This window comes from Rhododendron vialii, chromosome 3a (assembly GCF_030253575.1).
Source record: "Rhododendron vialii isolate Sample 1 chromosome 3a, ASM3025357v1".
In the NCBI taxonomy this organism is placed as follows: domain Eukaryota; kingdom Viridiplantae; phylum Streptophyta; class Magnoliopsida; order Ericales; family Ericaceae; genus Rhododendron; species Rhododendron vialii.
This window is the reverse complement of record NC_080559.1, coordinates 10,202,344-10,273,291: the sequence shown is the minus strand read 5'-3', so window position 1 is coordinate 10,273,291 and position 70,948 is coordinate 10,202,344. Positions and strand designations below refer to the sequence as shown.

General features: G+C 39.0%; 5 protein-coding genes across 16 annotated transcripts; 3 read left to right on the top strand and 2 right to left on the bottom strand.

The window, feature by feature from the left end:
* Nucleotides 1–10,287: 10,287 nt before the first annotated feature.
* On the bottom strand, nt 10,288–22,127 carry LOC131318393 (pentatricopeptide repeat-containing protein At5g12100, mitochondrial). 5 transcript variants are annotated; one of them, XM_058348102.1, is made up of 6 exons: nt 19,563–22,127; nt 19,167–19,326; nt 18,645–18,730; nt 13,095–13,227; nt 11,910–11,965; nt 10,288–11,661 (listed from the first exon to the last, which is right to left on the bottom strand). In XM_058348102.1, the coding sequence occupies exon 1, from the start codon at nt 22,074–22,076 to the stop codon at nt 19,623–19,625; it is 2,454 nt and encodes an 817-aa protein (XP_058204085.1). In that variant the 5' UTR covers nt 22,077–22,127; the 3' UTR covers nt 10,288–11,661; nt 11,910–11,965; nt 13,095–13,227; nt 18,645–18,730; nt 19,167–19,326; nt 19,563–19,622. The 5 variants fall into 5 exon arrangements, with proteins under 5 accessions (XP_058204085.1, XP_058204083.1, XP_058204084.1 ...); XM_058348100.1 differs by having other exon boundaries at nt 19,171–19,326; XM_058348101.1 differs by lacking the exon at nt 11,910–11,965 and having other exon boundaries at nt 19,171–19,326.
* A 14,268-nt stretch (nt 22,128–36,395) lies between these two features.
* LOC131318397 (peroxiredoxin-2E-2, chloroplastic) lies at nt 36,396–37,452 on the top strand. Its single transcript, XM_058348115.1, has one exon. The coding sequence runs from the start codon at nt 36,619–36,621 to the stop codon at nt 37,300–37,302; it is 684 nt and encodes a 227-aa protein (XP_058204098.1). The 5' UTR covers nt 36,396–36,618; the 3' UTR covers nt 37,303–37,452.
* Nucleotides 37,453–44,871: 7,419 nt separating this feature from the next.
* Nucleotides 44,872–51,710, top strand: LOC131318394 (enolase). Of its 2 annotated transcripts, XM_058348107.1 has the most exons (17): nt 44,872–45,102; nt 46,053–46,116; nt 46,928–46,992; nt 47,101–47,148; nt 47,404–47,490; nt 47,572–47,652; nt 48,005–48,106; nt 48,194–48,274; nt 48,894–48,968; nt 49,074–49,136; nt 49,227–49,307; nt 50,219–50,413; nt 50,529–50,579; nt 50,680–50,768; nt 50,860–50,911; nt 51,012–51,068; nt 51,350–51,710. In XM_058348107.1, the coding sequence occupies exons 1-17, from the start codon at nt 45,037–45,039 to the stop codon at nt 51,428–51,430; spliced, it is 1,338 nt and encodes a 445-aa protein (XP_058204090.1). In that variant the 5' UTR covers nt 44,872–45,036; the 3' UTR covers nt 51,431–51,710. The 2 variants fall into 2 exon arrangements, with proteins under 2 accessions (XP_058204090.1, XP_058204089.1); XM_058348106.1 differs by having other exon boundaries at nt 44,939–45,102; nt 51,012–51,710.
* A 2,366-nt stretch (nt 51,711–54,076) lies between these two features.
* Nucleotides 54,077–61,966, top strand: LOC131318395 (splicing factor U2af small subunit B-like). 7 transcript variants are annotated; one of them, XM_058348108.1, is made up of 6 exons: nt 54,077–54,499; nt 58,077–58,163; nt 58,248–58,329; nt 59,167–59,293; nt 59,597–60,017; nt 61,634–61,966. In XM_058348108.1, exons 1-5 carry the CDS (start codon nt 54,263–54,265, stop codon nt 59,997–59,999), a joined length of 936 nt encoding a protein of 311 aa, XP_058204091.1. In that variant the 5' UTR covers nt 54,077–54,262; the 3' UTR covers nt 60,000–60,017; nt 61,634–61,966. The 7 variants fall into 7 exon arrangements, with proteins under 7 accessions (XP_058204091.1, XP_058204092.1, XP_058204096.1 ...); XM_058348109.1 differs by having other exon boundaries at nt 54,083–54,499; nt 59,597–60,012; XM_058348113.1 differs by having other exon boundaries at nt 54,083–54,499; nt 59,597–60,012; nt 61,564–61,966.
* Nucleotides 61,967–62,631: 665 nt separating this feature from the next.
* LOC131321100 (histone deacetylase HDT1-like) lies at nt 62,632–67,662 on the bottom strand. Its single transcript, XM_058352112.1, has 10 exons — nt 67,635–67,662; nt 65,094–65,239; nt 64,780–64,997; nt 64,619–64,635; nt 64,492–64,536; nt 64,153–64,400; nt 63,871–63,942; nt 63,657–63,747; nt 63,049–63,178; nt 62,632–62,952 (listed from the first exon to the last, which is right to left on the bottom strand). Exons 1-10 carry the CDS (start codon nt 67,645–67,647, stop codon nt 62,889–62,891), a joined length of 1,044 nt encoding a protein of 347 aa, XP_058208095.1. The 5' UTR covers nt 67,648–67,662; the 3' UTR covers nt 62,632–62,888.
* Nucleotides 67,663–70,948: the final 3,286 nt, after the last annotated feature.

The window sequence follows — 70,948 nt, the reverse complement described above, 5'->3', positions numbered from 1 at the left end:
TATTGGAGTTGAAAAATAGAGTGTTGGGTTGGAGTTGAGATAAATAGTACAATCTTCTAAATCTACTTTTCAAATAAAATAGATTAATTTGATCATCTCAAATAGAGATTTGGAGGGTGTTGGATTGGAAATGCTAAGAGCATCTCCAGGAGCCTCAAGGAAATTCTAGCCAAAATGCTTAGGAAAAATCCCATTAGCTGGCCATTTAACATGTGGGTACCCAATAGCTTAGGCTTTTGAAGTTATCCAAACTCCACCTGTACCAGATTTCAACCCATCTCTCTCTCCACGAAATTTTCTGCTAACCCAAGACCCAGAAACCAAATGCACAAATACAAAATCCATCTTTATCTCTCCGAAATCTGCAAACCCACCCGATCTCCACCACCTCGCCCTCCTCCTCCACTCCATTCATGCCGGATCTTCGCCAGCGTCATCCTCAAGTATTCGATTCCATAATGGTAGCTCTACCACCGCTTAATCGACGACGACGGCAATCGGCTTCCATGAAGATGACGACGTATTTAGCTTTGGTATGCCTTTTTTCCCATTTGGATATGAGAATGAATGGTGTGCAAGAGCCGGGAGATGGGAAAGCAAGAAAGAGAGAGAGAGAGACGAAGTCAGAGGAAGTCAGAGCAAGCGAGCTCTGAAACCTCGCTGGACCGAGCGAGCTACTGTAGCTCCCCTTCAGAGTGGCGAGGTTGGAGCGAGCCTCCTGGTCTGGGATTTCAAGGTTTTCTCGCCATTTTTGTCCAATTTTTCTCTGGAGCGAGGCTCCTGGAGATGCTATTATACCATCTCCACCATCAATTGATCAACCCATAGCCATTCCATGGCCAGTATCTTTGAATGAGGGTAAGAGAGTAATTTCACATACCAACTCACCCGGCAATTGCTGACTAGGGTAAGGTATAATGAACCCTTTAAACACACACACACACACATTACCCAAACTTTCGATGTGAGAGCCGTTTGAACTAGTATCTGAGTACTTACAATTTCCTTCTCTGTCAGAGCCGTTTGTACTAGTATCTGAGTACTTACAATTTCCTTCTCTGTCGGAACCACTTTTGTCATAAGTTTTGGATTTTGATACAACTTCTTTGGTACTCGTTGGAATAATTTCACTGCCAATATTTATGTTTTCAGTTTTCAGTTTTTAAAAAACTAGAAATAGAAACAGGTCTATATTTTCATAAAAATAAAAATAAGAAACATGTTTGATAATAATCTTTTTGAAAACAACAAAAACCGAAAACACAACATGTTTGGTAGTATCATTTTTGTTTTTGTTTTTATTCTTCCAATTGAATGAAATTACAAGAAATGAAAGAAAAAAGTTCCACATACAAACAATTAACACCAATATGATTGGACTTTTAGCTGATTAACTTTCTACAATCATCAATTATTTTTTTATTTTTTTTGAGCAATTGCATGGACACCTATATATCAACAAAAAGTATATGGACATTTACTTAAACCAAAACTCAAATCCATCAATCACATATAAATGATGTTCACTTTGAGTTTAAACCTCAAATAAGGTAACATAGTTTTAAATAATGATAATTACATTTGCAATGGTATCATCAACTATGATTCATGCTAGCCCAAATTTGTCCGGCAATCAGATCACGAACATTGGACATACGACAGAGTTGTCCACGAGTGATATCAATCTCAACTGGATTTTGGGAACTACTCCCGCTAGCTCAGGACTTGGTTTTCTATTGCCCAAACCAAATCTTTCCACAGTCTCATCATCTTCTTCCTTGTTGTTCACTGGAGTATCTTGAGCAGTACTGGAGTAGCAAAAATGGAAGAAATGGACATGAGTAGTCGCAAAGATCTTCCAGATGATTGCTGGGAAATCATATTCAACAAATTATACCACCACCACCCCCTCTCTTCTCGAATCCCCATCCCTCTTTGGAAGCGATTCCTCTCCATCACCAACGCTATCCGTACCCACCTCAACATCGTCGATCCATCTCGCCTCATCCCCCACTCCGCACACTTCAAACGCTTTCTATTAGGAAAGCACATTTCAGTCATATCCGCATTTCAGTCATATCCTTGACTGAAGATATTTCAGCCCATGATTTTAGCACCTCATGGTCAATATGTCCACGTGCATTCTGTAATCATGCTAGCTGTAATCTTGCATAATCCCATGACTTAGGGGATTTGATTCTTGCATAATCCCATGACTTAGGGGATTTGATACTCTTGTACTCTGTATATATAGTGATCAAAGATGAATAAAATGTTTAAGAACTTCCAGAATTTTACATGGTATCAAAGCTACACTAAATTCATATAGTTCTTTACATCATTCTTTACATCTCACAATGTCTTCAACTGATTCTACCCCTCCTGTCCAGCATGAATCCATAGATAATCCCTACTTCTTGCACCATTCTGACAATCCAGGCCAAGTTTTAGTTTCAACTCTTCTAAATGGTGATAATTATCCCTCATGGCAGCGTGCTATGATAGTTGCTTTGTCTGCCAAAAATAAGTTTGGCTTTGTTGATGGTTCTTTACCAAAGCCAAATGATTCCTCTCCCAATCGTTCATCATGGGTTCGTTGTAACCACATGGTGCTCTCATGGTTGCTTAATTCGCTTGATTATAACCTTCGGGAGAGTGTTATTTTTGGGGAAACTGCTTCAGAAATTTGGGCTGACCTACGTGAACGATTTTCTCAAGGGAATGGTCCACGTCTTTTTCAACTTCAACGTGAGATTGTTAACCTCCATCAAGACCAACAATCTGTCGCAGCTTATCATACTCGAATGAAAAGTTGCTGGGATGCTTTATCTCATCTTACCAATCTTCCCTCCTGCACTTGTGGAGCAGCCAAAGCAATATCTGATCTACAACAACAATTTCGGTTACTTCAATTCCTTATGGGATTGAATGATTCCTTTACCGGCGTACGCAGCCAAATGTTACTAATGGAACCTTTGCCATCTGTGAACAAGGCTTATAGCCTACTCCTTCAAGAGGAGAAACACCGTGAGGCTCTCATTCCAACAATGGAATCCACGAATTCTATTGCTGCTATTGTTAAGCATCAAAGCTCTAATTCTGGGCCACAGATTTCCCTCACAAATCCAACTGCTGCTGCTGCAAATTATAGGGGCCATTCAAATGCTCCTCATCCTAATGGGGGACAAAAGTTTCACAAAAAGATTCGCCCACGGTGCTCATACTGTGACCAAATTGGACATTCTAGAGAGAAATGTTATAAGTTACATGGGTACCCCGCACGTCCAACAATTCCATCCCAAGCTCACAACGTTGAGGTTCCTGATCCTCTTCCTATGCAGCCTATTATGTCGCCTAGCCACCCACAATTCACACCAGAACAATATCAACAGATCATTTCCATCATAGGTAATTCGCAACCAAGTGCTCATCTTGCAGGTAAACCATCTACCTCTCTTTGGATAATTGATACCGGTGCTACCGACCACATGGCTTGTTCTCTTTCATTGTTTAATGATTGCCACCTCTCTTCTGCATTAAACCCAGTTCGATTACCCAATGGCTCCACTACTCCGGTAACCAATGTTGGTACCGTGCATCTTACTTCTAATCTGATCCTTCATAATGTCCTCTGTGTTCCTACTTTTTCACACAATCTCATCTCTGTTAGTAAACTCACTGCTTCTCTTAACTGTGATGTCATATTCTTCTCTTCCCATTGTGTTTTTCAGGACCGACGCACGGGGACGATGATTGGATGGGGTAAAGCACATGGCGGATTATACATCTTTGAACAAGATGATGAGCATTTTCCTTTCACCAGTTTAGTCCAAAAGCCTTCTTTTGATCTTTGGCATTGGCGTCTTGGTCATCCTTCTGCTGCTCGCTTGCGCATTTTAGCAAAGTTGCAATCTGCAATTTCTTACCAGGATTGCTTATGTTCCATTTGTCCCCTTTCCAAGCAAACTCGATTGCCATTTCCTAGTAGTTATATTAAATCTGTTGCTCTATTTGATCTCATTCATTGTGATTTATGGGGTGGTTACCATACACCTTCTTTGATTGGTGCTCACTACTTCTTAAGCGTGGTTGACGATTTTAGTAGATGTACTTGGGTATTTCTAATGCGTGCTAAATCTGAGGCAAAACGATTTTTATGTGATTTCATTGTCATGGTCAGAACCCAATTCAACAAAACAGTGAAATTCATTCGTTCAGACAATGGTTCGGAATTCATTTTCAATGAAGTCCAAAAATTCCTTCAGGAAAATGGCATCCTTCATCAACGTAGTTGTGTTGGAACACCTCAACAAAATGGAGTGGTTGAACGCAAAAATAGACATTTACTTGAAGTCGCTCGGTCCTTACGATTTCAAGCAAATCTTCCACTTAAGTTTTGGGGTGATTGTGTTCTAACAGCTACTTACTTGATCAATAGAATTCCTACACCGGTCTTGTCTGGAAAATCTCCTTATGAAGTTCTGTTTGGCACTATGCCCAAATACTCTCATCTTCGTGTATTTGGTTGCTTATGCTTTGCTCACAATATTCATTATAGTCACAAGTTCGATGCCCGTGCTCGAAAGTGTATATTTATTGGATATCCATTTGGACAAAAGGGTTACCGCTTATACGATCTTGAAAATGGGAAAACCTTTACAAGTCGGGATGTCACATTTCATGAAACTGTTTTTCCATTTTATATTCACTCAGCACCATCTGAATCCCATCCAGTCATTCCCGTACCTATTCTTGAAACCGTTGATTCTCCAGTGTCATCTATAGCATCTCCGAATTCCACTGTTTCACCCATGTTGACCAATCAGTCCACAGAGACCAATATATCTCCGCAAAATGATACGGCACCTCCCATTCGTCAATCCACTCGAGTTCGTCAAGTTCCAGCCTATTTACGTGATTACGAATGCTCTATTGCCATGTTGCCAACCCCTCCAAGGAAGTCCAGTGCACAGGTATCACCCGGTTCTCCCATTCCTTTGTCCAATTATCTCAATTACTCTAAATTCTCTACTGCACATATGTCCTTCATAGCAGCCCTTTCTTTAGAAGAGGAACCTACTTCTTTTACCATGGCTATGAAACATGCTCATTGGAGGGATGCTATGGCAATTGAAATTAAAGCCTTGGAGGACAATGATACTTGGGTTTTGACTAATCTTCCTCCAGGAAAAACACCAATTGGGTGTAAATGGGTATTCAAAATCAAACGTCACTCCGATGGAACCATAGAGCGTTATAAGGCACGTCTTGTTGCCAAAGGTTACACCCAACAAGAAGGCCTTGATTATCATGATACTTTCGCTCCTGTGGCTAAGTTAACAACCCTCCGTTGCTTACTCGCTATAGCTGCTATCAAGCATTGGTCTTTGCACCAACTTGATGTGCACAATGCATTTTTACATGGCGACCTCAACGAAGAAATTTTTATGAGCTTACCACCAGGCTTTCATCGTAAGGGGGAGACTCGAGTTTGTCACCTTAATAAATCTCTGTATGGTTTAAAGCAAGCTTCCCGTCAATGGTTTGCAAAAATTTCGTCTGCCCTCCTTGAGGCCGGATATTCTCAGTCAAAGGCAGATTACTCTCTTTTTATGAACAAAAAAGGTGATCACTGCACCTTTGTCTTGGTTTATGTAGATGATATTCTCATAGCAGGAAATGATGATCAGGCCATATCATGTCTCAAAGCTTTCCTACACCAGCGTTTTCGTATCAAAGATCTTGGCCAATTGAAGTATTTTCTTGGCATTGAAATCGCTCGTTCAAAATCTGGAATTTTTCTCAATCAACGCAAATATTTGCTTGATATTCTTGCTGATGCGGGTTACTTGGGATCACGGGGTTGTGAATTTCCTATGGAACAACAACTCAAACTCGATCACAGTGGAGTTTTACTTGATAATCCTAGTCGTTATCGTCGTCTTGTTGGTCGGCTTCTTTACCTGACCATTACTCGGCCGGATATTGTTTACGCCGTCAATAATCTCAGTCAATTTATGCATGAGCCTCGACAACCCCACATGGATGCTGCATTGCGTCTATTGCGCTACCTTAAGACCACACCGGGGGAAGGAATACTGCTATCTTCCAGCAGCTTGCTACAATTGACTGGTTATAGTGATTCCGATTGGGCCAGTTGTCCGATGACCCGCAGGTCTACAACTGGTTTCATTACCTTTCTTGGCCATAGTCCCATCTCTTGGAAGACAAAAAAACAAGTCACTGTTTCTCGCTCTTCCGCCGAAGCTGAATATCGGTCCATGGCCACTGCAACTTGTGAAATTACTTGGCTCAAATACCTCCTAACAGATTTGGGAGTTCCTCACCATCAACCAGTTGCTCTTCATTGTGATAATCAGGCTGCAGTGCACATCGCTGCCAATCCGGTCTTCCATGAGCGCACTAAACACATTGAACTTGATTGCCATCTTGTGAGGGAGAAAATTCTACAAGGTTTAATATCCACAGTGCATGTTCCTAGCAAAGAACAATGTGCTGATATCTTTACCAAAGCTCTTGGACGCGATCAGTTTAGTTTCTTAAAATCCAAGTTGGGCATGATCAATCCTCATGCTCCAACTTGAGGGGGAGTATTAGGAAAGCACATTTCAGTCATATCCGCATTTCAGTCATATCCTTGACTGAAGATATTTCAGCCCATGATTTTAGCACCTCATGGTCAATATGTCCATGTGCATTCTGTAATCATGCTAGCTGTAATCTTGCATAATCCCATGACTTAGGGGATTTGATTCTTGCATAATCCCATGACTTAGGGGATTTGATACTCTTGTACTCTGTATATATAGTGATCAAAGATGAATAAAATGTTTAAGAACTTCCAGAATTTTACACTTTCCCAACCTCAACTCCTTCGCCCTCCGCTTCTTCCAAACGGAGATCTCCACCGACTTATCACCGACATCACAACCTCCAATTTAAACCTATATGTTTTGATTAGAGAGAGAGAGAGAGAGAGTTATGGAGAGAGAGGCGTACCAAAAGTCCAGAACGTAGCGAGAGAGAAAGGAAACGCTCGGGATCGACGGAAAAAATAGACGGACGAAGTTCTGTTTTCAAAACAGTGTAAACTCCTTTTTTCTTTTAGTTTGGAAAAATTTCAAAATGGCATCTGAATTTTGTACCAAATATCACAGAGACGCTACCCGAGTTCCTACAGTGAGCAAAAAAAGACTGAAATCCGCAGACCCCAAAACGACGTCGTTTTGAGGCAACTTACATTCCACACGCGGACAAGGCAACAGATGAGGAAAACGTGATGGCGTGGAAAATTATTCAGTGCTTCGGCTGTCCAAATTGAATCTTGACCCTTAAATCAAATTCTCCCTTTCTCTCCTCTGCACTTCACCAGCAAAAATCATCCATATCCCCTTCTCTGCTTTGCCGCCAGTGACTATAATCCATCCTCGGTGCCACAGTCCCCACCCAACCTGCGTTGCGAAAGTCTCGTCGTCGTTCAATTTGGTATTTTTTATTCGGTTTCGACTTGATTTCTGAATCCCAGGGAGTGGGTTTCTTGATCTGTTGATTCTGTTTTTTCTATTTCATTTTCGATTTGATTTAGGAATCCCAAGGCGAACAAACCCAACATTCTATTTTATCACCACAAGCTTGTAGTGTACGGCATACATTTCTACGTGGTCAAGGTAATTTTTTTTCTGAAATGGACTATTTGTAACAGAGAGAAAGAAAGGAGGGGATGGGAATTTGGGAACACATAAAGCTGTGGTAGAGTAGTGATGTTGGCGTGGGAAAGACATGTTGGAAAATTTCCAGTATTAATGAATGATAATTTTTCCAGCAGTTTTTTTCTTGGCAAAATAATGCCCATGAATAGAGGTTAATGCAGGCATTTGCACCTGTCATTCATTCCGGCAGTTTCGTGTATTGATTCTCCCTATTCAAGGCTGGGAATTCAATTCCCGTATTCAATTTCTGGCTGTTTTCAAAGGCACCTGAGCAGTATAAAAGGGGCAGTCCTCTCTTCATTCTGCACCAGAAAATTCACAACTTCAACAGCTCTGAAATTCGTTCTTGTGTGAGAGAGAGACAAGCAGTAGTAGTGAGTTCGCCAAGGCGGTCGACGGTGGTGTTCCGACGCTTGCGGTATAGCCGAGCCAACCCTGGGAGGAAGACGCCGAACAAGATCCTACAACACCGACGATAGGCGGCGAATCTTTCTTAAGGAGACTGTGGTATCACACAGGACTCGGTTTGATTTTCATTCAATCTGTTTGTATCTCGTTTCATAATCTGTCTATTGTTATGTATTCTGTAACTTCGAATTATCAATGGAATTGTTTTCTGGAATTTTCTGTTATTGTCGTATTTTTCCCATCAAGAGAGAGAGTCCGGTTGGATGAGGATGGTGGCGCCGGTGATGGATTACAGTCACCGGCGGCAAGCGGAGAAGGGCAAATTTTCGATGGTGAAGTGCATTTTATGGGCTTGTAAGGATTTGGAACAACTTTTTTAGGGAGGCCAAAGCACTGAATAATTTTCCACGCCATTAGTTTTCCTCATCCGCTGCCTTGTCCGCGTGTGGAGTGCAAGTTGCCCCCAAAACGACATTGTTTTGGGGGGCTGCAGATTACAGTCCTTTTTGCTCACTACAGGGACTCGGGTTTGCAGGGACTCGGGTTCCCACAGAGACAGCTGAATTTAAGTTTATTTCAATTAAACATTTGTATTAACAAAATCTTTAAGGTGGTGTTCCAACTAACCTTCTTTTTTAAAAAGTTCTTTTTCTTCAATTTTCAAACTCAAATATAATGAAAATGAAAAATAATTTTTTGATTTTTCTTGCACCGTATAAAAGATTTCAATGAAATCTATCAAACAAGATCCATATTGGTAGGAAAATTATTTGCATAAACATATGATTTTTGGGCTTGAAATTACCTTCTTTTTTCCAAAACCTTCTTTTTTTGAAGTTGGAACACCCCCTAAATTTAGACACCTGAACTTAAGTTTATTTCAATTAAACACATGTACTAACAAAATTCCCAAATTTAGACCCCCGCCGTTGTACTCCATCCCAAAAATTGCTGATATGACATCCCCAACCCGTTTAAATTGCCCCATTGCACATACTTCCAACAGGGGACGATGCACCCAAGTGAAACCCATCATTAGAAGTATGCCGAGCAAAAAGAAGAACTGGGTTTGGGCAAAAAAACATGATTTGGAGGGAAAATGACCTTAACCTAATTGATTTCCCTCCATTTCTCTCTCCAGAAGCCTGCCTATTGTTCCACAATCTCCCTCACTTCAACCCTAGACCTGAAGTCTGCCTATGGGTTTCGCTTGGGTGCATCGTCCCTTGTTAGAAACATGTGCAATGAGGCAACTTAACCGGGTTGTAGATGCTATATCAGCAATTTTTGGGACGTAGTATAACGGCGGGGGTCTAAATTTGGGGTTTTGTCAGTACAGATGTTTAATTGAAATAAACTTTTAAGTTCAGGTGTCTAAATTTGAAAATTTTGTTAGTACAAATATTTAATTGAAATAAACTTAAGTTCAGGTGTCTCTGTGACATTTGGTGCAAAGTTCAGGTGTCATTTTGAAATTTTCCCTTTTAGTTTTCATAATTTCCAAAAATTCTAAAAAGGTTTTTTAAAAACAAAAAAGTAAAAATATGTTACCAAACAAGTTTTCTTTTTTAATTTTCAAAAAAGTGAAAATAAAAACCAAAAACTGAAAATAAAAAGGTTACCAAACACCCCCTAAGCTTCCCGTTTGTGAGCATTCATGTACATCTTATCTACATTTTCTGCCTCCTTAATTTTTCGTTTAAATTGTTTCTCGAGTACTTTTAATTCAAATAATTGTAGGTATCAGTACTCTTACATTATATGCATGTTTTGCATGAGGCCTCCTCCATGTTTGCGTCATAATGATTACTTAGATATGTTGAGTGTCATGCACGATTTTGAAAGTCAACGTCAAATGGAGAGCTTCCCAGCAGAAAATTTTATTTTGTTTAGCGAAAAATAGAGATATGTCAAGCCTTGTGAAAGCTTGGAGAAATTATAAGTGAACAATACCTAATTGAAAAAGTATTAGAACTTCTTTCACCAAGCTGGAATCATGTGAAACAAACAATATTTCAAAGACATGCTAGAGGAGATTGAGACTGATTTCATATGTTAGCAAACTTTGGACAAAGTGGAGCAACAATTAAGAGAACAAGAGGAGAAGCAAGGGGGAAAAAAAAAAAAAAAAAAAGACGACAAAAGGTAATAATATTGAAGAAAAATATAATTATATAAAAAAGAAATACAAAATTTTTAGTGCATTTTTTGAATTTTGAGGGTTCGCTTGAACCCCTGAAAACCATGTAGAGCTGCCGCCCCTGGTATTTCAACAACAATTTCCCTCGGACTTCCAAAAAAACAAAAAAACAGAGAGATAGGCAGTCACAAGCTTGAAATGAGGGCTAGGTGCTACCAGTATTATCAATTTTCAGTTGCAAAACATTGTCACACAACTACTTATCCTTCCCATGGTAGTCACAATTTCCAGCAAGGCCATCAGTGTGGGCACGAGGGAAGATTGTCAATAAAACCGCAACTCTACACCGCAATAGAACTAAAGCACACTTACTAGTTCGGTGGATCCCATAATCGTTCACGGCGTAGACCCACCACACCAGTGAATGAGCAGCATGAAGGACTGCAAGGCACTGGACTTGCACCCACCACACGTGGGTGAGTGGTACACCATTGCGGCATCCCTAGCACTATTATTGCCTTGGTAGATGAACTCAGATACTTGTGAAATTGCTCCATGAGTTCATCCATGACAGTCCTCTCAAATTCTCAATGATATTGCATATAACACTGCATACCTAAACAGTAAAGTACCTGAAATGTGCCCAAGATACAGAGGCCAGAGTGAATAACCACAAGAATCAAAATACAAGACACTAGAAGAGGAAGAAGAAACAAAAGACCAACCAGCCTTTGCGAGCTTGAGCGCTGGGGGAAGAGTCATTCCCAATCTTATTTCTCCAGATCCAAATTAACAAAGCATTACCCATAATATTGGTCCACTCAAACATTCCCAAACTCCAGGTCTATCAATCTTCTCAAAGGAAATCAAAAGAAATTTGAATCATGTTCACGGTTAACCAATATGCCTCCTAAACTTTTGGTGGCTCTTAAGTAACTTGAGATTACGAGCGGGCCAGGGTAAACACCTCCTCCATCACTGGAGGCCCTCAACTGAGCACTTTAAGTAATTTCTCTCACCTCCATCACGGTTAACCAATATTCCTTCCTTACACTAGCTGGGAGCAGTCAGTTAAGCAATTAAAGTAATTTCTCCAGATCACACTTACATTGTAGTTCCATAGACTCCTTAGGTTGATAAGGAAGAACAGCATCAAGTTGGGCCAAATCCCATCCATGGTTCGTCATCCTGCAATCACAAACCAGCTTTTCATGAACCACATGTACAAGTTGGAACACCACCTCCAGCAAACTCCAAGAGAGGGCAGTCAGTTGGCCACTTGTCTAGCCAAAATAGAATTGTTCCCCCACTCCCAGGTTTCCATTTCATTGGCCCTTGCAACACAATTCCCCGCCTTTAGAACTCTCCCAACTGCAGCACAATCTGGAGAAAATCAAAAGTTGGCATATTACATTAACATAGTCGACATTCCTGGCCCTTTATCAATTGGCTCCTTCGGGCTCCAATCCCTTTCGGGTTCAGAAAATACAAGAAGTACTGGATAAATCAGGCATCGATGGGCACAAATTTTGGAAAACTTCCATAGTCCTTGTCTTTGGGATGGAAATAGTAGCGAAAGGGGTTAAACAGGAAAACTACTGAGCGGATCCTACAACGAAAGGATGACCTACCTTGCCAAATAGTTTGAGAAATAGTAGATCCCGTAGTTTTCAATGAATCAGTTACACTGCACAAAAATAATCCATTCTCTGGTAATCAGAGATGCATGAATGCAAGAAATGATCTAAGGAAGAGTCAAAGCCAACATGGCAGTTCTATGAATTTCAATGCTGATTTCTTAAAGTTACTTGCGTTGTCTTTTGCATTGATAGCTTAAAAAAAGAAACTCCTGCCTTTTCCGCTTCAGTGTACTTTTTACACTTTTGAACTCTAGAATATAGCAAAACCTCTAAGCCCTAAGAACACAAGTTTGTAGAAAAGTATGGAATGTATATAGGCAGGCGTTACGACTTCTCCATGCAAGTGCTCTATAATTACTAGACCGATGCATTGGTGGCCAGATTAAGTGCAAAAATATACATTATAAATTTCATCACCGCTATCAAGAATAACATTCCATACTAATCAGTAGCACATATATCAGTAAAATTGAATATCTTTTTTTTTCCTGGTAAGTTTATCATAGCAATTTAAAGTTTAAGACCATTTGTTCGGTAATTGACTAGAAAATGACCCGTGCCTAAAAGCACTCCAAACAAAATCCAACCATACAGTATTCGGGTGATTTCAATATAGCTGAATCCAATTAATACCAAACACCAACAACTCAACCGAGCCAAGCCAATGACACTAGAAATTAAGCTTTACATAGGCCGCATCCCATTTCAGCAACAGAAAGGGGTTAAGGGGGGAGAAAACAAATGTAGAAACTCCTGAATACAACTTGCTGGCGTGTTCTATTTTAGAACCACCCAAAACAGCACAATATTATTCCTCCCAAGTCAACCAATTAAAATAAGCTTCACATAATACCAAACAATCTAATCCACATCGAGTGACTTCAATTGTATAAAAATAAAGTACTTGACAACGTCCGATTCACACAGAGTTAATACCATTAAACTCCGCAGAGGGGGGAGAGAAGCAAAATAATGAGCAATACTTGCATAGCCAATTTCTAAACCAAATCAATAAGCAATCGTTAGTCAATACCAAGGGGCACTGACCAATCTGTTTAGCAGATTAGGTATTAGGTTGTTGAAACAAACTTGCTCTGTTTTTCCGGGTAAATTTACAATAGCAATTTAAACCGGCTCTGTAATTATGATGAAGGAAAAGCCGGACCAAGTTAGTACCTCCATTCTCACTAAAGCAGAAAGAGGCTTCCAAAATATAGGTATGCAGCTAGACAAGTGATTCCTCTTCAAGTCTTCCATTAGAACTTGCTCACATGAAAGAACGATCACATTTGTCCTCAAAAACCACAACCTGCATGAGAATCAAAGAAAATAATGTGCGTTGAGACTTGAGTGAGACATCCTCCCAATTACTCGGTATTACAGAAGCACAAAGGCGGAGGCATCTACCCGAGATTAAGAGAGACCTCATGGACGAGCACAATTCAAATCAGAAAATCAAAGATAGTGCACATTTAACAGTTTCTTTGAATGTACCACGGAATAACCCATTCTAGGAATTAACCGTTCCAGGAATATTTTCTTTGACCATTGGCAAGTTAGAGCAGCATTCTTTTTTACTTTGTGAATGAACTTGTCATTATAGGACATCATTGATGGCATGCATAAAAGCAAAACAACAGGTGATCCATTAGTAAATAGATAGTAACACCCTTTGCGCTGGATCAAGCCAAAACCTAAAAAGAGAAAGGAAAAATAGCTAGCAAGCAAATACTAATAATGCTAAGGGGAAAAAACCGAAATGGTCCCTGTAGTTAAGTGTTTGTGTCAACTTGGTCCTTGCAGTTTTAATTGGCTCGATTTACACTCTGTACTTTCCCTTTTGTTTCAACTTGGTCCAATTACTAACTACCGTTAGCCTTTTTAACACCAAACGCGAATTGACCCCTTTTTTGGGGTTAAAACAGTAATTATCTCATTTCCCTTTGTGGAACTACTCAAACTTCAATATTCCAAGTTAGGAATCAGTGCATGGGCCAAGTGTAGGAAAATGAATGGAATGACAGGGCACTATTTTTTGTAACCACTTGTGTTGTTTAAGTTAGGTTTAATGTAACCTAGCTGAGTGGTTTGTTATGTCTATGTATTAGGTTATGACTTGCTAAATTTGGAACTGAGTTTATGTAATATTTTGACTTTTCGATATGGTTTCTTTATCATGTAGTGACTTTTGGACCTGTATCATGTTGTGACTTTTGGACATGGTTTTATATGCATTTGAGGTTGCGTTCTTTTGAACTAAACTTAAATCTTGAATTTTTGTCCTTATTTGAATTGTTTTCGTATTTGTTAGTTTTGCGCCAAACTATTATGGGTTATTAGTTCGTCTCGACGAGAGGAATCGGAAAAATAAATTTTTTTTTTACTTTTTACCCAAGTATTTTGAGAAATAACCACTTTTTAGCGTCGAAATTTTATTTTTTTTTGCTAAAAAATGGTTATTTCTCAAAATACTTGGGTAAAAGTAAAAAAAAATTATTTTTCCGATTCCTCTCGTCGAGGCGAATCAATAACCCACAAAAGTTTGGCACAACACTAACAAATGCGAGAAAAATCAAATAAGGACAATTTTCAGATTTAAGTTAAGTTCAAAAGAATGGTGTAGACACCCTATTTTGGACTGTCCAAACCAGCTTATTTACGATCTTTTGATTCCCCGATGATGATTACGGTCAAGAACACCCTGAGGCTAATGATGTGTTTGAGCTTTGAGCGTCCTGAACCTCACTCAAAACCTTTGTCAAGCCCTGCCCAGACCCTTCAAAGCCAGAACCAAAAGGCCTCAGCAAAACCATACTTGCTTACACCAGTACTTCCCTGGCGTGCGCCGGTCAACTGCCACGTGTCAGTCATCGACCGTTGACTCAGTTCTCACCGGCGCACGCAGGTACAGTTTCGGCGTACGCCAGTCAAACCCGGTCAAATCATCACTATTCAACCACGTGCTCAAGACTTTTGTGGCCACCCTGACGTAGGCTAGGGTCCCCTGATGATTATAAACGCGCAGCCGGCTCCCCATCTCTCCTACACCACCTTTCAAGCCAAGTCCCATGCATTTAATGCATGGAGACTCCTTTCCTTAACCTAACCAACCCTTAACCCCAGCTGATCAACCTTTCTGCAGTCCATTCCTGGGCTATAAATACCCCCCTTGCATTTATATGCAAGGGGTTCACAAGGTTAAGACTCTTAAAGAGTATTCAAGCCTTCTCTCTCCTTCTTCTTGCATTCTCTCTTCTCCCATTAGTTGAAAGAGAGAACCAACCCTCTTTCATACACTCATCACACCCCCGTACTCATCATCCATCCTTCAAACTTCAAGTTCAAAGCTCCAACCTTCCATCAAAGACCAATAAAAAAAGGTATACCATCTTTTGTCCTGTAACCTGTCCTGACCCCTGAGGGGTGCCAGCAGGGTCAAGGCTGGTATTCAATGATCGTGTTTGAAGATAAGTGGCGCGTGCCAGTAATCATAAGCCGTGCGCCAGTTATGGCTGTACGTGCACCACTGGCGCGGGGATCATTGATCATCCATATTTCTGCTTTCATTTTACTTTATCACCTTTTCAGCAAGATAAGAACCAGTTTATTGCTTTCTGTGTCTTAGAACTGTGTAGCTTCTTATCTGCTATTTATATTTCAAGGCCTCTGGGATCCTTCTGGTCATGTTCCAGAGCCCAGATCATGTAAAACCAAGCACTGACCAAGTAATGTAACTGGCGTACGAGGTCTATGGACTGGCGTACGACAGTTTCAATGGACCCAGTGGCTGGCCCTTGCATGACAACTAAGCCTTGGTCATTGTTTATATTCCCCACACTGTTTATGGGGTGTCCTATTCATTTCATTGCTCCAAAAATCATCTCTGTTGTTTGCAACTGTATTTATTCCGCCATATTAACTGCGTGGTTTGTCCTGGGTGTGCACTGGTCCTTCCAGAGCCTAGAAGGTTGAGAAATAGGAGCTGTGAGTTTAGATTCACCGGCACACGCCAGTATACCGGTGGCGCACGCAAGTAGTCTCTGCATGCAGCGGCCTGGCCAGTGCATGCAGTTTCCTCTTGAGTGCCCCATTCTAGGACGTTGTGTTCCAGTTTATGTAAAACGCTCACAGGTGCTTGTTCTCAATCTATTACATTTGTTTAGATCAATCATCCATCACATTATCTCATAAATGCAACTTGTTACAGTTTTAAATCCCCTTTAAACTGCTCCCCCGCCCTAATTGGCTAAAAAATGATTAATGAGAGAAAAATGCAAATGTTTTATAAAATGCCCGAGTAGAGACCGATCTCGGGATTGGGCGAGAGGGGTGCCATAAAACCCTTCCCCTCTCGTAACCTGGCTTCCGAACCTCAAATATCGAAGGTGACGACGGACCGGTCTATAAGCCTTTTTCAAATCAAATAACGCAGCAAAACGTTTCAAGCTCGGTTCCTTGGGTATTTCACCGCTAAAATCCGAGTGGTGACTCTGAATCGAAGCGTTTCGTCGCGCTTTTCCAAAAGGGGCGCAACCGATTTTCAAAATACAAACGAAAATTTCCGGGGCGTGTGCCCACAAATGGGTCTGCAGAGAAATAAGGAATCTTAGTATTTATACTAGTGATTATGTTGCCTCATAGCTGATCATGAAAATGCTGAATTTGAAGGCAATTTTTTTTTGTAGAAAACTATAACCAAATTTTGCTCATTACCAAAATCCGAAATCCAAACTTAATACTATTGATTAAGTTAGGAATGGAAGAATGAGCTATATTTTTTGTTCAGATGTATATTAGGATATTAGAGCAAGAGGGAAATGAAAAAATTACTGTTTTAATCCCAGAAAAGGGAACCATTTGCGTTTGACGTTAAAAAGGCTAACGGTAGTTAGTAATTGGACCAAGTTGGAACAAAATGGAAAGTACAGAGTGTAAATCGAGCCAATTAAAACTACAGGAACCAAGTTGACACAAACACTTAACTACAGGAACCATTTCGGGTTTTTTCCCTAATGCTAACTACGGCAAAGTAAATCGAAATCCATCTACTTAATAAATGGATGCTTTCAATACAATCACCTTGCTATCTGTTGTGAACAACATTGAGTTCCAGCTAAAACAACCATTACCCCTGCCCTCCTGTGAGTGGTCAACTAGTTGAACCGTTGACATTTGTTGGAAACAAATAAAAACAACACTGGCTTCAACAAAGTAGTTTCTTATATTCGGGTCACTTATTCAGCAACTAAAACGAGTATTTTCTGGCTACACCATGGCTTCAAAACACTTGCCTATAAGGCTTTTTTCTTTAGAATTTTCATTTGCAGGCCCTATAAAATCTGCTTAGTTCTTTTTGAAATGACGAAACCATTAAACAGAAGTAAAAAGTTGTTCCACATAATTGGGTTTTAACAGCATATCCACACATAATAACTAATGGTGCATATTCTATATAAAATACTAAGCTCTCAACTCCAAATTCCAAATCCTCAATCCTCACTCAACGTTTAGTTCTCTTTCCTACGTGGCATCACTCTCTCTCTCACACAATCTGCTCTCCTATTTGTTCTGCCTTTTTTTTTATCCCACTAACACAAAAAAGACAGAGATATCTAAGAAAGTTAAAAACGCCACTATTTTCCCTTAAAAACCTACTCCCTCCGTCCCTTTTTAAGTGTCCTGCTTCGTAACTCCAACTTATTAAAAAGACATTATCATTACACCTTTCACATCAACTTTTTCCTCCACTTTTCCTACTTACCCATCATCATTACACTTTTACTCACTAACTTTTCAAAATAAAATCTATTTTTAGGAACAAAATAGACAATACACCAACTTTTACCCCCCTAACTTTACAAAATGGACACTTATTAAAGGACAGCCCAAAATGGAATACTGGACACAAAAAAAGGGACGGAGGGAGTACTATTTTCCCTTCAACTCTTACACATCACTCCCAATCCTCCTCTCATGGATCTTGCAAACGAAAGAACCCACTTTTACTCCCACTATTGATTATATTCTCTGTCAATAGCTAACAAATATTTCTATCACTCTATGTCTTCCCGTGCATAGAACTCTCACACATCACTACCAATCCTCCTCCTTCGGATCTTGGAAAACTCAAAGGAACCCACTTCTGGCGTAAACAGAAGGTTAATTTGGTTTAGTTCTATTCACCTCATAAATTTACAATGTTGTTAATTGATAACATATGGTTCTATTCCCATGAATAGAACGGGAATAATGCAAGTAATCTATGATGAGCAAGCATTTGTAGAGCAAACTAATTTGCCCCGTGGTAGGGCACATTTTCAGGAGGACAACTTCCATACAAAACAAATCTATGCATTATTCTAACACAATGCCTACTTATCAAAAAAAAAATATTCCAACAAAATGGTATCCCTCGACCTCAAATACCGGTTCTCATACTAGGCACCCCGAGCTTCTACCATTGCATCACGCAACACCCCTATTATATGAGATGATTAAAGGGTGAAGGGATCTCGAAAACCATCCTACCCCCCTTTCAAAACATCATGGAAAAATCTTTCAATCAATCAACCAAAATGCAAATCGTTGACTTTAACTGCACATCTGTGAGTAACAACAGTAATACTTTGTTGAAGCAACCCTTTTGGCAAATTGCGGCATTTTAAACCAACTTATTTCAAAATCAACATAACAAAAAGCAGGACATAAAAGCGATGAAAATATTACCTCCATCCTCCGTACTGTCAACGGCCATATAAGTAATTCTGCTTCAAACCTTCCTTTACAGCTCCACCCGTTGCAAGTTAGTGCATCTACCCACAACAAACACATAACACAATTTAAGCAACATAATAGTGACTAAACCAAGGGTTAACTGAGATTCTCTAGATTAACTCAGTATTATAGAAGCACAAGAACTGAGGAGTGCATAGATTCTGAAAAAGTGACTGCGCAAGGAGAGAACGGAGGAGTGAAGGACTACCAATGAACGGGAGATTTTAAATTAGCAAAAAAGCCTAGATTTTTTTCTGAAAAAGAGAGCGCAAAGGGAGAGAACGGAGGAGTGAAGGACCATCAATGAACCGGTGGGTTTTAAATTTTAAACAAAGACTAATTTTATTTTATTTTTTGAAAAAAGAGAGTGCTAAGGAAAGAATGGAGGAGTGAAGGACTACCAATGAAGGGGGATTTTAAATCAGCAACTTCTGAGAAAGAGGATGCAAAGGGAGATAAGGAGGGAAGGACAACCAACCAGCGCATCCGTTCATGGCGGACCAATGAAGGCCGAGCACTGATGAATTGTGTTCATGTCGATTCAAGTTGCTTTTTGTACTTGCGGTGCCAAACTTGTGATGTCTACCGCCAGTAGGGGCCATGCTTCCTCAGCTGCTGCATCATTAGATGGCTTCTGAGAGAGAGAGAGAGAGAGAGAACGGACCACGAATTCTCCAAAAATGATGAAAAATTAACAGTAGCACGAAATCAGGCTTATATAACATAAACATGTGCAAATGCAAGGCAACTATAGGTGACACGTTGAATAGATAATAACACCCTTTCCATTGGATAAGATTAAAAGATCAAATGACCCAGAAAGGCTAACAAGATATACAAATACTTCGACCCAGGTTTTCAAACTATTACCTCTCAGTCTTCAACATATCTTAACGCCCTGAGCTGGATCATACCCGATACATTTCCCCTCTACATTTTGGCCACAGCAGAAAGATCCTCATTTGTGCACCAGTTATCTACTCCTTTAGTGATGCTCATTTCTGACAATATAAGCTGGGTCTCTTTCAGCCTTCCTTGCTTTCTAAGGCCAGATACAAGCTCATTACAACTACTGATGTCTGGCAGGAAACCATTCTCAAGCATTTCTCTATACAAAAGATATGCCCCGCTGCAATCGTTAAGATCGCAATGTCCCTTAATCAAAATGCTATAAGTATCAGCTTTAGGAACCAATCCTCTGGCCTTCATTTCATCAAAAAGCACCTTCACTTCCTGCAATTTCCCCTCTTTAAAGCGGGCTGTGATCAAACTATTGTAAGTCATCTTGTCAGGCTGAATACCACAATCTACCATCGCCTTGTACAAAGCCAAAACCTTTTGAACATCTCCATGCTTGGAGTAACAATGAATACATTCATTGTATATAGGTCGATCAGGAGTCAAATTCATTTGCAACACTTCTTGAACCACTTTCTCCATTAACACTACCCCATCTTTGCTGCACACACTAATTAGTGGATGAAATGTTTTTAATGTAGGTTTAATGCCTGCATTCTTCATACTCTCATACAACTCCATAGCCTTCTCGGTGTTCTGTAGGTGAGAATACCCTGATAGTAGTGAGTTGTAAGTGATAACATCAGGTTTTAAACCTTCGCTCTCAATTTGAAGTGCCAACTCTTCAGCTTCCACCAACCTACCCTTTTTGCAGAGTCCGTGAATGAGCGAATTGTGTGTCACAACTGTTGGAACAATCCCAGACGTTTTCATCTCATCAAAAAACCTGAAAGCATCTTTCATTTTCCCAGCAGTGCAATGACCATCAATGAGCATGTTATATATTTGTGCATTTGGCAAAACCCCTCTATTAATCATATCCCTGAGGGTTATTTCAGCTTCAAGAAGCCTACCGTCCTTGCATAAACGATTCACAAGGGAACCATAGCTTACAACATTGGGCTTTACCCCATTACTTTCCATTTCCTCGAGAATCTGGAAACAACTCTCAAATTGGCAACTCCTTCCAAAACAGTCAATTAGGATGTTGTACGTCTGCGAATCTGGGTCAACCCCTCTCCCCGCCATCTTCTTAACCCACTCCGCAGCCTCAACCATATTGCCCAAATCACAAAACTTACTAATCAGCATATTGAATGTGATGCAGCTTGGCTTCAACCCATGAATTTCCATCTGCTCTACGGTTGAAAGGGCTTTATCCATTTCACCAGCACGACAATATCCATTCACAATTGTGTTGTATATCACCTCCGTTGGAACCAGCCCATTTTCAATCAACGTCCTCAAAATTTCCTCGGCCTTGTCCACTTTCCCTTCCTTGCACAACCCATTCAACAAAATGCTGCAAGTATACCCATTGATCTGAACACCCTTCTGTACCACCTCATCAAACATATCCACCGCAGCCTCCACATTACCACACCTCGAATGCCCATCAAAAATTATACTATAAGTGAACCCATCCGGTGCAAACCCATAACTCTTCATCTCCTCCAACACTCTCGTCACTTCCTCCATCCTCTTCCCCCTACACATCCCACTCAGCAACGTATTAAACGTAACAATACTCGGCTCCACGTTCTCCTCCTTCATCCTCACCCTCACCCGAAACGCCTCCTCCAAATCCCCCGCCTTACAATACCCATCGATAAGCGTATTATACGTAACCCTATTCGCCGCCACCCTCTTCCTAATCATTTCATCGAACAGTTTCCGTGCATCCTCCACCCTCCTCTCCTTACACAATCCCCCTATCAACATATTATACACAAACCCGTTAGCCCTAACTCCCAACCTCTTCATATCAGTCAAAATCCCCATACCCCTCTCCAAATCCCCCATCTTCACCGCCGCCTGCACCGCCTTTCCGTATGTGAACTTATCAACCCTAATCCCACAACAAATAACTTCGTTGAACAAATCGAGGGTCTTTTGATACTGACCCGAACGCACCAAAGACTCGAGGAAAGCATTCAAAGAAGACAAGTCGAGATAGACGTTGTCGTTTTTCATTAGCTGGTAGACGTCCGTGGCTTGGTCGGGCAGGTTGGAGTCGGCGCAGAGGGATAGGAGGAGGTTGGAGAAGGTGGTTTTGAGGGAAGGGGAGGAGAGAGAGAAGGAGGAGAAGAGGTCCGAGGGGGAGGAGGAGGGGAGGAGGGATTTGAGGAGGCGGCGGGCGGTGTCGGTGCGGTTGTTTTGGAGGAGGATTCTGAGCTTACGGACCTGTTCGTGGTGGCAGTGGGTTTGGTCGTGGGGGTCTGCGGTGGTGGGTTCGGCGGTGGGTTGGGGTGGGTTTGGCGGGGTCTCGACGTGGTGGGAGCAGAGGGATTTGCAGAAGGGGTTTCGGAGTTTGTTGAGAGAATTGGCGGGGAGTTTTTTGGACAGCAGGGGGAAGCCGTTCGCCATTTTTCCGGCTGTTGTGCTCTGCAGAGTAGTCAGACGGGTTTATGAACGTTTTTTGTTTTTTTTTTCATGACCGGATGTCCAGTCATCCTACGCGCACCGAGAGAAAATTTTCAGTGCCGAGAGTATACCACATGGTGCTGCCTTGCGCATTTGAGTCGTCCATTTTAGTTTTGGACGGCTCAGATTTGAAGAAACAAAAAGGAGAGAGAAAGAGGAGAGAGAGAGAGTTGTGGTGAGAGGAGAGAGAGTATTTTAATCTGGACCGTCTAATACATTTTTGGACGGCTCGGATGTGGTGCTCGCGCACCACGTCGGCCGGATGACATGGTACTCACCCGGCACTCAAAATTTTCTCTCATTTTTCCATTAATTTAACATGGGGTTTTTATAGGCCGGCCCGTCAATTAAGCTTGGGCCCAAATTTGTCCCACGCATATTATTACTATTTGACATAGTCGCGGCCTATTATTTAGGACAAAAATACTATCGGGCCACATATGCGGTTCACTTAAACAATTCACATGATTCACAAATCAAAATGGTTCATCAGGGCAAAAGATATACAATACAGTATCATGCAACATATCAAAGCCTGTCTAAATTTGACAGTACTCCCTCTGTCCCTTTTTAAATGCCCTACTTCGTAACTCCAACTTATTAAAAAAACATCATCATTATACATTTCACATCAACTTTTTCCTCCACTTTCCCTACTTACCCATCATCATTACACTTTTTACTCCCTAACTTTTCAAAATGGAATCTACTTTTAGGGACAAAATAGACAATGTACTAACTTTTACCCACTAACTTTACCAAATGGACACTTATTAAGGGACAGCCCAAAATGAAATACTGGACTATAATAAAGGGACGGAGGGAGTAATATTTAAGGTTGAGATGAAACCCGAAGATAAAAAGTAGGATCGGCCTCTAATTTCCTAATAATACAATGCTAACCAAAAGGTTGTGAGAAATACCAAATAGGCATAAGAAAAGCTAATAAGTTTTTATTCTTCATTTAGTCGCAATGTTTGAATGCTACGAAAGTCAAACATTTGTGCCACCGGAGGATTTGTCAGGTCATTCCGTTCAAACATTTGAATAACCAAATAAACATTTTGTCTCTCCAAATCCGAGCCGTCCAAAATCGAAATAGACAGCTCGGATGCGCCAAGCGGCACCACGTGGTATCCACTCGGCACTGAAAATTTTCTGGGAAAATGATGGCCCATGGCGTTTTTGATAATTAATACCCACGAAGGGCATGCTGAAAACATTTGTTAATACTGAAAATGTCGTATTAATTATTAAAACACATCATTGACCGTCATTTTCCCCAAATTAATTCCTTAGAAATAGGAAAACAGGGTCTAAGCGTGGGCCGTGGGGTGCCAAAAATCATTCGAGTTTAGGTCTCCGATCGCGGATCCAAAAAAAAAAGGTCTCTTATATGTGCCTAGTTATGGAGGAGAGAGCATGGGTCTTGCTGAATCAATGGAGCCTAGCCAAGCAGAAGTGCATTGCCAGTTGAAGCCACGTGGAGGACGTGGCAGTGGGCCATAGTAGTTTGTTAGGGAGTCGATTATTGTGAGTTGTTATCTCATGGTTGTTTTGCGTGTTTTTTCTTGTATAAGAAGAAAGGAAGAGATTGTAGTGGGTAAGTAATTTTTTAATCAAATCTAAGGGACTGAGAATCTCAGTTGTTATCAATCAAATTCCCTGACCTTTCTTCCTAAAACCCCCTATCTTCTTCTTTTTTCCTTCAATCAATTCCAGTAAACTTTCGTAATCATATCAGTGGTATCAGAGCAGTAGGTTCTCGGACTAGTCACGGCGGAAACTCATGCTCAGGAACCGAAAAGGGTGGATGAGGCTATACGCCAGTTGTTGAAGGAATCCAATGAGCAGATAGCAACCTCAGTCACACAGTTAGCCACGCCAGTCACACAGCTCAAGGATTTGGTGTTAACACTGAGCACAAAGATCGACAAGATGAGCGGTAAGGGTTCTCAAACTGAGGAAACAACGACGGAATCAACACCTGACGCCCTGAGATCAGCGTCTTCGTCCCACGGCTCCGTTCAAACCAGGTATACCAAAATTGACTTCCCTCATTTTCTCAAAAAGGATCCATCAGGTTGGCTTTGCAAGTGTGAACGTTTCTTTGAGTTTAATTGAATTGAAGAAGAGCAGAAAGTGAGATTAGCTATTAAGCATCTCGATGAGAAGGCAATTTAGTGGTTCCAATGGTTTGAAAAAACTCAGAAAGCACTGAATTGGAAGGGTTTTACTTATGGAATACAAATGAGGTTTGGCCCTAATGTGTTTGAAGATGCAATTGGTGAATTAACTAAACTACAACAGAACTCAACTATGAAAGCTTATCAAGAGCGTTTTGAGGAGTCAGTCAATCGAACAACTGGATTAACCGAAGAATTTTTTGTTAGTTGCTTCATTAGTGGCTTGAAGGAAGAAATTAGGGTAGGTGTGCAAATGTTCCAGGCAGGAAATATTTCTCAAGCCATTGGGTTAGCAAGGTTGCAAAAAGAGAGTACTGAGCCCATAGCCAAAAAATCAAGAACACCTGTGAGACTTAACCAACTGGGATGGCCTTCCACTAGCCTAACCAACACTAAGCCCAATTCAACCCCTGCTACACGTTCTGACCCAAAAATGTCCAACCCCAACTCCCACGAAACTAAGGTACTAGCCAATTCATTCTCTAGTAATGCTGCCAGTAGCTCAACCTACATGCCCATCAAACGTCTCACCTAAAAGGAAATGGAGGCGAGAAGGGAAAAAGGGTTGTGTTTCAACTGTGATGAAAAGTTTGTTAAAGAGCACCGGTGTCAAAGGACTCAGTTACACTTAATTATTGGGGAAGAGGAGGAAGATGACACAGGACAAGAGGTACAGAGGGTGGAGGATGCAGTTTTGGAGGAAGAAGTACATATCTCAGTGCATGCTCTCTTTGGAAGTAGCTCCTTTAGAACTATGAGGGTGGCTGGGACAGTCAAGGGACGTGAAGTCACCATTCTCATTGATTCGGGCAGTACCCACAACTTCATCAACCCTAAGGTAGCCAAGATTTCTGGGCAATTGGTAGAGCCAACTCCTGAGCTGACTATAGCTGTAGCTAATGGAACCAGGTTGTGCAGCAAGGGGCTGTGTAGAGGGTTTGTTTGGGAGATGCAGAGAGAGTCTTTCACTACAGATGCAAGGGTGTTAACCATTGGCGATTGTGACATGATATTGGGGGTACAGTGGCTATCTACTTTGGGACCTATTTTATGGGATTTTAAGAATCTCAAAATGCAGTTCAATCTTTAGGATAAACCCTTTACATTGGTGGGTAACATTCACAGCAAGGTGGAGCAGGCAAGTCAGAAGCAAATGGACAAGAGTTTACGGCAAATTCAGCAAGGTTACTTGGTGCACCTTTATAGCTTGGAGGGGGACAGCTCAGAAAAAGGGGAGGTATCACCTGACCTAAACTTTATTTTAACTGAATTCTCAGATGTCTTTAATGAACCTAAGCACCTAACCCCCCATAAGACCTTGTGACCACATGATTCAACTGAAACCTGGAAGTGCTCTAGCACAGGTTAAACCTTATAGGTATCCCCACATTCAGAAAAATGAGATAGAAAAGATTGTAAAGGAAATGTTAGAGGCGGGGGTCATCAGACCTAGTGTTAACCGTTTCTCAACACCTGTGCTACTAGTTAGAAAGAAGGATAGCTCTTGGAGAATGTGTGTTGACTACAGAGAATTGAATAAACTTACTGTGAAAGATAAATTTCCCATTCCCATCATAGATGAATTGTTGGATGAATGGTGCCAAGGTTTTTTCTAAACTTGACTTGAGATCTGGGTACCATCAAATTAGGGTGGTCACTAGGGATGTTGAGAAGATTGCTTTCAGAACCCATGAAGGATATTATGAATTTTTGGTCATGCCTTTTGGTCTTACTAATGCTCCTTCCACTTTTCAGAGTTTGATGAATACAGTTTTTAAACCTTACCTCAGAAAATTCATTTTGGTGTTCTTTGATGACAAACTCGTCTATAGTAAGTCATGGACTGATCATCTGTGTCACATGAGGACTACCTTGGAATTGCTACAAGACAATCAATTGTTTGCTAAACGATCTAAGTGTGTATTTGGCCAGTCTTCTCTGGAGTATTTGGGCCATAAAATTTCTGATAGAGGAGTTTCAGCTGATCCAGTAAAGGTGGTGGCTATGAAGAACTGGCCAAGGCCCATAAACCTCAAGTCACTAAGAGGGTTCCTTGGATTGACTTGATATTATCGAAGATTTGTGCAGAACTATGGAAAAATATGCCAACCCTTGACCAACTTACTTAAAAAAGATGCATTTCTATGGACTGAAACTGCAGATCCAGCATTTGAAACCCTCAAGGAAGCAATGGCTACCACACTAGTTTTGGCGCTCCCAAACTATGACAAGGAATTTACTCTTGAATGTGATGCTTCAGGGGTCGGAATAAGGGCAGTCTTAATGCAAGAAGGTCACCCCATTGCCTACATTAGCAAAGCCTTGGCTCTCAAACACTTAGGTTTCTTAACTTATGAAAATGAGCTTCTAGCAGTTGTGTATGTTGTTAAGAAGTGGGGTCATTACTTGTTGGGAAGGCATTTCATTATAAAAATAGACCACTTAAGCCTCAAATACCTCCTGGACCAAAAAATTTCTACTACAATGCAGCAGAAATGGTTGACCAAGCTATTGGGATATGACTATGAAATCATGTTTAAGGCTGGGTATGACAACAAGGTGGCTAACGCACTGTCAAGGTTGGGGGATGAATCCAACAGTTCCATGGCAACTTTAACAGTGGTGCAAACAGATTGGCCCACAGTTTTAAAGCAGGCCTGGCACACTGATGAGAACCTCAAACAACTCATTGCTGATCTCATGGATGACCTTACTAGTCATAAGGGTTATACTTGGGCTAATGGCCTTCTCACATATAAAGGTAGGTTGGTGGTGGATCTGAAAAGGACTTGAGGTCCTTAATCATGAAGGAAGTGCATGGCACATCCGAAGGAGGACACTCTGGCGTGGAAAAGACTTATAGAAGGGCTAAGAGGTCATTTTATTGGAAGGGCATGAAAAAGGAAGTATTCAGCTTTGTGGCAACATGTGACGTCTGTCAGAGGAACAAGATAGAAACTGTAGCTTCTCCAGGGCTATTACAACCCCTGCCAATACCAGAAAGAGTTTGGTTTAACATATCAATGGATTTTGTTGAAGGTTTGCCAGCTTCCCAAGGTAAATTTGTCATCCTTGTGGTTGTTGATAGGCTTTCAAAGTACGTACATTTCATGGTACTATCTCATCCCTACACAGCACTAGATGTGGCAAGGGTATTCTTGGATACAGTGTTTAAGTTACATGGGATGCCAACTTTAATTGTATGGGATAGAGATGTGGTCTTTATTAGTTCCTTCTGGCAAAAGCTATTCCGTTTGTAGGGAACCACACTTAACCTGAGTACTACCTATCACCCTCAAACTGATGGCCAAACTAAGGTAGTGAATAGGTGTTTGGAATGCTATTTAAAGTGTATGACAGGAGACAGACCCAAGGCATGGGTTCAGTGGTTATCCCTAGCTGAATGGTGGTTTAATACCAACTACCATTCTACCTCTCACCTAACCCTTTACCAAGTGGTTTATGGACAGGTTCCTCCCTCTCACATTCACTACATTCCTAGGTCTTCTAATATAGCAGCCATTGACCAATGGGGTCAGGATAGGGAAGTTACACTAAGGCTTCTCAAGGAGCATTTTACTCAGGCCCAGAATCGCATGAAATAACAAGCTGATAAGCACAAGACTGAGAGAGTATTAGAAGTGGTTGACTGGGTTTACCTTAGGCTCTAACCATACAAGCAAACTTCTCTACAAGCTAGGTCCAATGTGAAGTTAGCTCCTAGATTCTATGGGCCATTTCAGGTACTTAAAAAGATTGGCCAAGTGGCTTATCATCTCAATTTACCCCCTCATTCCAAACTTCACCCAGTGTTCCATGTTTCCTTGCTTAAGAAGAGGCTGGGTACTAGTGTCGTTGCTCAACCAACTCTTCCTCCAGTGGGCAGTGATGGTGTTTTGGAACCCCAACCAGTGGTCATTCTTGATAGGCGTTTGGTGAAATATCGTGGGAGGCCAGCTACTCAAGTGCTTGTTCAGTGGTCTAAATCATTCCCAGAAGATGCTACATGGGAGTTATATCACAAAATGCAGGCCAAATTTCCTCAATTTCAGCCTTGGGGACAAGGCATTTCACAGGAGGGAGGGAATGATACGTGCCTAGCTATGGATGAGAGAGCATGGGTCTTGCTGAATCAATGGAGCCGAGCCAAGTAGAAGTGCATTGCCAGCTGAAGCCACATGGAGGACGTGGCAGTGGGCCATAGTAGTTTGTTTGGGAGTCGGTTATTACAAGTTGTTATCGCGTGGTTGTTTTGCGTGTTTTTTCTTGTATAAGAAGAGAGGAGGAGATTGTAGTGGGTAAGTAATTTTGTAATCAAACTTAAGGGACTGAGAATCCCAGTTGTTATCAATCAAATTCCCCTATCTTTCTTCCTAAAACCCCCTATCTTCTTTTTTTCTTCAATCAATTCCAGTAAACTTTTGTAATCGTATCAGTCTCCAATCAGAAGCAGTTTCCCTCTGCTGCGCTAAAACCTTTTTTGAAATCAAGCAATTCATTAATTCATACCGAAGGCAAAGATTACATCGCAAACTACCTAATCCGAGACACAAGTACTGCATTAAGCATAACAGGCTACAGACTCAAAGACCCCCTGCAAAAGCGCCCGACACAAGTGTCGGCTTAGAAATCCCGTTCAGGACTAAGCAGAGAGATACCAAAACGGGATTCCAGCACAAACCATTAAACATTAAGCATAGATGTAATCACACAGCAATAAATACAGACGAAACGAAAGATTTGTTGCCGGAACTAGACCGGGAGACCCAATCCAGAGCTGTGGAGTCCACTGAGGGGGGGCTCCAAGGCAAACTTCCACTGCCACGCGAGGCACCGGGCGCAAAGACCAAGGCAATGCCGAGGAAGAACTCCGGCAGGCCTAACGCGCCCACGGCGGCCGAAGAAAAAAACACCATTCCGCTGAAACCTCAGGTATTTATTATTTATTTTTTAGGGGTAATTCTTCAACCTCAGGTTTATTCCTCCCTCTGACGGTCTGACCTTTTCATTGCACTTTACATCCCTCGCTCAGAAGAGGCCTGCTATTCCCCCCTCCCTTTTCCCAGTTTACCCCCCGCCTCTCCCTCTCTCTCTTTCCCTTTTCTTTTTTTCCACCGTTTGCTTCTTTTCTTCTTCTTTTTTTTTCTTTTTCTTTTCCAGTTTTTTTTTTCATTTTATTGCATTTTATTTCTTTCCAGTTTGAATTTTTTTCTCACTTTAATAATAGATTCAAGTCTAATTCTAGGCTTTGTAAAGTAATTGAGAGAAAAAAAGTGTTTCAATTGATCATGTTTATCCCACTGTTTTCTTTTTCTTTTTTTGTCCTTTATAGATTAAAAAATATAGTTACGAAAATAAGTGTTTCAATTTTCAATCCGTTTGAACCGGTGCAAAATTGTTATTTTTCTGATCATTTCATCCTAAATGGTCATAATAAATTTTTGACTCCAATACCTTTCAATGGACACCCTAAAAGAGTCTTAAAACTAGATAATGAGTCTTAGGGAGTTTGTTGAAAAGCCTTAAACCAAAAATTTCATTATGACCATTTAAAATAAAATAATAAAAAAACCATCTTTGCTCTGATTTAATTGAATTGAAAATTAAAGCACTTAATTCTTGAATTATATTTTTAAATATACAAAGGGTGTATTTATAGAAATTAAATAAATAAGATATAAGTAATTAAATAAAAAAATTAATTAAAAAGTATGGGGGACCTGGGGGCTCTGCTGCCCCCATTGACATAGTAGCCCCTAAAACGTTTCCGTTTTAGTTATAAAAAAAATAGAAACCATCCATTTGCAATCCTATGGAGTATAAACGTGATTTGAAGCAACATACTACTGAATCAGTTAAAAGGATCTATGCTAAATAATGGTTAACAAATTTATAAAATTGTACTATAGTTAAAAAAAAGTAATCCTAAATATAACATTTGTATTATGGATTAGTATGTCGTTTGCAAAATACATTTCGTAATTAATTCCCGAACACTAATTGTAATCTTAATGAATTTTTTGTTTTACGGCCTTTCAACGAGCACCCTAAGACTCATTATTTAGTTTCAGGACTCTCTTAGGGTGTTCGTTGAAAGGCTTTGGAGCCAAAAATTTATTACGACAATTTAGAATGAAATGATCAAAAAAACAACATCTTTGCATTGGTTCAAACGGATTGAAAATTGAAATACTTATTTTCGTAACTATATTTTTTAATCTATAAAGGACAAAAAAAAAAGAAAAAGAAAACAGTGGGATAAACATGATTAATTGAAACTTTTTTTTCTCTCAATTACTTTACAAAGCCTAGAATTAGACTTGAACCTATTATTAAAAAGAAAAAAAAATTCAAACCGGAAAGAAAGAAAATGAAAAAAAAAAGAAGAAAAGAAGCAAACGGTGGAAAAAAAGAAAAGAGAGAGAGAGAGAGAGAGAGAGAGAGGGGGGGGTAAACTGGGAAAAGGGAGGTGGGACCGGGGGTGTGCGTCGGGGGGGGGGGTGGGAGTAGCAATTTCGATCAGAAGCAGTCCTGTATTCTTTGGTACTATTTCTGATCATTTGTTTGGTTCATTAGAATTTGAGGAGTATAAGAGCCCGTTTCAGAATATCTTTTTTAAAAATAAATATTTATTTCATATTTTTAAACTCAAAAATAATGTAAATGAATAATAATTTTTTAATTTTTTTTTCACCGTATTAAAGATCTCAATGAGATCTTTCAAACAAGATCAATATTGCATATTTTTATATTTTAATAAACCCATTATTTTTGAGCTTGAAATTACCTTCTTAAAAAATAAGTACTTATTTAGCGTTGCGGAACGGGGCCTAATTCCTCTTATAATATACTTATTGTTTTTTTTCTTTTTCGATGTTACTACTGATGTTGGGCTTACATTACAAGGCTTCGACGTCATGCACTTCCCGAGTTCCTTTGGCCATGGTAAAATGAGTACTGCTATGGGTACCGACGGTACCCATAGGGAAAATGCACCGACGGCCACCGGACGGCCGTCTCCGGTCACCGGACGGCCGATCCGAGCCGTCCAAAAATTTTAAAAAATAAAACCGAGTGGCCTTACGCGAGAATCAATGGCATCCGAGGTGTGTAGGGTACTTGATCCGAGCACCCATTTTTCGTGTATATTTGTATATACGTCGGTGCATTTTCCCTATGGGTACCGTCGGTACCAATAGGATTTCTGTGGTAAAATTATGCCTATTTTTGACATGGATCCGGACCTCATATCTCATTCTGCATTAGCGCTCCGATAATACAATGAGAGAGAGGTGCTTGTTTTCCCTTTAACTTACTTTATTCTGTGTTTTCTAGTTGTTTGAATTGACACATAATGTTTTTTTTTTGGATAAAGTGACAGATAATGTTACACACACAGCTTCTAAGAGCATCCACAATGGGTGTGTTATATTTGTGTATCAAAATGTTTGTTAAGGTATGTGTTAGGATAAAAAATGGGTCCCATAAGTGCGTGTTAACTTAAGAGTGTGTTAGTATATATATGAGTACCTCAATGGATTAGTTAGGAGTGTGTTAACTCTTTAAAATAATGTCAAAACAGTGGCTATAATAAAAACTTTTACAACGGCTATTTTACCAACGTCATTTTTCTGTAATGAAGGAAAGGCCAACGGTTATGATCCTCCAACTCCCCATCCCATTTATAAGAATTATGTTCAGATCATGAAATCTCATTGTCTTCTTTATTTTGCCTAAATTCTAGCAACTTCTGGCTTTTTCATTACATATAATTCTATTCTTGATCATGAATTCAATTATTCCTTCAAGTTCTTCTTCCAGTGAAAGTTCATCCGTTGACAATCAAATTACTATTTCCCGGGCCTATACACGACCAATGCAAAAGATGATGAATTTAGTTGTTCCAATACACATGCTTGCAAAACTCGTATATAGGAAAATAGTGAAAAAGGCAACGGCAAGCTAACGGTAAGTTTTCAAAAAAGAAATTAATGTGGGCATTTATGTTTTATGGTTGAAATTTGAATTTATAGGGATAGGACCCACTTATTGTTTGTTAACTTCTTTGCTAAATTTGATAACCATGCTAACACACTACTACATTTAGCACACTCTAACACACAAGCATTGTGACACAAAAAATACAATTTTGTTTGTTAAATCTTAACACACACAATTAACACACTAGTTAACAAACCCATTGCAGATGCTCTAAGAGTTCGTTCCAGAAAACAAATAAGAACTTATTTTTTGTCCAATAATAAGGGTTGTTCTAAAAAAATAAGAAGGTGATACTTATTTTTTCAAAATTTACATAGGAACCAATGGGCGTCGGGGAGGGAAATTGTACCGACGGCTGCGCCGGGCCGTCTTCGGCCACCGGACGGCCGATCCGAGCCGTCCAAAAATTCTATAAAAAAAACCCAAGGGGGCCAACCCGGGAATCAACGATATTCGAGGTGTGTAAGGTGCTTGATCCGAGCACCCCTTTTCCGTGTACGGTGCTTGATCATATATACACGGAAAATGGGTGCTCGGATCAAGCACCCTACACACCTCGGATGCCGTTGATTCCCGCTTAGGCCCCCTTGTTGTTTTTTTTTAGAATTTTTGGACGGCTCGGATCGGCCGTCCGGTGGCCGGAGATGGCCCGGCGTGGCCGCCAATACGATTTCCCTCCGCCGGCGCCCATTATCATAGCAACTGTCTTATTTTTTGTATAAGGCAACTTCAAGCTCAAAAATCATGTGTTTGCGCAAATAATTTTCCTACCACTATGGATCTTGTTTGATAGATTTCATTAAGATCTTTAATACAGTGCAAAAAAAAATTGAATTTTTTTTTTCATTTACATTATTTTTGAGTTTGAAAATGTGAAATGAACTTTTTATTTGGGTTTTGTGGAATGACCCTTCTTATTTTTGAATGAGAAGTGACAAAATAAGTACTTATTTTTTAAGAAGGTTTCCGGAACGGAGCCTAATTAGCCATTGACTGGGATAGAATCAGGATTTTGGTTTAAGGGATGCCAAAGCTTGAAAAGTTTGGATTCAAGAAATGTAATTTAATGTCAGATAAGAATTTCACATGAAAACTATAACCATGCAGGTTTGGGAAAACATGTATATTAGTATTAGTATACTTTTTTGATAAATTATTATTGGTCAATTAACAACTTATAATGGCAAACACTAAAAAATTGGTTGTTGTATACACAACTTAACCATCTATCACAATTTCTTTTAGAAATATAAATTCACTTTGTGGGTTGGGCCTAATGAGATTAAGGCTCTGTTTTGAACTTAGGAAAAAGAAGATAAAATGATTAAAGAAGAAAATGAGAGGGAAAGTTGAACTTGTGTTTCAAAATTTCCCTTCTCGATCGCCAAACAAAGGAAAGAATTTTTTCTAAATTTTCCCTTCATTTCCACAACTTCCAAATGTAGCCTAAGATTTAGGAGACGGGTGCCAAAAGAATACATCTTGCAACTTTAACATGTAATTATATAGTGTACAACAGTAGGGGGTTAATAACAAGCCGCGGTACCCTTGCACATGTACGTCCGCCTCTGGCCATTGATGACAATATGTTTGAGACAAGAAATATTAGAGTGACCGAATATGCCTACGATCAGGCGCCTAGTATTAGATATTTTCTAAATGTGATAAACATGTCACATGTGGTTGATGTATCATGCCCCCGTGGACGATGTGTGTGCAGAAGACGAATCTGGAGTTTGTGAAGGTTGTGAAGGCAAATGGAGTACCTGTTTTCTGGCTTCATGTATTACATTACCTTTGACGTCAAGGATCGTGGTGCTGTTGATGGTCGTACTAAGGAATTTCAAACTCCTGTGTGGCACGGTATCTCCAAAATTACCGTAGAGTTATGTAGGCCAAAACCAACCAAAGTAAATTGCATACTTTACCAATGCTCATGCAATGATTCTTAGTAAGATACAGACATATATATGTGATAATTTTTTTTCCAAATTCACGCTTTTAAGTGATGAATTTTTGCATCCTTGAAAATCCTTAGATCGAGGATTTAAGTTCTTCCTGAAATCAAGTCCCTTGAAGACTGACCTTTTTCTTTTTCGTTGCCACCAAACTTAATGTTGTTTATATTTGAACAAGATGACCGATTATATGTAGCATGTTTGAAAGCGCAACGGGTTCTTCGGTGTTGTGAGGTATTTATTCCTTCAATTTTGCTTCCAAGGATATTCTTTGCGACACATTTTTGTGAGCTCCCTCACCGAATATGTGGCTCACACACAAATATGTGATGGAAAAGGCTCGAGGGCATAATAGGAATAATCCCAATTGTACTGTACGTATTACTGGGCAAAAACCAGCTCATGAGACCTGGAGGGTCGAGCAGAAAACTTGTCTCTCCCAAATAATAAAACTTGTCTCCCCAGAGTCCACCTCTCTCTCTCTCTCTCTCTCTCTCTCTCTCTCTCTCTCTCTCTCTCTCTGTACGCATTACTGGGCAAAAACCAGCTCATGAGACCTGGAGGGTCGAGCAGAAAACTTGTCTCTCCCAAATAAGAAGACTTGTCTCCCCAGAGTCCACCTCTCTCTCTCTCTCTCTCTCTCTCTCTCTCTCTCTCTGCCTGTAACTGTGGTCAGGTGGTGTATGGTAGGGCACTTTTTTGCAATCTCTGCCAGTGCATGCACTCACAGCTACATGGGCGCAGTGACACATACACGTGCTTCTTTTTGTATTTTTATTTACAACGCCGTTAGTCTTTAAATTTGATCCGCCTGATATTCCTTTTCCCTTCTTCTCCTTAATTTGATGAGTTTTCCCCCAGGTTTTTTTTTTTTGTAGTTATACTCACACATTTAATATTCTTCCTTTTCCTTAAATGTTGGAGGTAATTAATCGTAGGAGGTGCCTTTAAAAAGAGTGAGAAAGAAAATTAACTTTTACTAATGTTAGGATCTTTCGCGCAGAGATCTCCTGCGTGCGCTCACAACCACTACATGGGTGTTTGCAAAAAATTATCTTGATAGATTTTTAGATCCTAGCTTCTAAAAATCAGTTTCGAATATTTGACAAAAATTTGACAGACTGATTTTTGGAATTTATAGATTCTGAGAGAACTTGAGAAAAGAGAGAAATTCTCAAATTTTAAAACTAGATTTGTGTCGTTGTTTGAATTCTGCTACACAAATCTTAACAAATGAATGAAATTCTTATCATCCCGTAGTTGCAACAAACATATTTTTCAACTTCTTCTAAAATTAAGAATCTAAAATCTACAGCTTAATCTAAAACTAAAATTTAAAACCTGTATCCACAGCTATCGCAAATAGGCACATTCAATTTAACATTAGTATTATTGTAGAGAACATGATTTGAAATTGGAACAACCAAATAAAGATAAATTCTAATAATGTGGCAATGACATACATATAAATAAAAACGAAAATTGTTACAAAAATTCATAGATTATGTATTACAATGTTTCTGCTACAAATTGGAGAGAATGTGTGCCAAAATATTGTATATATATGCCATTACGTTGTTTTTGTTAAAATACGCCAAGAGTAAATTTTCATGAAGCCAGGAATCTTTTTATCTCAACCGATGAAAACGTATGACTTCACTTTCTCTCTCTAGATTCAAACTTTTGTTTTGGTAACCGAGGAACATTTTAACTCTTGGCCTTGAGAAATTTATTTGTGCCAAAATTATAGTGTATAAAAGCCTTTTACCTTTGCACATAGTACATATTTTTTATGCACTACAATTTTTTATTACTAACAAAAACAGTTTGCGGATCAAGAAAACAAAACAGTTTTGACGAAAGCAACTGTCAAAATCATTGTATAAAAGCCTATTCTATTGTTTTTCTTGTATATTCGAACCGGCAGTGTCATTTATTACTGTCTTTTATTATTAAAAAAAAAATGCAATACGTTTCCTCTTTCTTAAAAAAAAAGAAAAGAAAGAAAAGAAAAAAGTACTCCACCAAATCACTTTTCTTGGTTTGGGGCCTTTGGGCCTATTCTTTTGGGACTGCACTTCTTCATTTTCCCTGACCAGAATCCAAATTTTCAAGCCCACAACACAATCTTCTGCTCACGTGACACACACACACACTCTCTCTCTCTCTCCGCCCACCCCCCCCCCCCCGCATCGTCTCCTCCGCCCAAAATCCCAAACCCATCCAAACGCGGACCAATCCAACAAACAAACTCTCTCACCCACATTTCTTCTCTCTCTAAACTCACACTCTCCCCACTCTATACTCTCTCTCTCTCTCTCTCTCTCTCTCCACATAGCAATGGCATCCACAGCCGCCCAAACCATCTCAAAACTCTTCTCAATCTCAATCTCCTCCCCGAAACCCCTCTCTCTCTCCCCCACCACCGCCTCCCTCCTCTCCTCTTCCCCCTCCTTCTCCCTCCACCTCCGCCGCCGCGGCTTCCCAACCCCCCTCAACATCTCCACCACCACACCCGTCAAAGTCTCCGCCACCATCGCCGTCGGTTCCACCCTCCCCGACGGCACCCTCTCCTACTTCCCCGCCTCCGGCGACGACCTCCAAACCGTCACCGTCTCCGACCTCACCAAATCCAAAAAAGCCATCCTCTTCGCCGTCCCGGGCGCCTTCACTCCCACCTGCTCCCAGAAACACCTCCCCTCCTTCGTCGAAAAGGCGGCCGAGTTAAAAGCCAAAGGCGTGGACACCATCGCGTGCATCTCGGTCAACGACGCCTTTGTCATGAAGGCGTGGAAGAAGGATTTGGGTATCGGCGACGAGGTGATGCTGCTGAGCGACGGGAACGGGGATTTCACGAGGGCGATCGGGTGCGAGCTGGACCTGAGCGATAAGCCGATCGGGCTGGGGGTGAGGTCGAGGAGGTACGCGATGCTGGTGGAGGATGGGGTGGTGAAGGTGTTGAATTTGGAGGAAGGAGGGGCGTTCACGTTTAGTGGGGCCGAGGATATGCTTAAAGCCCTTTGAGGTTTTATGATTATAGTATGTCTTCTACGTTGTTTTTTTCCGTTTTTGTTGGGGCTTATGACTGGTTTTTACGTTTAATGAAATGGATGGATGGGATGTGAATTGACTGTTTTGAGTTTTGGGTAATGAGAAAGATGAGTTTTTTGGTTACTTTATGTTGCCTATGTGTGTGTGTATATGCGCTTTTGGTGGAGAGATTTAACTGATTTAAGGAAGTCTATCTTGTGTTTGATGAAATGTCGCAACGAATAATAGGGTAGGGTGGAATGTGGATTGACTGTTGTGGGTTTTGAGCTATGAGAAAGATGAGTTTTATGCTAAATTATGGTTGCTATGTGTGTATATATGGACTTTTGATGGAAAGGAGCATATGATTTTTTAGGATGTTTATCCGATGAATTGTCGCAATGAATAGTGTTAGGAAATTGTGCCTCTTTTTGGCCATGGTATTACTTGATAGGTCTATAGCACATGGGCGGTGTGAGGTGCCACATCTGATGTTACTCGCAAGTGCACAAATGTGTTGAGGGCACCTTAGGATACTCCATTTGGAAAGCCCTTCGAGCTTAAGGTTAATGAACACACTGTTTCCGTGTGCTTGTTGCTCTCTCACTTTTATGAAATGGACGGATGCTTTGGAACGTGAGTAGACCTTTTTTGAGTTTTGGGTATGGTGGGGAAGATGAGTTCGGAAAATTGGAAACTTTTTTGTGCTAAATTATTGTTTTCCTTCTGCGTATGTATGTGCATTTGGTGGAGAAAAGATACGATTTAGCAAGTGCATCTTCTGTTGATGAATTGTCACAACAGCATGCATATGGGATTCTTTTTGTCTGGTTCATGCCTTGATCTGTTTTCGGCTGCTCGATTGGAACAGTTTGAGCTAGAAACTGTCTTTGATGTGGTGAGTCTGGTGACACAGGGTTTATTAGACCATGGATATCTGAATCCGACAAGGGAATGGAGGTCAGCCTCTTCAGAAGCCTGGTTATCAATAGATGCACAAAACTTTGTTTGTCCAGCGAAATCCATAAAAGTAGTAGTAAACAGTTAGAATTCGTGATCTATCTCAATATCTCTCTTCATAATTTGAAAATCGAGGACATGAGAATTGATTTCCTCTTCATTCGGTCCCTCTCGACATGGGTTCCATTTTCGCAGGGGTTGTTGGGTAGATGTCGTTGGTCCGTTATTTTTTTCAATGCAAATTCGAAAGTTTTAGGTTCGTGTTAATGTAATAGCTTCTTGCGGTGGATTCGTCGCTTTTGTGCGGTAACTTTCTTTCCAATTAAGGAGTTTTTTGCGATCCTCTATAAAAAGAAAAAAGAACAAGGCTTGTTGATGAAAACACACCACCAAAACTTTTGAAAAATTAAAATTGCATTTGATTTCGAAGTGTGATTGTTGACGCATGGTAAATCTATTTTACGGGATCGGTTACACATTTAGTAGCTCCATTTATGGGTTTTCTTTTTCTGTTATTATTTCTCTCTCTCTCTCTCTCTCTCTCTCTCTCTCTCTCTCTCTCTCTCTAAGATTTTTCCCTGTTTTTATCAATTGCTCCATTTATGGTTGGTATAGCACGTTATTCTCGTTTCTGCTCCAACAGCAACTGAAAACATATATAACGTTAAAAACTGACTCAATTGGATGCATGATTCGGTTTATTCTTAGGATATGCCCTTTTCAGTGAAGTTCGGTTTGGTTTTGGTTTGTAGAGTGGCAGTGTTTGGTTTGTAGTGTGCCACTGCCACCCATACCTTAGGGCCCGAGTCGTCCGTGTCAGGATGAACGGCCAGATCAACAGCATCCCTTGTCCCACAAAACAGGAGCAAACAAAATGACTAAAGTTTCAAATGTGAGGCTTGTGGGCCAAACAAATCTACCACTTGACTACGGCGCTGTTTGGGAGCGTACGTTTTGGCTTTTCATTTTTAAAATTTTGCCTTTTTTGGCTTTTAGGATTATGATCATAATGTATTTTGTATTTAATAGGGTGTTTGGATGATATGTTCAGAATGCATTTTGCAGCAGTAGTAATGTTTGGAAGATATGGAATGAAAATGAATTATGAATTGATTTTTTACTATGTTGCCCTTGATTATTAATAATGATGTATAATGTATATAAATAATGTTTTAATCAATTTTTTAAAATTGACTTTCGAAATTGCTTATCTACATGAACTGAAAGTGTCCCCCCCACCCCCACCCCTTTTAATTATATTTTTATTATCTTAATTATTCTTTGCTCATACTTTTTCACCAATAATGTTTTTATGTTTAAATTAAAATAATAATGAAGTTTAAACCAAAGTAATCGAAAAACCAAAAAGGAAACCAGTTGAGAGGAACTAGGGGTGATACCGGTCTGGTTTCGACCGGTTTGGGTGTATTTTTCGGTTGAAACCGGATATCCGGTTTGAGATTTTTAGAAACCGGAACCGGTTGAGATAAAACCGGTCCGGTTTCGACCGGCTCAACCGGTTTATCCGGTTTTCATTCATGGGCCATATTTTTTGCTCAACACATCAAAAAATTCACAATTCAACCCATAAAATATCAACCAAAAATTTATAATTCTACCCTTTTTTTGGACCCAACAAAAAAGGATCAATTTTGAGCCCAATACATTAAAAAAAAAACCCATAAAAACATAATTAAGCCCATAAAAATAGTTTTTATATAATAAATATATTTATTAGACCAATATACACTACAAAATATCAACCAAAAACCCATAATTCAACCCCTCTCCTATGTTTTTATATATATATATGTATATATTATACACATATATAACCGGTCCGGTTTCAACTGGTTTTTAAAACACATAAACCGGATCGAAATTATTTTTCCGGTTTATAAAATTTTATAAACCGGAACCGGATCAAAATTATTCAACCGGTTTAAAAAATCCGGTCCGGTCCGGTTTTTCCGGTTTCGATCGATTTTCCGGTTTCAAGTTACAGCCCTAAGAGGAACTGTGTGAATGTGAAGGAAATCAGTTGAGAGGATAACGTTAAAAAACGAGGGCTTTGTGGAAATTATCACAAAAAGGAGAGGGTAGGGATGTCTTTTCGGAATTGGAAAAGCTCCTCCTGAGCTCTTTCTGGCTTTTATTTTAGAAACCTCAAAATGGAAAACTCATTTTCCGGAAAATCCATTTTGCCTCTTTTAGCCAAACAGCCAAAACACAAAAATGAGAAGTGGAAAATGGGAAAAGGGGCCATCCAAACACCCCCTACGCCAACCACAAATGACACATTGGTTTCTCAATCGCTACCAACATTTTTGGTACCACAGCAAAGCTGGAAACTGAGATTTGAACCTGAATTGCATTAGTGAATCTTATGGGGCATATTGGATGCCTGAGATTGTACTGTAATCCCTAATTCATGGTAATAGGCCCCACATGTGTTCCCTAATTCATGGTGTAATTCAGTCCATACTTTATATTTGGATTTGGTATTTGGGCACACGGGATCGAAATGGGGAAAATGACTGCCCAGAATGTGTTATGATAATTAATATTCGTCAATGACGTTTTTAGCATTAACAATTGTTCTTAGCATGTCATTGAAGGGTATTAGTTATCAAAACATGTCATGGACCGCCATTTTCCCATTGAAATGAGTTGTGTTTTAAGCCCATCCAGTTATTAGGATGAACTTGAAATTATCTATGGAAACCCAATTTGGTCCGGGCCGGGCCAGGGCCGCAAACACCTTATTTGTGTGTCTATAGATGTACTAGTAATTAAAGCATAAAGAAAGAAGAAGAAAAAAAGTATCTATTGAGGTTACTCTAGTTTGTAGAATACTACCTTTTTGCAATGAAAAAGTTGCACTTTATGAGAGAGTGAATTGAAATTTGAAAAATTATTCATATTAGAAATTTGTTGAAAATTAAGAGGTTCTGTCAAATAAATGGATTATTTGGACAGCTTGAAAAATAAAAAATTACTAATAGTCTAATAAGATTGGGCTTAGGAATATCAAGTGAAACCAATTTATTTATTGAAACGGGTTGGGTACATGCAAATCCCTTTTTTTAGTGCAAGCCCAATTGACCCGAACTGACCCAATTTCTGTAGACCCGTATTGCACGTACGGTCTTTCGTACGAAAGCTGTGCGCAACAATCACCAAGTGATTGCATCAATAGATAAGTACTTGAAGTTGCCCAGTCAATATTTGAGTTCTAGTCTCCCTAACCGTTTGGTGTGCGCTCCTGGCATACAATGTGACCTTATCTTTGATTTTTGACGAAGATGTTGTAGTGCCCCCGCAAATCTCGTTATGACACTAAGGGTAACACAGATAGGTAGACTAACATATTTACATATTTCTCGTGCATATACACAATCAGCTTCTAGTGAAGGATCCCGGCACGCTTTTGAGCACAGATTTCTAATCTTAGCCATCGGATCTCACTAGAAGTTTTCTGTACATATACATATGTATATTAACATACTGTATTTATGTAGGGGGGTGGTGTAGAGAGAGAGAGGGAGAGAGAGAGGGGGGTAGGTGCGAAAGAGAACAATTTGACTTTGCCAAATCAGGGTGACATTGAAATGTTGGTGCCACCTAATGACAAGTGCGTGACATATTTTATATTGAAAAACTTGTAGATGTTCGAAACTTCGGAAATCAATTAGTTTAGGCAATCATACGTAAAAAAAAGTAAACGCACGCGTGAATGATTTGCTCTCAAGCGTGGGTTTCTACGTCGGAAACTGAGCTGAACGAACACGGCTTTGTTTGGTTAAATAAGATTAATAATTAGAAAAATGATTTATTCCTATAGAAATCGTGCGTAAAAAAAGGTTTTGGTTTTAAAGATCTAAAGCGAACACAGTCAAATCATGTCAACCATCGGGGTCGAACATTTTTTTGTACTCCATCCAACAGTAAACTCTAGAGGTGTTGACTGACGACTTATGATGAACACTTTTTTTTAATAACTCCGTTGTTAGGGTAAGTCTACGAGTACCTTGACATAGTACTGGAGACCCAGCTTCACTGTTCATTTAAGAGAGTTCAAATAAAGCCGGAACAAAATTTTGTATTGTTAATCCAAAAGAAATTGATAGCACTTAGGAGGTTTCAAATCTAAAACTTCAGATGGAGCAAACCGTATCATGTCAACCGGTTGAAATTTTTTCTATGTTGACAACATGATATGTGTTCATCCTCTGAAACTTAGTAACTATCATGAGAAAATTTCCTTGACCTAGTATATGTGCTTAGAAGTACTATGAATTTCATTTACCCAAAAAAAAAAATGTACTTTGAATTTCATAAACGATAGTTGATATTGGCATTTCGTGCATGATTTTTGGTGAATGTTTATGTTCACTCGCTTCAAATAATGAAGTCGTTCGTTTGTAGAATTTGATTTTTTTCAGCCAACTCCTTACATAAAAAATGAGTTCAATTTCATGTTGGTAAGTATTGGCTCGATGAATAATACTTGCTCTAGCTAAAAATTTTAGAGCAAGAGTTAAATATTTGGATCAAGCAATGACTGAAGTTCAATTGAGTTCTTTTTCTATTTTTTTTTTGGATGGGTAGATAAAATTGCACTCCTCTTGACTTTTACCAAACCATCCTACCCTCTGTTCTCGGAACTAATCACTCCCTCTTGTTTATAAATCTCATTTAATTTGCCGAGCCTGACAATGGGTTCGTGAGAGTAGCTTGGCTTTTTGTTTGATTATTTACAAGGATTCTCATCCATCGTGGAATTAAATATCTATCCAAAACTAGTATTAGTTTTTTTTTTTTTTAAATTGATAGAAGAGATAATTTAAAGTACAAACTCGGGACACTACGTTAATTGTGAAAGTCCACGAGACAACCAACTCAACAACTCAACCAATACAATAAATAAGCTCATCGTATGATAAAAACAAAAAAAGAAAGGAAAAACGCGTCTAAGGGAAGAACACCTGCACGCAGGTAGGTAAATTTGAACTTCTGTCCTCCTAGTGAGATGCAAAAGTTCTGACCAAATAAGTTAGCCCAAGTTGGTTAACAAGTGGAATATTAGTTAGCCGGGGTCAATCAGAATGACGTTATGTTTAAAAGTAATTCGGGAATCCTGTAGTGAGCAAAGTCATTACAGGATGTAGTGAACCATCGTAGCAATTCGAAGTGCTTTCAATGATTTGGAATTAAAACTAACCTTTCAAAAGTTCATGGAAGAGTTTCCATGGAAGGGTTTGTTTTAAATCTGGAGATACTTCCGTGGAACGGTTTGTTTTTAAAAGTTTGTTAAGTCCAGATCGTTGATTGCTGAGATAGACGGCTAAGATGACTCACTACACTCTGTAGAAAACTTTGCTCACTACAGGTCCCCGAATCCATTTAAATGGTTCATATTATTTAACTTTTCCGATTATCTTTCTTAAGACGAATATGAAAAGTCATAGGCTTTAACCAAAAACTAAAAAAGGACAAATAACAAAAATATAGATCACGGCCGTCAAATAAATAAGCCAATTTATTCAAACTAATACCATCAACCAAACTTAAAAATAGGGTTTGACTGTGAAATGCATACGTAGACAACACCAATACAATTGAAATATATGGGATTCAGCTGAGATATTTATTTCTTGTGTTAGCAAGTGAACTGGACGCACCACCACCAAAACCCAAAAAATAAAAAAATACATTTCAGCTTATTTTGGACATTGACATGATTGGATAGCATTAACCCTTTCTTGTGCATCTTACAATTTATTAACATATTTCACTATTTATCAAACTGATTTATAGAATTTTCCCCCTTTCTTGATTGTAAAGAAAGACAACCTTCCATAAAAACTCAGTCTTTTGAGCTTTTTGCTTGGATATTTTTCAAAATATTTCCATAAAAAATTAAAAGTCATAATTTTTTTTATTTTTTCGATTCCTTTCGTCGAGATCAACCAATATTACATAAGAGTTTAGCGACAAACTAAAAAACAGGAAAAAAAGACAAAACAAAAAAGTTGTGGTCCGCAACTTGTTGGGTAGCGGAAACATGCCCAAGTGTGTTGCTTCTCCGGTCATAAAAAAAAGTCGCAAACCCAAAGTTAAAATATTAAACTCCTCATGTTTTCCAATGCTTGTTAGCCTTCACGCATAAGTTGGACCAACCATGTTCATTTTGGGGCTCTAGCCTCAAACTTTTCTCTCTGTGCACGGTTTTCAATAAATTTTAACTCTAATTTCTCTATCTATCTACTTCTCTCCACTCATTATCCCAAAAAAATTACCTCAAAACCCAAAACAAATATGGTTGCGAGATCATGTTTTAAACTCGTCATTGCGTTACCATATGTATATTATCAGGTATTTCATTCATTTTTTTTTTCAATTAGTTTCTGGTTTGCCCATGTGTTTTGAATTTTTTTTTCTCAATAACCATCATAGGATGGACTACGATTAAAACTTTGTCATGATTTGTAGCGTGTGTGTTGTGTGTGTGTTTTTTTTTTTTTTTTTGTATTTTGATTGTCACCCAAGCCAAAAACCACTGTCTGTTAACATTCCAAATCCCAAACCCGAAAACGAAGTTTAAGACCTAATCATCCCCTAATCGGACGGCCATATTTAAGCCAAACCTTGTATAAATATGTGGCTAACCTTCAGTACTCCTTCTCACTGTCTCTAACACCGCTCTCTCTCTCTCTGTCTCTCTCCCTCTCTCTCCCCATCCGTCCAGATCTAAACTCACTTCACATGGCCAAGATCCAGTTCGTCAAAGCACGACAGATCTTCGACAGCCGTGGAAATCCGACGGTCGAGGTACGATTTCCCAAACTCTTCTATCTCTGGGCCCTGCTCAAGCCTAATCGGCCGTTCAATTAATCACGACAACGACTCGTTTTCTGTATTCTGATTTTATTTAATCTATATATGGTTTCTCATCAGTACGGTAATTTCCTGATTTTAGTTCCATTTGGATGGATACAGATTCCAAAGGAAGGATTCCAATTTTAGATGAAAAAAATATGCAATTTTTGGGATCTCGTCGTTTTCTTTTAGGAAGAGTAAGAACTTCATTGATAAAAGATACAGTAAAAGAAATTACAACCTACCGTGCGCATCTAATACAATTGGAAAAGACAAATTACACATTCAGATCAAATTACACACGATGAATTGATCAAACGGTTAGTCGTCGGAGAAGCACATGCAGCTTGTCTATGAACAGTAGTTGTGTTATTGTGGTTGTATATATGTAATCTCTAACTTGGAGTTTTGAAAAATAATTTAACTGGAGATTTGAAAAATAAGTTAACTGAACTCAGTGTCACACCCCATATGTAAGCCAACAACTCAGAATTTGAGCTGCTCTAAAAATGTAGAATTCCTTCATTTGAAATCTGCCTGAATACGAACGGGCCTCTATTCTTTGTTTGGTAATGGGGATTCTATATCAAGCTGTCAAATCACAATTTAAGCTACACACTGAATGACTCTTTGTTGGGTGGTCGGTATAGAAAGCGAGGGAGATCTTGTTGGAGTCGTCCACAGCAGTTAATTATCTCCTCCAAAACTCGTATACGAGCCTGGGCGGCCTCTCCACTCATTGCCAATTGGTTTTGAGTGGATGCTTTAACAGATGTGATTGGTTTTGACACAGTATTGGTGATGGACGGGCGACTGTAGATTCACCCAAGCAAGGCAGTGGTTGTGTGTTTGTGTGTGTGTGTATTCTGTTGATTGGATGTGGGCGTTATTTGTGCATGTAGGTTGATGTTGGTCTAGATAATGGTATCAAAGCTAGAGCTGCTGTTCCAAGTGGGGCATCCACTGGTAAGATATTTTCCTCATTGAAACATATAGATTATGTGTGGAAATATTCTAATTGCTCACTTTGAGGTGTGGATTAAGATTTAAGTTTCCTTTATCTCTTCCTCTCTTTCCTCTTGGAGACGATTGTAGTTACATACGCAATTTCATTTTGTTTTTCGACAAAATATGCGAAACAGTTTGATTAGAACTTGTTTCTCTTGTGCACCAGAGGGTGAGTTGCTCATCAAATTGTTTCTAAACATTGGGTAGCGCAGTGAAGAAAATGAATGTGGTAAATGGTAATTAGGTTAGTTTTGGGGTCTTTCTGAGGTGGTTATCCTGTGTCAGGTGTTCGTTCAAGAAAAAGAAAAGAAAAATCCAGTGTTATATCCTCCTTCAGAAACTTTGAATCTGTAATTGCTAGTAAATGATGTTTAATGTGTAGCCAATGTAAATTAAATCATGATGTAATGATATATATCAGCTTTCATTCCAAGTAAACTGTAACTTTTTAGAGGACTGAGCTATTTGATGTGTATAGGTTACTGTAGTGATTCCATGACGGTGCCATTAATATTGTTGTATGGATCACCCCTTCCATTGAATTTCATTTAGAAAGGACAATAAATATGAGGAATAACGTCTACATGAACTTGATGATAAAAGTTATTTGTTGTCTGCTGATGGGGGGAGATGATCGCTTAACCATTGGATTCGAAATGAACTGATTTAATGTATCATAAAGTTTTTAGATCAGGGCATCCTCTGTTTTTGCTGAGTTTACTCAGCAGACACATGCTTTACTTCATTCATAACCTTGGCTTATTTCCAGGAGTCTATGAAGCACTTGAATTAAGAGATGGAGGGTCTGACTACCTTGGTAAAGGTGTATCAAAGGTTAGTTTCTACTTTTCAGTTCCTGCTTGTAAATTCGTAATTGTACAAGTGTTGTCCTCACACCCACACCCTATGCTAATATTATTGTACTCCTTTGCCCACCTGTAGGCTGTTGATAATGTCAACTCAATTATTGGCCCTGCACTCATTGGCAAGGTTTGTTGCTTACACATCCTCTCTTATGATGGGTATTAATGAAATTGGGTTTTGAGCTTGAATATCATTGTTACTAAATGGATAAGATTTCCTTTTTTAAATTTCTTGAATTGAGATCCTGCGACTCCACATAATACGTCGTGGAGTTCTTTGAAAGATGAACTACACATAATGATGTATTTCCTTGATAAATCCTACTCACATCTTGAGGTTGGCCCACAATGTTGTGAAACTTGTATTGCTTTACTTGCACAGGATCCAACGGAACAGACTGCGATTGATAATTTCATGGTTCAACAACTTGATGGAACTGTAAATGAGTGGGGTTGGTGCAAGCAAAAGGTAATTTACCAAAATGCTTTTGTCCAGTTTGATATACTTATTATAGATGATAGACACAATTGAAGTAATTTTGGTCTTCAGCTTGGAGCAAATGCTATATTGGCCGTGTCTCTTGCTGTTTGCAAAGCTGGTGCTAGTGCCCTGAATATTCCCCTTTACAAGGTATGTCTTATAAGACTTTTATAATCGTTTTACTCTACCCTTTCTTTTTTCACTTTGGCAGACCAATAGAAGGGAACTTTTAAGGTCTCTCCATTTTCCCCCAATTTTTGGACAAAAAAATTCACACACACAGGCATATGTAGAAAGTACACATGCATAGAAAGTCGATGCTAACATTGTAATGAATGAGAATGTGAGAATATTGTCTTGCCTGCTTCATATCGCTGTTGCAAACATAAGCATTGGTGTTCAATGTTTAATGCAGGCTTGAAATTATAGTAATTACATTGGGGTGTAAATGCCGTTTAGTAAATTTCATACATGTCTTATAACTGCATCTTCTGGATTTCAGCATATCGCCAACCTTGCCGGAAACAAGAAGCTGGTGTTGCCAGTTCCTGCTTTTAATGTCATCAATGGCGGATCACATGCAGGAAATAAACTTGCTATGCAGGCAAGCCTCTTGATAGAACTTTTGTATTTTACAATTTACATCCCTAGATGGTCTCAAGTCTGAGTTCCCATCAACTTGTGTTTGCAGGAGTTTATGATTCTTCCGGTTGGAGCTGTTACTTTCAAGGAGGCAATGAAAATGGGTGTGGAAGTCTATCACCATTTGAAGGTGGGTCATTGCCTCCTGTTCCTTCGGGTTTGCTACTTTCATTAAGGAATGTGGGTACCCCTGCAAAAACAGTTCCCACAGGCTTTAGTCTAGATATTAGTATGTTACAGTAAGCATCCGCAGTGTCATGATATCAGGTTGACATAATAGAGTTGACATTCTAATTTGTTCGGATTGATCTTTTGAAAGTTTCATCAAGGAAATAGTGTAAATGGAACTGTTTTTTATCATTCAAAATATGTTTGAGCAGTTGTGTCTGTTTGGCTTTCTACCCGAAGTTGGACTTTTGGGCCAAGCATCATAAGACCTATCCGAGATTGTTTCTTAACTTGCACTAGGAGAGGAGCTTTACTTTTTTTATGTGTTGATTAGTATTATTCACCATTGATCTTAAGCTCTTAGGAACTTTGCATGAATGGCCCAGGATAGGGATGCTCTGTCTTGTTTTGGATAATCTCTTATAAGAGCTTAATTATTATTGTTTGGATTCAAATTTTGAAATGGTACGATATTCTACTCCTGAATAACTTCTTTATCAGACCCTTCCAAATCACCACAGATTTCATTTCTACTGTTCAATTGCTTGTCATTTTCGCTTAATGATTTTTTTCTAATTCAGAGTGTGATTAAAAAGAAGTACGGTCAAGATGCAACAAATGTTGGTGATGAAGGTGGCTTTGCTCCTAATATTCAGGTCAAAGAATTTAATGATGTGATTTTTGTTTCTTAAACCAATTGTAAATGTATATAAATGCTTGCATTTGGTTATTCAAACAACTGTTGTTTGGTGTGTGTTCAGGAGAACAAGGAAGGCCTTGAATTACTTAAAACCGCTATTGCTAAAGCCGGTTATACAGGAAAGGTCCGTCTTTTTCGTGCCTCATCTCAACTCTTTTCGTGCTTCCTTGTTACTTGAGAAGATCATGTCCTGAGTGCTTCCCATATTCTTTAGGTCGTTATTGGAATGGATGTTGCTGCATCTGAATTTTATGGTGCGTCCGACAAGAGCTATGATTTGAACTTCAAGGAAGAAGTAAGTTTTCTGTCATCTTTCTTTGATGGTGACCTTGGTTCTCTGCAATATCTGAAGTTTAGAACAAACTAAGAAGTCACTTTTTATGATTTGGGATACTTTTACAAAATCTTGCATTTGTTTCACAAATCACTCATAAACTAAGAAGTCAAATTTTTTGTCACCTTGCGGCGTTTGTGAGGAGGGTGTCACCTAACAGACACCGTAATGTTTTGTTTTTGAAAGAATTTGTTAACCAACTGTCTTGTATTTGTACACGACAGGATGGGACTAATTCGACACATACCTGCTTGTCACATAGTTGATTGCCGCTTACAGATGTGTGATCTTACATAGGGGAGTGCAATTTTGTTCACCCTCCTCAAAAGAGGGTGAACAAAACCCTCCCTCTTATTGGTTGAAATGGTGGTGGTCGTACCCTGCAATACACTTTTTGGTAAGCATGAAATCACTTTGTGGTGGGATTCACACCATTTCAACCAATAGGAAGGAGGGTTTTAAAAGAGGGTGAACATAACTAAATTCCACATAGGGACCATTTTGCAACTACTTTTGAATTTGGATTGTCTGCTACTCTGCTGCTTCTGTTTCTTACCTTGTTGTCCTTTTTTACATAATAGCATGTCGTCTTGGAGACATTTTCCGAAATCCTTCAGTCGATTTCAGATTAACTAACATGTTACTAATTTACCATGCTATCCCCACCAAAACAACCCACCCATTGATTTGTTTATCTAAGAGCATATTTCATGATAGTTTAAGTGCAATTTTTTCTTTATTTTTATGGTACACTGGAAATTCTTAAGTGCAAATTTTCAGAAATGACGAAAAGCCAGTGCTTATAAGCTCATTTATTTTACGCAGTAGCGTATGCTGCAGAAATATTTAATGTGTTTTTCATGTTAATGCAGAACAATGATGGCTCACAAAAGATCTCAGGAAAGGAGCTCAAGGATCTCTACAAGTCATTTGTGAGTGAATACCCTATTGTATCAATTGAAGATCCGTTTGACCAAGACGACTGGGAGCACTACGCCTTGATGACGAGTGAAATTGGCGAAAAAGTACAGATTGTGGGAGATGATCTCTTGGTCACTAATCCCAAGGTAGGGATGGACTTTACTAAAAACAGTTTCATGGTTTGAAACAATTGTTTCTTTTTCTTTTTCTTTTTCCTTTTCATTATTGTTGACTCCAATACATTGTCAATTATATTTGCAGAGAGTTGAGAAGGCAATCAAGGAGAAATCTTGCAACGCACTTCTTTTGAAGGTCCAAGCTTGCAACACACTTATTTGTTTGTTGGAGTGCTCATACTTTGTGCTGGACCAGCTATAAATGTATCTCACTTTATTACTTGTTTCGGAAACAGGTTAATCAAATTGGATCTGTAACTGAGAGCATTGAAGCTGTGAGAATGTCCAAGCATGCTGGTTGGGGAGTAATGGCCAGTCACCGCAGGTTTGGAAATTAACTTTTAGGAGTCTCCAATCCACTTGTACCACAAATTTTTAGAAAGCTCAAGTTGCCGTTCATTTTAATTATGTTGCAGTGGAGAGACAGAGGACACTTTCATTGCTGATCTCTCTGTGGGTTTGGCAACGGTAACTATATTTCGAGTTTAAGATGACTTTATCAGTAGTCTCTCTTTCTTGTTAAACTAGTCACTGCGATGTTGCTTATTCTTGAATTTTGATATATTAGGGCCAAATTAAGACGGGAGCTCCATGCAGATCAGAGCGTCTTGCCAAGTATAATCAGGTTAACATCTTTGTCTTTTCATGTGCACCATCTCTTTGTTTCTTTTCTGGCTTTGCTTCCAATTCAGGCTGTGTTTGGATCTCTGATTTGAAGTAGGATGTTTGAGGGTTGAAGGAAACTAAAATATTAGCTTCACAAGACCCTCTTATCATTTCAATCTTGAAACAAACCTTTTCTGTCTTGGCGTACTTAAGACTGAATTTCCACAGGCTAATTGTTTCAGACTGAATTGAAAGTGAGAAATGTTTTAAGCCTTTTGATGTTGTTTTATGCATACACAGCTCTTGCGAATTGAAGAGGAGCTTGGTTCTGAGGCAGTGTATGCAGGAAAGAGCTTCCGCATGCCCGTTGAGCCCTATTAGATGACTCGGAGTTTACTGCGTTGACCACAGTTTTCTGCGCAATGTCTCGGCTTTGGAGTAATAAATCTCTCGGTGTAGAATTTAGTCTAGTTAAATTAGACCTGACACCTGTTTTTAATAATGACAACTCAGAAGTTTTGCTCTGAGGCTGTGGTCATGGTGGTTGGCCTGGTATTAGGGTTTGTTTTTGTCAGGCTTGACTTGTTACTGCTCGGGTGACCTGAGGAACTTTTTGAAGGTAGATCATGTCTTTCTTCTTATAACAAAGCTTTTTGAATGAGTTTGGTATTTAGTATAATCAGCAAATGCATCGGTGAATGAAGTACTTGCGGAAATACTTGTTACTATAGTGTTTTCACTTTACTAGTAGGTTAGGGTCCATGTCCGATTGGGGATGCTTATTTGAGTTTCTCTCCGGTATCGATTGACAATCTTTGAAAACTGCTGGAATCAACCTTTCTGGGTTTGTGTTTGTGTTTTTTGTTTTCAAGAACAATGCTACAAAGACAGATGCCGATGCACGTGGGATCTACACACGTGAGACAACATTTATGTTGTGGCATGTGTCCTATGTATGTATTTTTTCTAAAAAGGTAACTTATATTGCCCTCCAGGATTCAAACCATGGGAAACCATTTTTATCCAGGGAAAATAATTAAATAATTCAAACCCTTAGTTTTCTCTTGTTTCTATTCCAAAGAAGAAAATTAGTTTTCTTAACGCGGCGGTAGAATAATGGGAGAGTGATCTTTTGGCCTCTATTCCCTTGTCGAGAAATTGATGCAGGAATTTATTCTTAAGAAAATTTTATTGAAGTGAAGTATAAGGAAAAGTATTTTCCTATGTGTGTATATTAGGCTCTGTTCTGTTTGGGCGTAAAATGTTTTTGGGTAAATATTTTACCTATTTTTTGGTGTTTGGTTGTGTAAAAAAATGAAATTAATTGGATGAAAATGATTTATTCTTAAATCTTCCGCAAATTATTTTTTTAAATGAACTCGCTGCCTTCTACTATAATTCTCATTGATCAGTTTTCTCGATCGTCAATCCTGATTCACGTTCAATTCCAATATTCTCAAATCTTTCTATCGTTTAAGCCTCCCATCTCTCTACACTATTTTATTGATTTCTAAAAATGTTTCAAGTGTCAAACAAACATGGAAAAATAAAAGTTTAAAATTTGTTTTCTGAAAAAATATTTTACATCGGAACAAATGGAGCCCTAATAAAAAAAAATTTGAAAAACGTAGAAAGCAATAGTAATTTCATAAGAAACTTGTAAAACCTAAGATTTCTGCAGAAGTTTGCTTAACATTTAAAAAAAAATACGGAAAAATCAAGCATTTTTGCACTTTCCTTTCCATTCCTTGCAACTGTACATGGCCTTAGATAGATTTACGTAGGAAAACGGAAAAGAAGATTCAAAACATGGAGATATTGACTTGAAAATGTTTGATCAATTCCTTTTTATTCGGCTATCTATGTTGGTAAAATCAGTCTTGAGTTCCAAAGATCATTCATAAGTCATTGATCCAAGAATAATCTAAGACTTCGTTTGGAACACGTGAAAAACAAAGACAAAAGAGGAAAAAATAAAAAAAAACTATTTTCTTCCTCCCATTTTTTGAAATTGAAACTTAAAGAGGACTGGAGAAGAAAATTAAAGACAATGCAACTACTAGTCTACTAGTATGAATTTTCTCCCCTAATTACTTTATGTTCTTTCTTTTTTCTTTTTTCATAACTTCAAAACAGAGTCGAAGGAAAATGTTGAATCACCTAAGATGACGAGCGGGCTTTTGTCGATTAGATAAGAACACGGGGCGTGATATTTACATTCTCCGTCATGGATTATAATAATAAATGAATATTAATTATTGCACGTATTTATCTATTCAAGTTTTAGTTTTTAAGAATTACCAAAAAAAAAAAAACAGTTTTAGTTTTTGAGTATAATATGAGTAAAATACCAAAAGAATACAAATGTGATTTCTCTGGATTTGTTTTGTTATTTTCATCATTCATCAAAAATTATTGCACGTATATATCTATGCAAGCTTTAGTTTTTAAGAATTACCAAAAAAAAAAGTTTTAGTGTTTGAGTATAATACGATTAAAACACCAAAAGAATACAAATGTGATTTCTTCTAGTTATGTTTTTAGTTTTCATCATTCATCAATAATTTATTTCCGGTCAAAACCTTTAAAAGATTTGAAATTTAGTACGAACTGCAACCAAGGTTGTGAATATCGTACCGGTCAAAAACTTAGAATGTCTACTTTTCTACTGGCACTGTCAATAACCGAACCGATGAGATACCAGTATCGATCGGATTAGTCGCTATTAGTATTATTTTCTCCAATAAAATAATTGGTTTTGCTATTGTCAGCTCGGTGGGCTGACGATAAACACACTAGAAGACAAGAAAAACACGTATTTTGTGTACTTTATATATTTTTTAATACATATTCACACACTTACTATTGTCAGCTTATTGGGCTGATTTTAGAATATTTCTAAAATACTTTAGGGTAAATTGAAAAATAATTCGGTGTCTACCGGTAACGTTACCGAAACAAAATTACAGGACGGTACACCCTTGATCACAAATACAAAGTACAAATATTGACACGTCACGTTAAAATGTCGAGTGCTGAGTGCTGAGGCTCGAACCCGTGAGTCTGTAATAATTAAACCAGTGGAGTTCTTACATGTTCAGCTGAGAGAGAGAAACCCTAGGTCAATCGAGGGCCGACGGAGAGAGAGGGAGAGAGAGAGTGAGTGAGTGAGAGATCTCTGTGTTGGTTGGGACTTGGGGGGGTGGTGGAAAAATGGCGGAGCATTTGGCGTCGATATTCGGGACGGAGAAGGACAGGGTGAACTGCCCTTTCTATTTCAAGATAGGAGCCTGCAGGCACGGCGATCGTTGCTCCAGGCTCCACACCAAGCCCACAATCAGCCCCACCCTTCTCCTCTCCAACATGTACCAGCGCCCCGACATGATCACTCCCGGTGTCGACCCCCAGGGCCAGCCCCTCGACCCCCAAAAGATCCAAAACCACTTCGAGGTCCCACCTCTCTCCCTCTCTCTCTCCCTCTCCCTCTCCCTCTCCCTCTCCCTCTCTCCATATGTGGACGCCTATTTGTCTATCTATTTATTGCTTATATGTACATCTACTTGACATGTTTGTTGTTGATTGGTTACGTTTTTTTGGTACTGGTAAGAGCATCTCCATTTTGAATCAGCATCACGCCACGATCTTCCTCATTCGTTATGTCTCCAAGTAGGGTTTTTAGCTATGGGCCTAGCCTTGACCTCGTCCATTACCATCACCATCAGTTACCCTTATTAATTATCCCTCGTGGCGTGCCCCTTGTGTACTTTTTAAGTTAAGCAGCCCGACTGATCATGAAGGTTGGTTGCAGGCCGATCATATCCAGCACGTGGTAACTGAATCAAATGAAAAGTACAGCCTATCTCGATTAGCTGATCGAAACCTAGGGATTTCCTTTGCCTTCCTTTGGCTTGCCTTTCTAATTTGTCGTATAGCCAACTCTAGCTCTAGTAGCTAACCTGTCTCATCATCTCACCCATTTGAGTAAAGGTTTCATGTGAATATGAAGCACTCCAATGGGCAAACCCTAAATATACACATAAATTTTGCTAAAAGCTTAAATAACGGCGTCGTTGTGAATTTGAGATAGAAGAAATAACTTTATATAACTCGAGTAAAGTGTGAATCTCGCTTGATTCAGATTTCAGATCAAAATTTTAAGTAAAACTTAATGTCTTGTATGTTAGAGCCAAGGAATGGAGTGAGTTTTAGCCGAAATTTTGGTTTGAGGTACAAGAGAGATAGAGGTGTTTCGCGCTCGCAAGGGTTAGGCGGTTTATGCAAGGAGGACTGCAATCCAAACCCCAATCACAATGGTATCAGCCAGAGACGAAACCAAGAATATTACTTGTTTTGGGTTTCTATAAAAAAAAAAATGGTATTAATATTAGTTGTTTTTTGTTTGTTAAGAACACCTAGATATTATATTTTAAATTTGATGTTATTTAGACATTTAAAAGCTTTAAGAATGTGTTCGTTTTGGGTCCCAAACCCAAGCTCTCTCTGTGCACGGTCTCCCATAAGTTTTTCTTCAATTATTAATCTCATTTATCTTTCTATATCTCTTCACAAATTATCCAAAAAACTTCCATCAAAACCTAAACGAAACAAACTATTAGATTCCCGAACCTTGAAATTTCAAAATTTTATTGTTCATAATTTGGCCCCTACTTTTACAAAATCCTGGTTTCGTCTCCGGCATCAGCCTTGTAAAACTCAATTTATTGATAAACTCTATTCCAAATGAAAGATTACATCTCAATTTACAGTCCATGGGAAATACTCTTTTAATTCCTAGAACTCTAAACGAACTAACCTAATTAATGAATACATCCAAAAAGATATGTGAATGAACCTACATATAAATGCATACATTCAACCTACTCACTATTAGATGCAAAGAACTAAAAATGTGTTTTAATGCATCTAGATTAATACTATTAAGGATTATTCTAACCTCCGCTCAATGGGTGTAAGATAATAGGTAAAAGCGCATTCGAGAAAAGTGTATTGATATTTGTGAAAGTATTAATATCTGTGAGATATGCATTGATATCTGAACTTGTTTGGATTTGTGTGTTTATTATCCTCCACCTAGTGGGCGGAGGTTAGCAAAACCGCAATATTAATGCAAGTACTTAATTCATGATAACCCTTGAACTACCAAACTACCATGGATGACCCTTGAACTACCAACTACAAAAGACACTTGTTTTTGTACCAAAAAGGCTCCTCAATGCTCATGCTACCCATAGCCGTTGGTTTAGGCTTCCAAAGCCTATGAGACTTGTCTAACCACTCCATGGCCGTGTCATCATTCTCACTATCCATTTTGGTGTTGATTGTTGAACACGTATTCATTGTGAACGAATACTTATGGTATCTCACTACACGGTCCTAATCATTCCCCCTCCCCTTTTTCTCTCTCTACATACCTACGCATGTACATGCATGGATGTACATTCTTACAGATATTGCCTATACATATCTGTTGGTCATTTGTATCTTTAAGGGTTTAATGAGTACTAGTTGTTTTTGGAGATTGGTTAGGTTTGTTGGTTCGAGTTCTTGTATGTTTATTGCTCATATGCCTACCTGTGTGTTTTGGTATACATACATTTTGCATATTTCATTTTTGAAGATTTTTTAGTAATGGGGACCTACACATTTTTATGGAATATTGCACTGTAAAGAATGTGCAATTGTTTTAGGCTATGAAGCACCGACACTTTTAGAGGTTGACGTATTGCAGTGTCGGACACGTCTAGGGACACAGGGGGACACAACAGGGGTCAAAGTGTAATTTTAAAAAAATTGGGGTCAAACTGTATTTTTTTAAAATTCTGGGGTTAAACTGTAAAAATTTTTAAAAAAATCAGGGGTCAAACTGTAATTTTTCAATAGGGTTGTATTGAACTTATGGATGTCTTCTTTTGAATGGTATTGGAACTATTGATTTTTCGTTTTGTCCACATTTTGCCATTTAAACTTGGGAAAAAATTGAAAAAAATATAAATAAATATACACATGGTGTGTTCCCCGCCGTGTCCGTGTCCCCATTTTTTTAAAATTCCCGTGTCTGTGTCCATGCATCATAGGTTTTAGGCAGTTCGCATAAGGTGCTCGTTAACAAAACCTATAGTCGTCTATTGTATTTTTGTAGGCTTATGAGTACTAGCTTGGGGCTTGATGAATGGACTAGGGCTTTTCATTTTCCTGAATCTGAATCAATCTCTCTCTCTATACACACACATTGGTTATATGGCCTTTACAACTCAATGCTTGTTGCCTTGTTGGTGTTCAATGGCATGCTTACTATTACATTCTCACCTGTTTTGGGCTTTTTGTTTTCCTGAATCTGAATCATTCTCTCTCTCTCTACACACACACACGCACACTGGTTATATGGCCTTTACAACTCAATGCTCGTTGGTGTTCAATGGCATGCTTACTAGTACATTAGCCTGTTTTGGGGTTCCTAAAATCTTGAAGTGTTGCGCTTTGATGTATTACATGTACAATCCTTTTGTTGGTTCTCTGTCGTTAATTCATGGTGATCAATGGAATCATTTTACACTTTTTACCCCCTTTGGCACCAGTTATTTAGATTGTTAATGAAATTTCTCCTATGCAGAGAAACGATAAGTGACATGCTGGAAATTAATTGATATTGACATTTTTTGCTGATCAAGTTTTATCAACCTTATTAGTTATCAAATATAGTGTCATTGTAGCTTAGGGTTAAGGTTGTGCTTGTTCTAAGCGACTGTGTTCTTGATTTCTCAATTGGTAAGGTCATCATTGCTCACATCTAGGCCCCATGTTTCTCTAGGAAATTGATGAATTGAGTTTTGGTGCATTTGAGGACTTGTTCATATAGTTCTGTAATAATATCTATATTCAATATAATGTGTATAGCCTTATTTTTCATCAGTATAAGCACCTTTTTTACTCTTGTTTTAAGATTTTAGATGCGTTTCCTTGTTCTTTTTTTCCCGCATTAATATGGAAGTGTCTTGTTCAAATGCAGGATTTTTATGAAGATCTGTTTGAGGAGCTGAGCAAGTACGGAGAGATAGAGAGCCTAAATATTTGTGACAATCTTGCTGACCACATGGTATCTGCTATCTTTAAGGCTAATATTTTGTGAGTACTGAGTACTATTATGCTGATTCACTTAATTTCCTGTGGTTTTATGCAGGTGGGTAATGTATATGTACAGTTTAGGGAAGAAGAACATGCTGCAAATGCACTCCAAAATTTGACTGGAAGGTTTTATGCAGGCTAGTTTTCTTCTCAACCTGATATATACCGACCATACAAATGTTTATAGTACTAAATAAAAATGTACACATACACAAGTGTAAAGAGTGGATACACTAGGTCTTCTGTTGGTCACTGTTTGGTTTTTGTGATTCATGAAATGCTACAGCTTTTACTGGGAGATAACTGATAGTATCTTGCAACGATGATTCTCTTTTTTGGCTGTTTCTTGTTTATCTTTTACCGAACTTAATAACTGCAAATACCTTCGTCATCTAACTCGTAAGTGACTCTATTATGAGCCTTTTGAGTGGGTTTCGTGCGTCTTGCCCAACTCTTTGTATGAGCTACTTTCCACAGTTGGTGGGAGTATTATTTGGACAGAGACCTATCTATTTATATTTAGATTTGGCTCAACCTTACTTTTGATGCCCTCTCTCGTATTGTTCTTTCATGGATAAAGAAAAACCGTTCCAACATTAAAAAAAACAAAACAAAACTAGAGCAAACGTATAATAATGAATTTGAAATTGTAACCAAGAGTCGCCCATGGGTTCTATACCCGATTCTTTAATAGAGAGTTTCTCTGGTCTTTTTCCCTTTTTTGATAATTAACTTTGTTCTTCCTTTTGAAGAATGAAGTTTATAAACTAAATTATTCAAGTATATTAAAGGGTATGAAGTATGAACCATGTTTGAAGTTCACTACATATAAGGAAATGGAATTAAATATTTTAGCTACTTTTTTATGCTTGTCACTATATCAAGTTCTCCCAGAAAAGTAAACAAAGTAGAAGAAACTCTGATAAGATCTCGAATTACTGTCCAGCTGACATCAGGAACTCCATACTCTGCAGGGAATCCCATTATTGTTGACTTCTCCCCGGTGACGGATTTCCGTGAAGCCACTTGCAGGCAATATGAGGAAGATATATGCAATCGAGGTGGCTATTGCAACTTCATGCATTTGAAAAAGATTAGCAGGTGAGTTTCTTGCCTTTCTTGTTTAATGCTCTCACAGTCCCCCATAGTCCATTGTGGGGAATCCAGGACATATTTATAGACGTCAAGTTCCCCTTCTTCAGAACATTCCGATGTCCATTGAGTAGTTAATTTTAAAAGGGTAGAGCAAAAGGCTAATTTTGCTCATTATCCTTTTAAAGTGCATACAATGTTAATAGGTGAAAAAATGGTTTGAGACAGGGTAGTACTTGTTTTTTATTGCATATTCTTCAGAGTGAGTTGATTTTTTTTTTATCCTTTTTTCTCCTTTTTCTTCAAATACAGAGAGCTGAGGAAGCAATTATTTGGGAGGAGCGGTAGGCGAAGGCACAGCCCAAGTCCACAAGGGCGTGACAATCGTGAAGAGCGTCCACATGGAGGCGGCCGTGGTTATGGTGGTAGGAGAGGTGATGACAGAGATCGCCGCCATCATGACAGGGGGAGGAGGCCTAGAAGCAGGAGTCCAGGACGAAGAGGACGAAGCAGAAGCCCTAGGGAACAGAGAAATAGGAGCCCAGTTAGGGAAGGCAGTGCTGAGAGAAGAGCAAAGATTGAACAGTGGAATAGGGAAAGGGAACAAGCCGCATCTGCTAACAATGGTGATGATGACAACAATAGCAATCGCATTGCACAGAATGGAGAACAGTACAATCACCCTCAGCAGCAGGATGGAGGTTACGACTACTGATCCAAGTGGCATTGTGCGGTTTGTCTCCTTGCCCTTTCTGATTTGATTCAGACTCTTGCTCCTTGAAATTTGAAATGAAACACATTCAGCCTCTGTTTGTTTTGACGTAAAATATATTCCTGAGAGTTATTTTATCCATTTTCCGGTGTTTGGTTTTGTAAAAAGCAAGTAAAACATGTTTCGTGTAGAACATTTTCTGTTAATGGGAAAAAGAGATTTTCTTGAAAAAGCCTGATTCATTTTTTGAAAAAATATTAAGCTCTCAGTCATTCACGCCTCTCGATTTAAATCTGAACATTACTTTTGTGGAGAATTCAGCACCTGCTTGACCGGCTGCTATATCTTTGTCGGCCAATTGGGATCGAAGCTGTTATTATTAATGTTAAGATTAAGAAGCTATGGGACCGTGAGTCTCAGATTGAGTCTCATAATGTTTAGTTTCAATTGAATCTCTCATATGAGTGTAACCTCTGTTTCTTTTGTGAGCATTTACTTCGATATTTGTGTGGTATGATAGGGAACTGGAAACGGCTTACTCTCTTTTTTTCTGGATTATATTTTTCAATTGTCAACCAAATGTCGGAAAAGCAAAAAGAACAAAAATATTTTCTTTTTGAAAATTCATTACACGAAACATGTTCTTTAGGGAATATATTTTACTTGGAAACAAACTGAGCCTTAGCTTCTTTTATATTTTGAGGAAAATTACCGTTTTCAGAAAAAAGACATTTTACTGTCGATTTCCACTGTGCAGGTGGATTACAGGTCATAATCTTATGATAAAGTAAAAAATATTTTTAGCCTTTTTCTCCTCCCATTATATAAGAGAAACTTACATTGAATTTTAATGAGCGGGCAGAGAGAACCGCCGTAATACTTGAATGCTGTATTAATTAGGACCCTTGTCTTTATCTTTTTGTGCCCCCCTTGAGAAGTTTTTCATGTTCTCTCAAGATTTTTCAAGATCTTTGTATCATGGTGCCAAAAATTGTCTGCAGAAAAAAAGGTTTTTACCATTGGTTAAACTACTAACATACTCCGGGAGGTTTGCCTCACCAAATAGCTTGATTGTAACGAAATAGCTTCTGGAGAAAAATGAAAACATTTGCGATCACTTACACATTCAGTTTGGCAGGCACTTTTCTTACCAATAGAAGACACGTTGCTTGCTCAAATTTTACTAGCTAATTGATTCTTTTGAGAGCAAAGGAACGAGTTCACGTGTTTGGTAAAAAAAATTGACATTGTAAAACATTTTGGTGAGAAATGCTATTTCAGATTCCCAACTTTTGCAACCCACTCTTAACCAAAAGGCAAACAATACTAGACCACTATTTTTTTAAAGTAAGTGCAGTATGGTGATATGACAGGGAAGTCGCTAATCAAACCGTCACATGGAGTATCATTCCTTCATAGGTATTTGTAAATACTTACTGAGCTACAATAAAAGAGCCACTTACACTTGCAATTTGCAGAAGGTGGCTATTTTTGGAGCCCCAACAGCGCCCTCTTGTTATATTTCCATTGATCTTGTGATCTTACATATTTTCCAGAAGTTTTGCAGGTTCAGGTATTCCTGCTGCAAGGATTGAGCCTCATTTTTTATGGCAGCTTACCATGTAATTTATATACAGGTTTGGTGTAATTGTCTGCAGAGCAAGTTTACACGATCAGACATGTTTAGGTGCCAGAACTGAAGCTGCTCTCCGCTTTTAAACTGATGACTCAATGAAGTTCATTTGCCACAATGTGATCGTTGTCATGTATCTTTCGGTTATTAGCCGTTTAGTTCGAAACAACAGCAGTTCTGCATTTACCACTCTTTCATCAAGAACCCTGTGTGTATTGTTCTTTGGCTTCTATGTTATGGTTTGTAATACGCCAAATGCAACAATGAAAATCCGCCAACTTATGTTGTTTCTTTTGGAGAGATCTATCTACGTGCATGGTGATATGCTTTGTGGTTTTACGCCCTTTTTTTTTTTTTTTTGAGCAATGGTTGGCCTAGTTAATGAGATTGTAATCTTTTGTGGTGAGTCGTGGGAAAGAAATTTGTGGTGACGGAAGCTGAGACCCAGTTTTTCGTTTAGGAAATTTTGTGGTTTTAGCTAACAAATTTTGTGCTCAAAATAAAATGCTACTGTACTATGAACCAATTTTCTGGCATTTCAGAGGGGTCTTGGGTCACATAATTTTTGTAATAAGACTCTGGTTTTGGTTTTAAAGATTTTAGTTGTTTGGGATGTGTTCTCAAGGTATATTCCTGCTCTCACATGCTTATTATGTGACTTGAGGGAGTGCCATTTTTATTTTTATTTTTTGTGGGGGTGGGGGGGTGGTTTGGTTTAGAGTGGCTGCTCCTTTTTTAACTCTTGCACTTGATTTATTTGTGGAGAGTGTATGCTATGTATCTTTGCAAAAAGGAACGAGTAGCTAATTCTTGCTCATTCAATTTTACATTTTTAGTCCCAAGATGGGCTTTGTTTGTTGTTTTGTTGATAGGCTTGGTTTGCTTATAGATTCATGCGTAGTTGAGAAAAAACTAATTATTTCCACCCTTTGGTATTCATGTTCAGTTTATCTGCTTGGGGCGACTGTTTTGAGTTTATGTTTCAACAGCGAACGCTGCAACTAACTAATCACCGGAAAACAGTTCACTTTCAAAAGTGAAGAGCAAAAGCACCACCACATAAAGATCAGACGACCTTGGGCAACTTTATATGCAATTCACCAGTTAACTACGCATGCAATTCACCACAGCAAATGCTACTTGACACCAAAGCTTAGTTTCGTTAACCATAACCTAGAAAACTAAACTTCACCTACACTTCCATGCCAAACAAGGTTCACCACAGCCCAAGGAGGACAATATTGCTTCTTTAAATCCACTTACTTCCCCGGAGTGTGCTTGGCCTTCGTATGAGAATCCAAAGCATTTTCTGAGTTAAATGACCTGCAAGGATTAATACACAGACAAAAGGTTGGAATCAGAAACTGAACCAACTCTAAAACCTTGGAAAAAATGAAGCACTCCGCCAAGGATATGTACCTGTTACAAGACTTGCACGGATGAGATCCAGCTGGTTTTGGGGTCTGCTGTTTTGACTGGTTGGCAGGAGTTTTTCCAGCCTGCTTCGATGGGTAAGGTGTGTCAACATGTCCCCCTCCTTTCTTGGTTTCTGCACCAACATAAGGATTGACTTACATTATCCTTACAAACACATAGGTCTAAAGTCTAAAACAATGAGGTTTCAAATATGAACCAATGGATATTATTATGTCGGTAGTAAAAATCAATAAGGAGACACAACTAAGAATAATATCTCATGTAGTGTTCAGAAAACTTGCATCCCCGCTAGAGTTATCATCACCACCTTCGACTTCTTTTGTTCCAACTTCCAACAGAAATCAGTTAGAAAATTAACGAAACTCCACAAGTAAAACCGAACTTCATGATTCCAGGTGAATATCTTTTTCCTCTCCACCTAGTGACTTTACAAGGGAGGAGGTGGAGGTAGAATGATAAATCGACCAACACAATGGATTAAACCAGATAGGTCAGTCTTCATGGAGGTATGCTGCCACTATCCACGAGAATTGTAAGCAGTAGAGGCTAAAAAGAAGAGGCTTAAATTAAAGGGGACAAAAATAAATTACCTGTCTTTTGAGGGGTAATAAATTTTGCTTTCTTATCAGGATCTTGTGTTGCAGTAGCAGATACCGCAGGTCTCTTATTGCTCAGTTCAACCTTAATAGTAAGAAACCAAAATGAATTAGCCAACAATAAATACTTAAAAATAATTATCACATGCAGCACCTAACCGTCCGGTCCGTCCCTCAGTTGAAAGGTTGTGAAGGATAGGTGATCTACCTTCCTAGGAGTCTCTTCTTCCTCTTCATCATCTTCAGTATCACCTTCTCCACTCTCAGAATCATCTTCATCCTAAGTCAAAAGCCAACGACCAGTACGCCACCCTCATGCATAAGAACAATAAAATAGTTCTATATCTTTCCGCTTCTACCAATTTCATCAATAGGAACACAGCACATTTAAAACCACCATTCCAAATGCATATGTACATGCAACTATATGCAGAAATCAAACGACTAAGATGGGTGGACAAGTACACCATCCGGGTGTAATTTAAGGGTAAACCACTGAAACGTGAGAAAAAGAACAATGACAAGCTTTTGACTGAAAAAATACCTCATCTGAGTCATCCTCAGAAGAATCTGCACCGAAGTCATCTTCACTACTGTCATCTTCCTCAACGGTTTTCATGTCTTTCTTTGGCTCCACTATCTTCACCTTCTTCTTTGATACAGCTGAATCAGGTCTTGCCCTAGTTGCATTCTGAGTTGCAGGAGGGTTCTCACGCGCAGCCTGTGACTCAGGTTTTCCTAGGAAGACAAATTACCAAGATAAATAACACGCCTCAGAAAACATACATGCTACTGAAAAAAAAGTTTGAACTAGAAAAACAGTCTACACCTTTGTCCGCAACATTAGCAGGCAAATCCTCCTCAGACTCATCATCTAACAAAAAGAAATAGGTATGAGTGCAATGGCAACAGTAGGAAGTCAAAAGTAATAGAGTGGTGTATGTTTGGAAACTCACCAGAGTCATCCTCAATTGTGATAATAAAAAGAGGCAGGCAGTCAAGGAAAACAGGAAAAAGAAGAAAAAAAAAGAGAACACCAACCAAAAACTGGAAACACAGGCTGTAGAAGACTGGAAGTAATGCCAACAGGAATAACAGTAAGAAAGTCCAAGGATATTCCTCTGATTGATTATCGCATCTATATCCATGGAAGTAGACACTGCCATTTTTCCAGCTGTGGGATAGCTCAAATTTGTCGTCAAACACCAAGTCAAACTGTAGCTGAGGAAACTTTTCAGAAGAAAGTGTTCCGAGAACAAGCTTCTTTCCATCAACAGTGACATATAGGTAAACGCAGTCATTCCCTTTGTCCTTCTTGACCTCACCAAGACAAGCCTGTGGAGTATTTCACACTTCATTATAAATGGAATGTATGCAAAAATAACCAATCACATAAATAACCAATAATTCTGTCTTTTCTTGGACTAGAACCTGTGAAAGATGCAGGATCCTGCCTTGCCCAGCTTCTACTGGGCAAGGCTCACCACTTTTCACCTCGACTCCTGTGCCATCATAACATGAGAATTCCTCAGAAAATGCATTTGACAAACTAGTACACAGGAGAAAATTTGTTGCCTCTGAACATAGGAAAACGGAAAAGGTAAACCAAATCACAGCCAAAAAATTGACACGTGCATCTTCACAATTCATTAAGCTATCAGATATTTTGTACATGATTGTACCATTCTACAAAAACAAAGCTTACCAGAATCTGTTATCAGCATGTTTAACGAAATTTAGTACATGATTGTACAATTCTACATATACAAAAGGCAACCGCCAACCATACAAACTATTATTTACAAGGGCGGAGGGAAGTAGTGCAAAGTGGGGTCAAGTCACCCAACTGAGTTGGAAAAACTGCTTGTGATAGTTAGAATTCTGATATGGTTTTTGACCTTTGACCCCATAGATACCAAAAATGTTCCCAAGGACCCCACTAAAACTACAATTTTCTCCCTTATCATAACCAAACTTGACTAAATCCTTAAAAAGGCTTCAAGGTATTTGACATGCCCGCAAATCCTGTCTCCGCCCTTGATTATGCATTTAAGTTTTTGCGAATGATGATTGCAGGTTATTTTATCAGCAAAAAGGAATTGGATACAAACAACATTATATATCATATGACATGGCTATATAAAGATGGGTGTATCATGAGACCTTCATAGCCATCTTTTATCCATCGAAATGCTTTGTATTGTAAACAAATATAAGAGATGCATTAGTGGAAGAGCGGAACTTATAAACTATCAACAGATACTAAAAAACTCATTGACAGTTGACATGTAGGTAACCGATACTTGTTCAGACAGGGAAAAAGATCACCAAATCAATTCCCAAAGGTTCATAAAACTTTTTGCAATTGCTCAAAAGCAATTCAATGGAAAAAAAAACACACTATTATTAGGTTGGGAAAATCATATAAATAGGCTAAATATCACAAGTAAACAGTATTCAACATTAATAGCTTTAGTATATGTTACATATATATGTGTGAGTAATGAAAAAGGAGTATTATTATACAAAGAAGTAATGATATAGCAAGGAAATAAAACCTAAAGCATTCAAACCTTCACACAAAGGTTAGCTACACAAAGATTGATTAAAGTAAAAATCAAAACTTAAGTACCTGCAGAATGCCCCAAGCACTTCTCAAAACTGTTTACTCACACCCCAAAAAAACAAGTACATGCAATAACAATAAAGACAAAAGTGCATAAAACTCATAAGAGAACCATAAGTTCAATATTTTATACTAAAGAGAAAAAACAAGCACTTTATGGTGAAGATTGCAGAGATATTTATTTTGTGAAAAAGAATATCGCATGGACCCTTTGAACATACAGAAATCCTATTGGTACCGACGGTACCCATAGGGAAAATGCACCGACGGCCACCGGACGGCCGTCTCCGGTCACCGGACGGCCGATCCGAGCCGTCCAAAAATTTTAAAAAATAAAACCGAGGGGCCCTACGCGAGAATCAATGACATCCGAGGTGTGTAGGGTACATGATCCGAGTACCCCTTTTTCGTGTATATACACGTATATACAAATATACACGAAAAATGGATGCTCGGATCAAGTACCCTACACACCTCGGATGCCATTGATTCTCGCGTAGGGCCCCTCGGTTTTATTTTTTAAAATTTTTGGACGGCTCGGATCGGCCGTCCGGTGACCGGAGACGGCCGTCCGGTGGCCGTCGGTGCATTTTCCCTATGGGTACCGTCGGTACCCATAGCAGTACTCTTGAACATAAATGTCTCTCTCATTGCCTCCCGTTTCAACAATTGTAGAATGGCAAATACTACAATAGCCGCATAAGGGAATATGTGATTACCATTAAAGATAAACGACATTTATATCAACCTCGAGAGAAAAGATCTCAATGGGATATCTTCCATCTAATTCTTGAAGTTGCAACAACATCAATTTTTCAAAAAGATCCAGCAACATCGCTTGATTCCAAACAGCGCTGGATCTGAGGGGGCGCAAGGGGCAACCTCGCCCAAAAAAAAAAAACAGAAACAACCCTATTTTACTAGTACTTCATGAAGATAATTGTGCAACTACACGAGTTTGCACTCTCGGAGTCAGAATCCGGGATCCATCCCAGGCCCAGGTTCCAAGTGGTAGTGAACGAGTTCACCACGACCAGGAGCTGTTAGGCCTACGGTTTCGGCTTCCTTTAGTTTTTCATTCCATTATACAGGTTTTGCTGTATTGGGACAATTAACATAAAGAAATGCAAATAAAAAAAAAACAGAGACCTGATTTCGAATGAGAAATTCGATGTCAACAAGTAGAAATCAAATGCACACTCGACGAACATAATTCTAGCAATGTCAAACTGTATCCTCCCACATGCGAAACCGAGCAGAAACCGCAATATACGAGAAACCCCAACAGGTAAAAACGAACAAGAGAATAACGAAACAGTGATACGACGACAAAGGCAGACACTCACCCCAAAAGTCCATTGATCGACGTGCGATGGAGACCTTGCGACAGATTAGGGTTTGAGGGCGAGAGGGTGGGAGAAAGAGAGGGTGGGAGAGAGAGAGTGTATACTTGGGTGGAAAGTGGAAACGTTTAAACGTAATGGATCATTCTGGGGGAACAAAAGAAAGGCAGAATTGCATTTCAGTGGAAAGAGAAAGAAATAATTACATGGACATGACATAGGAACTGAAAATTCTGAAGTCGTGGAAAGAGAAAAAGTATTTACTTCGATGATACAAGACTCTGGTCGGAAGTTTTAGGGAAAAGGAAAGAAAATAATTAAGATAAAAATGAAAGGGAAAATTGGAGAGAAATTGAGAGAAAAGTTGAGTTAGAATTTAAAATTTTTTCTCTTCTTTTTTAAGAAAAAACGAGGGTGGGAAATTTTTTAAAAGTTTTCATCCCTTTTCATATTTTTCCACAGCTTCCAAACAAACCCGAATGGATTTCCAAGAAAGTTCTAATTTTTTTAATTGAGCTCCATATTGAATTGTCTAATTTACTTGAATTACATGCATTGAGTCCAAAATCAACATCAATGTAGTAAACACATTTAAAAATCAACAGTTTATATTAACAATTTTATCTAATAGATAATGAACCAAAATAATTTTTTTTCGGTTTTTTAAAATTTTTCATTTCTCTTCTTCCTCTATCATGCCACATTTTCGTCGTTCTAGTTTTTTACCTCTTGAAGATTCCCCTTTAAATTTGTTATGGCTTGAAAGGATCATTTCTCATTAGATATAGGGGTACTACAATTAACAGAAATATAGGTAGTTAATGGCCTTAAAGTCACGTGCCCCTGATTTTTTACCATATGTTACTGTGTTTTTCTTACATATACTCAAATAAAGAAAATCAATAAGTGATCTTTGAAGGATTTATCTGTCTATAATTGAGAGATTGATCATATTCATGTGTTGGTGGGTGTTAGTTGCATATGATTGGAGCCATTGTTGAGTTCTGAATGGTAAATGCGATGTGTACAGATGCATTGTTCATAGAAAAATGGGGAGAAAATGATCTTCCTTTATTTGAATGGGTAAATCTAAATAGAAAAGCCTGAGTGAAAAACATTATTTTCTCTTTTATTTTTTGTTGTATTTTCTTTATATGTACTTATTACGCTATTCCTATAATTTTTGCACTTCCTTTTTAAAATCAAATCAAACAAATTCCGTACGTACCACCGAGGGTGGTAGCCTGGTGGGCAGGTGCCCCACATCCCCAGGTAAGGTCTCGATTTTGAGCCTTGTCAAGTGGCAAGGGGGTGGGGGATAAAGCATTATGCCCACTTGTACCTAGGTGGTGCTGTGGTGACGGCCTGTCTTCCCGGACAGTAGCTATGGCTCAAACCGAACATTCCACAGCGGGTAGGGAGCCCCTATGATTACGCCCAAGGGGGGTTGCTACGCTGGTTGTTGGAAATCATATCGAGTAATTGAAGTAATTTACCTTTCTTGTATTAGACTCCACAATTAGAGGGTTCTCCTTAATTGTAGCAGTAAATTAGTATTGTCCTAGAATAGGTTTAGAAAGGTTGTATATATTCCTTGTACCCGTACTTCAATTGAAATAGATATAGAAAATTCTCTTTCATACCTTATTATTTTCATGGTATCAGAGCATCAATCTGGTGGCTCTTGATTTGTTCTTATCTCTATTGTTTGAAGCTCTCAAGGGTTTCCACACCCTTGCCTTCACTCAACATGGGCGATAGCCAGAATAAGGAATCTATGGTTGAGTCCTCAAGTCCTTTTTTTATCTATCCATCAGATCATCCTGGTCTTTTACTAGTCACGAAACGTCTTGACGGCAACAACTATGCAACATGGAGACGCTCCATGGTGATTGCACTCACTGCCAAAAATAAAATTGGTTTTGTTAATGGTGCAATCAAAGCCCCGGACGCAGCCAAGAAACCTATCGATTACGCACTATGGGAGCGCTGTGACAAAATGGTTCTCTCATGGCTTCTCAACTCCGTCGAAGCAGATTTAGCGGACGGTGTTGTGTACGCTGAGACGGCACAAGAAATTTGGGGAGATTTCCATGATCGTTTCTCACAAGGCAATGCTCCACGAATTTTTCAGATTCAAAAGTCAATCAGTTCACATGCACAAGGTTCTATGTCAGTTTCCACATACTATACAAAGCTCAAAGCTTTATGGGATGAACTTGCATCCTATAAAACTCAACCCACTTGTTCTTGTGGCGGAATGAAGGTCTACCATGAACAACGGGAACATGATCAAATTATGCAATTTCTCATGGGTCTGAATGAATCCTACAATCCCATACGCGGTCAGATTCTTCTCATGAATCCTTTACCAAGCGTTCGAAAGGCGTACTCCTTAGTCACTCAAGAAGAAAAACAACGGGAAATTGGTTCCTCCTCAACTGAAAATTTTTCTCTTGCTGCAACAGTGCAAAAATACAAAGGCAACCCATCTCATTTTGGAACCCAAAATATGTCAAGAGATCGTTCATCCTTCAATTACCCTTCTCGTTTTGGAAATCAAAATCAGTTGGGAGATAATTCATCCTCTTCTGATCTCCATTGCACTTATTGTGATCGTGATAGACACACCATCAAGACTTGTTACAAATTACATGGATACCCGCCCGGACACAGGTTGTATCGTGGAGGGGGCTCAAATGCAGAAAACCATGGAAATGTGCAGCAGCGTGATAGGGGCAGACGCAGCAACAACAGTACGCATGGACATTCTTCCGCGCACCAAGTTCATGCCGTAGACCCTTCCACACAACAGCAGCCCGTCCACACAACCATTTTGGGTGCTTCTGATTCGGCAACCCATAGCTTGCACCAAGTTCTTGCTGGGCTTTCTGAGGAGCAATGCCAACTACTCACCACTGCCATGGTAAACTTGTCCAAACCATCCTCCGAAAACTCGGATGTCTTTGCTAATGCAGCAGGTCGGTTTCATCCATCTCTTCCATCCATTAGTTCCATTTTTTCTAATTCTTGGATTCTTGATAGTGGAGCTACGGATCATATCACATCTGATTCCTCTCTTTTTTCTCATAGTAATCCTTCTCTTATTCCTTCAGTTAACTTACCTACAGGATCGTCGGTTCCTATTGATTCTACGGGCACAATTCTTTTTAATAAAGACATCACTTTAGAACATGTTCTCCACGTTCCTTCCTTTCATTTAAATTTGATGTCCGCTAGTAAACTCACAAAGTCCCTTCATTGTTGTATAATCCTTTTTGCTGATTTTTGTGTCATCCAGGACTTGGCTTCGGGGA

Bases quoted from the DNA above. Each gene is read 5' to 3' on its own strand.
- LOC131318393 (XM_058348102.1), bottom strand. From the start codon at position 22,076: ATGGCGAACGGCTTCCCCCTGCTGTCCAAAAAACTCCCCGCCAATTCT.
- LOC131318397 (XM_058348115.1), top strand. From the start codon at position 36,619: ATGGCATCCACAGCCGCCCAAACCATCTCAAAACTCTTCTCAATCTCA.
- LOC131318394 (XM_058348106.1), top strand. From the start codon at position 45,037: ATGGCCAAGATCCAGTTCGTCAAAGCACGACAGATCTTCGACAGCCGT. The intron at 47,149-47,403 runs GTTTGTTGCTTA...TTACTTGCACAG, and splicing joins GCCCTGCACTCATTGGCAAG to GATCCAACGGAACAGACTGC. The intron at 48,107-48,193 runs GCAAGCCTCTTG...TTGTGTTTGCAG, and splicing joins GAAATAAACTTGCTATGCAG to GAGTTTATGATTCTTCCGGT.
- LOC131318395 (XM_058348108.1), top strand. From the start codon at position 54,263: ATGGCGGAGCATTTGGCGTCGATATTCGGGACGGAGAAGGACAGGGTG. The intron at 54,500-58,076 runs GTCCCACCTCTC...GTTCAAATGCAG, and splicing joins AGATCCAAAACCACTTCGAG to GATTTTTATGAAGATCTGTT. The intron at 59,294-59,596 runs GTGAGTTTCTTG...CTTCAAATACAG, and splicing joins CATTTGAAAAAGATTAGCAG to AGAGCTGAGGAAGCAATTAT.
- LOC131321100 (XM_058352112.1), bottom strand. The intron at 64,998-65,093 runs GTTCTAGTCCAA...AATACTCCACAG, and splicing joins GGATCCTGCATCTTTCACAG to GCTTGTCTTGGTGAGGTCAA. The intron at 64,401-64,491 runs GTGTAGACTGTT...TTGTCTTCCTAG, and splicing joins TGCTAATGTTGCGGACAAAG to GAAAACCTGAGTCACAGGCT.